This window comes from Vigna unguiculata, chromosome 5, assembly GCF_004118075.2.
Source record: "Vigna unguiculata cultivar IT97K-499-35 chromosome 5, ASM411807v1, whole genome shotgun sequence".
NCBI classification, from domain to species: Eukaryota; Viridiplantae; Streptophyta; class Magnoliopsida; order Fabales; family Fabaceae; genus Vigna; species Vigna unguiculata.
Window position 1 is genome coordinate 19,446,607 of NC_040283.1, and position 72,089 is coordinate 19,518,695.

The window sequence follows — 72,089 nt, forward strand, 5'->3', positions numbered from 1 at the left end:
TAGAAAATGAACGCATTTGGCAGAAAAGGATTATCATTGAAAATGTACTAATAAAAAACTTTTAATTTGATTTAAATTACGCAATTCAAAATGTCAATTTGTCTAAAAAATTCAAATAAAAATTGCAAAAAAAAATTACATCGTCTTCAGTATCTGATTTAAAACAACTAAATAAATTATAAGAACTCCCGAGTCCACCCCTGCCTCTCGTCAATCTACTTCATGCCAAAAGCAACTGCATTGTCATATGCTCACGTATAACACACGTGTTATACGATCATTGCACATACAACAAACACACAAACAAATAAATAAGAGTAAGCTAACCATAAACAATGATATATAAAAGAAATTCATAAATAAACATGACAAAAAAAATACTCAATATCTCATCCAAGTAAAACAGTTAAGCATTACAATCACAATCAAGTTTGGGTTTTAACACAAAACCCCAAAAATCCAAACAACCATGCCAAACCAAACAGACTATCACATTCATCTAGAATTCTTAAACGTAGAAATCATAATCAAGCTTTGGTTTTTTTTTTTTGCCTTTTACCCCACAACAACATCTAGATGGTTCGATGTGTTCTGCTATCGCAACCAGACTGACTCCCATGTAAAATGTTGGCAGCACCTATACATATTAACCTATATTTCTTGCACCTAACAAAGAACCCCCAACTATCACTCACGCACTCAAACTGCTCCCAACGAATGAAACAACTCGCATGCAGATGCTAATGCTCAAATCACAAAGAAGGAATGCACCCACAAACCATTTTACCACTGCACGCATAAAAGAAAGGAACGATTAAGAAAGGAGTGGCTACAACGTAAACGTACCGAGCTAATACCCGAAAATAGAATCACACTAATGCACTATGAAACGTGAAACAACCATATAGATTGTATGTTTTCCAGAAACATCAAGCAACCATGAAGAATGAAATTGATGGCATACACAACATTAACATGAAGGCTCACCTACACTTGGAGTGGAAAATCCAAGAGAAAAAAGAAAACAGTGACAATAACAACATTCATCACCATTTCATGTACCCATGCACACTCCTCAAATTTTCATACATCAATCAAATAAAAATAATGAGAAAAAAGGTTAAGCTTTATTAATCAAGCAACAAGAAAACAAAAGAAAACGGAAACAAGGTGTAGCTTTAAAAATAGAAACAATGTCAACTTCCCCTACCTCTTGTAGCAATCCTTCAAGGGCTTATGCTTCCCACAATCTCTTCCTTCCTTCTCCACAACTTCTCTCTAATCTTTTTTTTTCTCCATGTGCTCCTCTCTCCTTCCTCACCCATGAGAACTTAGAACTAGAGTATTTTACCTCCTCTACCTAAACCTTAGAATCAAAACAACCTATCTTCTTATCTTTTTCGTTTAAGATTTACAAAATATTCAAAACCCATATACTTACCGTTATTTATTTTAGGTTTGGCAACAACAAAAATAAAATATTGCATGTTGATTTCAAAAGAGATATAAAAAGATAAATGTTGCTCGTTGTAGCAATATAGAAAACATAATGCAACATAAGAGAGAGAGAAACAAAAACCAACGTGACTTCCACAAAAGGAGCGGAGAGAGAAAAAAAACTAAAGGAAAATAAAACCCTACATCAATAAACACCAACCAAATTCGAACACTTGTAAACACCAGCCAAATTTGAACACTTGTAAACACCAGCCAAATTTGAACACTTGACCTCATATACACTAACGCATAAAATCACCACTGAACCCAAACATTATCTCATGATTTAATGCACACTACTAATATATAAACATATGTATTCTACATAATATGCATAAATAAAATAAGTAAAATAAATAAAACCACAACTTAATTCACTTAAATAATTATCCTCATATTTCATAATTTAGTAAATTAAAGAAATTAACAATCTTAATCAAGTCATTAATTTCTCCCATTAATTTTTATTTATTCTAAATTTTTCCAGGTCATACATTTTTTATAGTATTGATTATTTGGCTTAGCTAAATACATTATTGTATTGATGATATCACATATCATTGATATGTGACTTATTCACAAACTTGTTCAATTATTATACATTCCTAAAGGAAATGAAGCCCTTGTTATTTTTTATGTGTTTACTTAGAAGTTGATAATTGCGAATCCATTGTGTCTGATTTCCACATTTGTGAATCCACATATGTGGCGACTTAATACTACATATATGCCAACCCATGGTTTATGATTTCCACATTAGTTAGCAATTTTAATTTTGATTCAGGAGGTACCATATTGATTGTTTGGCTTATTAATTAACTTTAAATGAAAATATATGCCTATTGTTAACTTCATAAGTGCTAACCCAATTCATAGGTTTTTCACAATAGAGATGAATGTTACTTATACTTGAGCAAGGGTGATCTTGAGTGGTTAGTCGCCACAATGTACTTTAAACCCACTTACTTTCTTACTTTAGAGTTATTAACTAGGAACCCACAATGTATTATTTTCTTACTTTAAATCCATACTAGTTATAGTAGTGCAATGATGACTTCTGTGAATCCACATATGTCCTTACTATGGACTACATATTTGTGAACCCATGACATATGATAGATAAGGAGTGTTCATATTGAGTCATTAAGTCAGTTAGTAAACCTTAAATTAAAATTGGTGCCTAGTCCTGACTTGCTAACTACCAACCCATGTGATATAATTTGCACATTACATATGAATGTTACTTATACATCAGGAAGGGTGATTATGATTGCTTGTCAACTGTAGTAAAATTGAAACCCAACTTATTTGCTTACTTATCAATTATTAATTAAAAACCCTTGTTGTATGATTTTCATATTCATATCCATGTTAGTTACACTTGTGGCAAGGATTATTTCATTTATTGGCTTATGCTATTTTATGTCAATCCATATATGTGCTTACAAAGGGCTACATATTTGCGAATCCATGACATATGATTTGCACATTACTTACCCATTCTAGTTTTAGGTGAGGAGGGTTGCCATTGAGTGATTGGGTCACTTAGTAAACCTTAAATTAAAATAGTTGACTACCCCTGACTTGCTAACTACCAACCCATGTGGTATAATGTCCATCATTGACCATGTTATTCACAAACACAAACACAAACACAAGAACCACACATCTTGTTTGTTTATGCCATGGTGTATAAAATGCTATCCAAAATGAAGGATTTCGTTAACCTCACTGTGTTTAACATGGAAATAACACTTTCATCAAATTTATGGTGTAGATTTCTTGTGACTTTAATTTAAGTTAACTAAAATTGAATAATGTACCTCAAAATATCTTTAGTTGTAGACATTTATGTATATGCATTGTTGTGAAACCAAGAGAGTAGCAACATAAAGCTCGTCCAATGAACTGTTGAAAAGGGGTTCTCTGTGTGATCTATTATAGGATGCAGTACAACACTAGCAAGTACAATACTGATGTCCACATTATTTTCATGAAATTGAGTGTGGCAGATGCAAAGGTTCAATTTTATACACATCCCACTTAAATAACAAAATAATAACATCAACTATAAACAATTCAGTCAAGCTTACAATGGCATCCTTCCTTACTTTATTTGTAGTCGCACCTGATTTATGCTTTTTGCAAATCTTCTCTACGGTTGATTGCAGGCTTGTCGATCGCGGTCTCTCCTTTCTTTTAACGTGTAATGGGGTACATACATTATCGAAGATGACAGGCGTAGTTCTTTGAGAACATTTCATTAGTACTTTAAGAACTGAGAAAATTAAATAATTAGATAAATGATTATTTAATATAAATGAGGATAATGAAATCTTTATGGAATTTAATGTGGGGAGTTATGACAAGGAACAATACTAGCTCAAGTGGTTGAGAGTGACTTAGGTTCAAGTCTTGTGGATGCCATTAGTTTGTTAATTTAATTGTTGTTATTATTTTAATAATATGTTTGACCATGGGGCATGATAATATAATCCTAGAGGTGTAGGAATTGTCATGAAACATGAATTGATTGAATGGTTATGCATTGGCTTGGTAATTTGAGGAGAGTGGGTTTTGAGAATACAATTCCTGTAGGCTGTCGGGGCGAGTTCTTGAGAGCACCAAAACGTTAGAAAGAAGGGTGTGGAGAGACTTTTCCACAAGGCTTAGGAGATGTCTTAAAGTGGAGACAATTTCTTTGGTGCAAGAAAGAATCCTCAAAGCACATTGGAGTAAGGAATCCAGGTTAGGGGAGTTGAGACTTGTGTTGATTGTATTTAAATTGATTTCGTGATGCATGAACTGTTTGTATGCCATTCTTTCTGCATTTTCTGGATTTTTTGCATGATTCTGAATTTTTTCCTAGAAATCGCTTGGTGGCATTAAAGACTCGCCAAGCGACTCATGCATTTTGTGCCAATTTTCTAGGTTTTACCCAAACACTGTCTAGCAGCAAGGATTGGCCGTCAAGTGATGCAAGTTCATTGTTCATTTTGGTTTTTTTGGTGGTCTGGGTCACTATCGATCCACTAGATGATATGATTCTTATGATTTTTGTGTGATTCTGTGAAGACCTGTTGCAAATAATTGTTGAGTTAGGATTTTAGTGGTTATGAGGTTGCACAATTATGTGAGATCATTGGGAAATTGGGAAATTTAATTGAGCGCATGATAGAAGGTGAAAGGTGTTGCAAATACGTATGGATGGGTGGTAATTTGGATATAGTTGATACTGGAAACACGACATTAATGGGAATTGTATCAATTGAGGGACTAGGTCGATTTGTGTGAGTGTTTGAATTTCTCCTATGTGCATAAATCAAAGTTTTGTACAAGTGTGGTTGAGCGTTGGGTATCGATGGTATGTTTTTTGGTGACCTATACAGGTGGTAGGGATATAAATTGGATAAATTGTATTGGAGTAGTTCGAATGGTTTTGTGTTAACGGGTTTATTTTATTGACAGGGTAGGCATTCTTTGATGAACTTCTTAGTGTCACGGTGCATTCCCGGCAAAAAAAATGACGTTGCAAGATGAGCCATTGTGGCTTTGAGGCTAGAGTGACTAGTAATGGGAGCCCCATGGAATTCTCTTAAGGTCGTCTTACGAACAGTGGAGATATTGGGTAAGAACAAATGTTGGTGATGGTATAACAAGTTGTGATGGAATGTGTATGGAGATTGAGATAAAGAAGTTAATTTGGATATTAAAGTTTTTCCTTCTGAACTAGTGTAGTATTAATGAAGAGTTTGGATGATTTGAAGTGTAAGGGAGGAGATGGTCATTAGAAAGGAAGCAGGGGTGGTCAGGACAATGTGTCAGTTGCTTGGTTGTGTTAGCCTGATCTGTATTGGATATCAAAATTGAAACCCAACAACTTGGTGGCCCTTTTTCAAGGTATGGCATCCATTAGTAAGTATCCCTTTTAGGCTTTGTTGGTTTGTTAAAATCTGAAAATGTGTACCAATGAGATATTGACAACATTTCTTTGTGGCTTAGGTTATAACAAATTCTCTAACATAAACAAAAGCAGCTTGAATTTTGGGGCAAAGCTTCTTACTAAAGAAAGCCAACGAATGTCCCTTTTGGGATAACACTGCACAAATGACTCCTCTAGAGGCATTAGTTTCTACAATAAACAGAAGGGAGAAATTTGGAAATTGAAGAATATGGGCTTGGATGAGAACTTCTTTTGATTTTGTAAATGATATTTATGCCTTTGTAGACCATGTAAAAATTGATAATTTAAAGATATTCGTAAGTTAGAGGCAAGAGTGGCATAACCGCGTATAAATTTGTGATAAAATCCCGTAATACCTAAAAACCCTCGTAGAGTGGTGAATGAATTAGGTGTGGGCCAATCTAGATAATCTAACTTTTATCTAGGACGATGCACACTATGCCTTGATAAATAATATGGCCCAAATAGGAAATAGAAGATTGACCAAATGAACACTTATATTCCTTAAAAAATTGATTTTCTTTGAGCAACTAAAGAATAACTAATGAAGATGATCCATCATTGATGTACTGTAAATGAGGATGTCATAAAAAAATAGGCACAAATTGACAAATGTGAGGTCTGAACAAGTCATTCATGGCTGCTTAGAAATTCATAATGACAATCAAAGGTGCGGAAGGCTGTTTTATGACTATCTTCAGGAGCCACCCTGATTTGGTGATAGCTAGAACATTTTGTGAAAACACGAGTTGTAGTTAGCTAATAACTCTTCAATAGTAAGAATTGGGAAGTTGTCTTTAATGGTAATGGAATTTAATGCCCTATAATTGACACGAAATCTCCAAGTGTCGTCCTTTTTTTTTCTTATCAAAATCACTAGGGAAGAAAAGGAGCTAGTGTTGGATTGAATGATGCTTTCATCCAACATAGTGGGGAAGAGGGAGGTCATTGCTTGTTTATGAGCATGAGGGTAACAATATGGTTTGATGTTAATTGGTATGGCTTGGGAAAGAGAGGAATATGATGGTTCTCGGGGTGGTTAGGGGTAATCCGTGAAGGATTAAAAAGTAGTGTCAAAATTTTGGATAAGGTGGTGAACTTCTTTGGGGATGGGTTGACCAATAAAAGGCGAGGGGGTGGAAGGTGTATCTTGAATCATGAGTATATGGAAGGATGTAATGACATTTGTATGTATAAGGTAAGAAAGTTAATGAAAAGAGGTTGGATGAGGTTCAGTATCAGTGGTACCTTTAAGGGTAATGTCGGAGCCACCATGGGTAAAAGATAGTTGAGGAGTGGAGAAATATGCTTGGATGGGACCTAATGAGCGTAAACAATCCATTCCTAACATTATGTCAGCGCATTCAATAGATAGTAGGTAAAATGAAATTTTGGAAAGTTGGGATTGAATGGTAACAAGAACTTGAGGGAAAAAAGTGGAGCAATGAAGGCAGTCACCATTTCCAACCATAACAGAGAATGGTGTGGTAGGTACGGTGCATAATTGAAGGTGGACAACTAATCGAGGTTGTAAGTGTTAGTTTTGAAATGGTTGAAAAGCTAAGAAGGGGGGGTTGAATTGGCTAGTTAAAAACTTTAGGATATTTTTGCAAGCTAAAAACCTCCTTTAATTGAATCAAATAGATCACCAAGTTAGGATGCAAACAGTACTGGACTATACACTTTCAGTCGATCAAAAACAGAGTTAACAGATTGATTTTACTAAACAGATTCTGTTCTGGTATAATCAATCGATTGAAACTGAAAAACAGTCGACTGAAATACTGGAAAAAATGCAGAAATGTGAATTTGAATTTTAAACCCGAAACAATGCTCAAGAATGATCAAGATCAGTTCTAAATGATTATACAAACATGCTCAATGCTTCAGATGCTATAAAAACATGCAAGAACATGAAAAAGATGATTAAAGCACAAGTTCTTGAAACTTTAAAATGAAAATGCAAGAGAGAAAGGTTAGAGAAGAGAGGACACCACGAATTTTTATACTGGTTCACTCAAACTTGAGCTACATCCAGTTTGTCAAGGCAACCTGAGCTTGACTTTGCACTATTTCAAAAGTTTTACAAAGAATCCACCCTTACACTTCCAAAATATGCAAAAACACCACAAAAGACTCTTGAATCACACAAGAATCACACCAGCACAGCAAGAACCCTCTTGCAGACCTGGAAAACCACCAGGCACACACACAAAGCTTGAGAAAGATCAAACCTTAGTGGTAGCACAGCCTTGCCTACCACAAACCATTTTCTCCAAGCTTCAAACCAAACCAAAAGCTTCAAGAATTGATCCAAGATCAATCTTCAACAGCTGCAACACCTATGATCACGAAGGAGAGAGTTTCCACACGTTTCCAGAACCAAATCGTGCTCTAAAATGATCAACAAACCTCTCTTTCGAAAATCACAGCTTTTATAGTCAAACTGTTACGAAATTCAACAGGTTGATTTTCAAATCAATCGGTTGATTTCACTTAACTTAAGTGAAATCAGTCGATTAAAAACTAAATCAACTGATTGAATTTGTTGCAGTTTAAGACTACTGCAGCCAACCTTTTAACCTATTAAAAAGTCATTCAACAGATTAAAAGAGACATTTTAACCTGTTGAAAAACCATTCAACAGATTAAAAACACACCAAAGACCAAACAACATCTAATTAATGCTTTAAGGTCTACAACATGAATTACAAACTACAAGTACACTTTCTTAATGATGTAATTACATGGAGAGCACATGTTTCAGCCTTGATCACCATGGATATCATCAAATCTCCTTTCCTTCATCAATGTAGGCTTCATTCCAATGTTTATGGCTTCAAGATAGTTCAAAAGAGCTTCATTCAATCTTCATCAAATCTTCAAGAAGCAAACCACCTTGGCTTCTCAGGTCAACAATCTCCCCCTGATTTGATGAAGTCAACCTCTATTCCATCTATCCTCTTCTATCTTCCATTGCAAAATGCTTCTTCCATTTTTTGGAAACCAACAACAGCTCCAGCAGTTGTCCATCCATTTCCCACCTTGATAAAGCCCATTTTGTGTAGATTTTGGTTGGAGGTATAGTTCAATAGTCCAGTTGACTCCTCTAGCTCATCTTCTACATCAATACCAAAGTATTCAATGAATTTAGACACCAAAACCACATATGGAAGTCTAAAATCTGTGAGCCTCTTGGCCTTGAGCCTCTTGGCCTTGAGCATGTGATCACGAAACACATAGATCCAATCCACTTGAATGTTGTGTTGAATGCAGTACATGAGTATCAAATCTCCCTCATTCAATGTTGAATGGTTGCTACCACGTGGAACAAGGATTTTTGTGACAATCATACCAAGTAACCTTTGATCCACCTTGAGACCACCAACATGGAAGTGTTTGATTTCAGCAATAGGATTCCTCAAGCATTGGCCATAGTATTACATCTTGTTGAATTCTGGAACAGCCCCAGTTTCACCTTTTCTCACTTGCACACCCTTTGGTTTGAGTCCAACCACATCTTTCCAAGCTCTCTTGTTAATCTCCATTTGAACACCCTTGATGCTGGACAGTAGGACATCATTTTTGAACTCTAAGTTAGTGAAAAACACCTTCACCAAGTCTGGATATATTTTCCCTGAAAGTTCAAGGAAGGACTTCAACTTTTGATGCTTTAGTTGTTGGAATAGGCTCTCAAAGCCTTCAGTCCTTAGCCATGAGAACCTCAGCACCTTAGGAATACTGATCTGCTTCTTGTTCATCTCAATGAGTAACACTTGAATGTTGTCCTCATGATCCTCAAACCATGCTTCAATTCTCCCATGACTTTCATGATTTGGAGACCTTGGAGTAGGAGGAGTGGAGTGCTCATCATCAGATTGGGTAGCTCTTTGGGAACGACGAGGCATGATGAGTATTGGTATGGCTGTTTCTAAGAGATGTATGATGCAAATGCAGCAATACAAGTCCAGTATTTATAATTCAACAAACTGATTTTCAGAAATAGTTGATTAAATGGTGCAGATTTTTCTAATTAATTCGTTTTATGTTACCCAAATCAATTTAATGCAGTCCAAAATAGTATCTCGTGCATTCATGATGTTTTCAATGTGTTTTTATGAGAGAATCAATCAGTTCAAATCATGTGAGCTGCATGCACATTGGAATTTGTACACTAGAATGCTTTTTGGTCAAACAATCAGTAAAAGTAACACATGGCTGATGAAATGGGCAGTTAAGAGCATATAGTACCTGACAAAAAGATGCTTGTTTTGACTGAGTCAGCTTAACAATTCAATTCGTGAGTAAAAGCACAGTTTAAGTGAAATCAACACGTTGAAAATAAAATCAGTCGACTAAAACAGCATCAGAGTATCAGAGATTAAAAATATAATTTGGTTAAGTGAAATCAGCTGACTAATTTTGAAAATCAATCGATTAAAAATCGTGAAATTGAACTTCATTTTTCCAGATTCAGTTTTAATGAAATCAACATACTGAATTATGAAAACAGCAGATCAAAAATCATACCAGATCAATTTTTCACAATCTAGTGGCAGTTTAAGTGAAATAAACATGTTGAAATACAGAAACAGCAGATTGACAGATCATGAATTTTGCAAACAGAGGCAGATTTAAGTGAAATCAACACGTTGAAATGCAAAATCAACAGGTTGACTATGACAGTTTTTAATTTTTGCATACTGCAGCAGATTTTTATGAAACCAACGCATGAGTACATAAGATTAACATGCTACAAACACATCAGACCACATTCTTGATGTCTAAAATACCTAGTTCAGTTCTTAGCTTGTTAAACCTATCTCTAGCCAATGGTTTTGTAAACAAATCCGCCAATTGATTTTCAGTTTTAACAAATTTGATTTCACAATCTCCCTTTTGAACATGATCACGAATGAAATGATGCCTAATCTTTATATGCTTGGTTTTAGAATGTTGTATTGTATTCTTTGTTAAGTTGATTGCACTAGTATTATCACAATACAAAGGTACCTTACTTAGGCTTACACCATAGTCCAAAAGTTGATGTTTCAACCATATGATTTGTGCACAACCATGTCCAGCAGCAATATATTCAGCTTCAGCTGTGGAAAGTGCCACACAAGCTTGCTTTTTACTATTCCATGAGATTAGACTTGATCCAAGCAAATGACAAGTACCACTTGTGCTTTTCCTATCCAATTTGCACCCTACATAGTCTGAATCTGAAAAACCATTAAGAGATATGTTAGAATCACATGGATACCATAAACCAACATTGGTTGTTCCTTTGAGGTACTTTAGAATCCTTTTTGCAGCCTTAAAGTGTGATTCCTTAGGATTTTCTTGAAATCTAGCACATAAGTATACTCCAAACTAAATGTCTGGCCTACTTTCTGTAAGATAGAGCAAAGACCCAATCAACCCTCTATATTTGGTTGAATCTACTGGTTGGCCAGCCTCATCTGCATCCATAAGGCAATTTGTTGCAATTGGAGTGGCAGCTTCTTTGCAATCCTCCATTTTGAACTTTTTCAACAAGTCAAAAACAGTATTTTGATTGATTTAAAAATGTTCCATGCTTGAGTTGCTTGACTTGCAACCCTAGAAAGTAGGCAAGCTCACCCATCATGGACATCACAAACTCTCCCTGCATTGCTGCAACAAACTCTTCACACAATGTGTTATTATTTGAACCAAAGATGATATCATCAACATACACTTGAACAAGTATAACATCATTATCATGTTTTCTAATGAAGAGTGTTTTATCCACTGCACCTCTAGCATAACCTTTTGATAAGAGAAAATTGCTTAGCCTTTCATACCATTGCCTTGGTGCTTGTTTTAAACCATATAAGGCCTTTTTCAATTTGGAAACATGGTTAGGATAGAGATGATCCTCAAATCCAAGAGGTTGTGATATATACACTTCTTCATTTAGAAAACCATTCAAGAATGCACTTTTCACATCCATTTGATGCAATTTAAAGTTACACATGCAAGCATATGCTAAGAGTAATCTCACAGCTTCTAGCCTAGCTACAGGTGCATAAGTTTCATCAAAATCAATGCCTTCTTCTTGATTATAACCTTTAGCAACTAGTCTAGCTTTGTTTCTTACTATATTACCATCTTCATCCATTTTGTTTCTAAAAACCCATTTGGTTCCAATTATATTCATATCATTAGTTTTAGGCACTAGAAACCTCACATCATTTCTTGTGAATTGATTGAGTTCATCTTGCATAGCCACAATCCAATTACTATCATTCAAAGCATCATTCACATTCTTAGGTTCAATTTGAGATACAAATGCAACATGTTCACAAAATACAATCCTACGTCTAGTAGATACTCCCTGTTTGATATCACCTATGATGTTGTCCTTTGATAAACCTCTAGGCTGGATCCAATCCTTGGGCAATTTGCTGTCTGCAGCTTTTTCAGTCGACTGTTTTTCCTTTTCAGCCAACTGATTTCCTGCAGCACACTTTTCTGCAGCAAAAATCTGCTCCTGCAGTATATCTTCCTCATCTGCATTCTTTGACACTTGATCTTGAAATTTTGGGTTAGTTTCATCAAATACAACATGCATAGACTCTTCAACAGTCATCAATCTCTTATTATAGACTCTATATGCATGACTTTGTGTAGCATAGCCTAGAAAAACACCTTCATCTGCTTTTGCATCAAATTTGCCAAGACTTTCTTTGCCATTATTTAAGATGAAACACTTACATCCAAATACTTTTAGGTGACTTAAAACAGGCCTTCTCCCTTTGAAAAGCTCATAAAGGGGTTTTCTTCAAAATTGGCCTAATCAATACTCTATTTAAGACATAGCAAGCAGTGTTGACTGCATCAGCCCAAAAGTACTTAGGTAGTGAGTTTTCATTCAACATAGTTCTAGCTAGCTCCTCAAGTGATCTATTTTTCCTCTCAACAACACCATTTTGTTGTGGTGTTCTTGGTGCAGAAAAATTATGGTTGATACCATGCTTTTCACAAAAGTGTTCAAACTTTTCATTTTGAAATTCCCCACCATGATCACTTCGAATAGACACTATCTTGGAGCTCTTTTCATTTTCAAGCATCTTGGCAAGTCTTTTGAAAGCATGAAAAGTGTCATTTTTGGCAGCTAAGAACAAAGACCATGTGTACCTGTAGAAATCATCAACAATGACTTATGCATAAAGATTGCCACCAAGACTCATGGTTCGAGATGGACCAAATAGATCCATGTGAAGCATCTCTAAAGGTCTTTCAGTTGAAACAACATTTTTGGGTTTAAAAGAGACCTTAGTTTGTTTTCCTTTTTGACATGCTTCACATACTCTATCCTTATCAAACTTGAGTTTTGGTAGTCCTTCAACCAACTGTTTTCTATTCAGCCGATTGAAATGCTGCATGTGTATGTGACAAAGTCTTCTATGCCATAACCAAGTATCATCCTCTTTTGTAAGCAAACAATGGATGTTAAATGATGCATGATGCAAGTCAAGTAGATATATATTATTGACTATTTTGCCTATCAAAACAATACTACCATGTGCATCATATATCAAACAACTATTTGGTTCAAACATGACTTTAAAACCTTTATCACATAGTTGACTTATACTTATCAAATTGTGTTTGAGTCCTTCAACTAGCAGCATATTCTTGATGTTGAAAGAGAATCCATTGCCTATGACTCCATTTCCAAGGATTCTTCCTTTGTTGTTGTCTCCATAGGTTACAAACCCTTCCTCCTTCAACTCCAACTTTGCAAATTTGGTTTTATCTCTTGTCATATGTTTTGAACAGCCACTATCAAGGTACCACAAATCTTTCTTATCACTTTTCATGACCTGCAAAACAGATTTGGATTATTTGGTACCCTTTGATAGGTTGGGTCCATCATGGTTATGCCTTTCTAGATCCTTTTGGGATCCATTTCATAATCCCTTTAGGAACATCATATTTTCTAGCATGACAATTTTTAATAGCATGACCTTTTTGCATACAATAGTTGCATGAAATGAATGACATGTCACTTGGCATGCTTTTAGAAAAGAAACTAGAGAACTTCTTGGTTTTCTTTTGAAAAGAAGGATTGAAACCAAGTCCAGCTTTGCCAAACACACAATTCTATGAACCAAGAACAGCCTCTAAGTTTGCTTCTCCTCTTGTGAACCTTGCACAGGTTTTTATAAGGTATTTCACTTGATTTTTCAAAACTATGCAGTTTTCACAGTATCTTTCAGCTGACTGATTTCTAAAACAGTCGGTTGAATTACTGTAAATAATTTCCAAATGTTCAAAATCAGTTTTTAAATCAGTTGTTTCTTTTTCCAGTTGACTGACTTTATTTTCCAGCCAATTGTTTAAGCCTTTCAACCGATTGTTTAATGCAGAAATCTTGTTTGCTTCATTATGCAACTCTTCAAAATCATGCAACAATTGATTATAGTCATTTAAGTCTATAGAACTTACTTGGCTTGAGGAAGATGACTCATAACCGGCCATGAGACACAAGTTGGCTTCTTCACTCTCATCATGTGAGGAGCCACTTGTTGTTGAATCATCATTGTCCTCCCATGCAATGTATGCACGTTTCTCCTTTGGCTTCTTCTCCTTTTTCCTATCAACACTCTTCTCCTTTTCTTTGTTAGCATTTGGACATTCAATCTTGATATGTCCTTGTTTTCCACAGTTATAACATGTAAAATTAGAAGGGTTTGATTCATTGTGTTTGGAAGTATACCTCTTGGGATTACCTTTGATACCTTTCCTTTTGGGATACTTACCAAACCTCTTGACAAGAAGATTCAAGTTCTCACTTTCACTTGAATCAGCCACCTCATCCTCAATTTCCTCATTTTTCTTGGTGCTAGTCTTCAAGGCTATGTTCTTGACCTTTTTCTCACTTGACTCAAGCTCATTAAGCCTTTGCATCTCAATCTCATGCTCCCTAAGCTTACCAAACAATGCGGCTGTAGTCAAAGTGGATAGATCTCTTGTTTCTGAGATAGTCGTGACCTTTGGTTGCCAAGATCTATCAAGACATTTTAGCACCTTGATGTTTAACTCTTCCTTGTCAAATTCCTTACCCAAGCCTATGAGATGGTTGACTATGTGAGTGAATCTCTTTTGCACATCCGCTATGGATTCTCCTTGTTTCATCTTGAATAGCTCATATTCTTGAATCAAGGCATGCTTTCTAGCTCTCTTAACATCATTGGTTCCTTCATGAGTCACTTCAAGAACCTCCCACATTTCCTTGGCACTCTTGCATTGTGAAACACGAAAAAACTCATCCATGTTGAGAGATGAAGTGAGGATATTCTTTGCATTGCAATCATATTAGGCTCTCCTCCTTTCTTCCTCATCCCATTGAGTCCATGGCTTATTAACCTGCACATCATCAACAATATGTTTAGGAGTATATGGTCCATTTATGATTGCATCCCATATCCCTTGATCTATTGACTCAATAAAGATTTTCATCCTAATTTTCCAAAATTGGTAGTTAATGCCACTAAACATAGGGGGTCTATGAATTGAGGCACCTTCACCAAAGGGTAACTTGTTTTCAGCCATTTCAAGTAGTTCAAAACAGATTTAGGACCTTACTTGATCAAATTTCAAGTACCTTGCTCTAGATACCAATTGTTAGTTTTGAAATGGTTGAAAAGCCAAGAAGGGGGGGTTGAATTGGCTAGTTAAAAACTTTAGGCTATTTTTGCAAGCTAAAAACCTCCTTTAATTGAATCAAATAGATCACCAAGTTAGGATGCAAACAGTACTGGACTATACACTTTCAGTCGATCAAAAACAGAGTTAACAGATTGATTTTACTAAACAAATTCTGTTCTGGTATAATCAATCGATTGAAACTAAAAAACAGTCAACTGAAATACTAGGAAAAATGCAGAAATGTGAATTTGAATTTTAAACCAGAAACAATGCTCAAGTTCTTGAAAACATGCAAGAACATGAAAAAGATGATTAAAGCACAAGTTCTTGAAACTTTAAAATGAAAATGCAAGAGAGAAAGGTTAGAGAAGAGAGGACACCACGAATTTTTATACTGGTTCACTCAAACCTGAGCTACATCCAGTTTGTCAAGGCAACCTGAGGTTGACTTTGCACTATTTCAAAATTTTTACAAAGAATCCACCCTTACACTTCCAAAATATGCAAAAACACCACAAAAGACTCTTGAATCACACCAGCACAGCAAGAACCCTCTTGCAGACTTGGAAAACCACCAAGCACACACACAAAGCTTGAGAAAGATCAAACCTTAGTGGTAGCACAGCCTTGCCTACCACAAACTACTTTCTCCAAGCTTCAAACCAAGCCAAAAGCTTCAAGAATTGATCCAAGATCAATCTTCAACAGCTGCAACACCTATGATCACGAAGGAGAGATTTTCCACACGTTTCCAGAACCAAATCGTGCTCTAAAATGATCAACAGACCTCTCTTTCGAAAATCACAGCTTTTATAGTCAAACTGTTACGAAATTCAACAGGTTGATTTTCAAATCAATTGGTTGATTTCACTTAACTTAAGTGAAATCAGTCGATTAAAAACTAAATCAATTGATTGAATTTGTTGCAGTTTAAGACTACTGCAGCCAACCTTTTAACCTATTAAAAAGTCATTCAACAGATTAAAAGAGACATTTTAACCTGTTGAAAAACCATTCAACAGATTAAAAACACACCAAAGACCAAACAACATCTAATTAATGCTTTAAGGTCTACAACATGAATTACAAACTACAAGTACACTTTCTTAATGATGTAATTACATGGAGAGCACATGTTTCAGCCTTGATCACCATGGATATCATCAAATCTCCTTTCCTTCATCAATGTAGGCTTCATTCCAATGTTTATGGCTTCAAGATAGTTCAAAAGAGCTTCATTCAATCTTCATCAAATCTTCAAGAAGCAAACCACCTTGGCTTCTCATGTCAACAATCTCCCCCTGATTTGATGAAGCCAACCTCTATTCCATCTATCCTCTTCTATCTTCCATTGCAAAATGCTTCTTCCACACAACGCGCTCTCGAGGGCGTGACCTTTAATTAAATATGCAAAGTTGATGTGATTTTCAAAATGTTCATCTTCCCCAAAAATAATAAGACAAATAATACTAAAAAGAAAATAAAATATTTTTTTGTTTTTTCTGGGTCCGACAAGGATTGACCTTGGTCCTACGTATTCTCATTCAAAATGAGAAATCATGGATACGTAGTTCTTTAGAGATATTTAGAAAAATATTTGATTTTTGGAAGTGAACCTAATAAGGACTGATCTTGCTCCTACGTATCTCACAGTGGAGAATCAAGGATCACGTAGTTCTTAAAAAAGACTCTTTGTTTGAAAATGTTATTGTTTTTATATTTTGAAAATTTTATATTTTTTTGGTATTTTTAAATGATTTGAGAATCAGTGTCATACGATGCGAGCGGTCGAACAAACACTAAAAGAGAAAGGAAACAAAACAATTTTTTCATTTTTAAAATTTTATAATTTTATAATTTACTATTTTTTATATTATGAAAACATAAATTTAGTGTGAGAGAAAGTGAATTATTATTAAAAAGACAAGTGAGGTGAAAGTATGAAAAGTGTTTTTAAATAGAAATAAAAATAAAAATAGAAAACCCAAAGCGAAAATAGGATCAAAAGGAAAAATAAAATAAAAAATGTGTGTAAGATAGTAAAAATGTAGTGCGGTAGGCAATTAATGGGAAGTGTATGTAGAGTGAAACAAGGGTTGCAAAACAGTAATAACAAACAAGTTCAAAAACAAACGCATGGAATGTGGGATTAAGAATTATGGGGGTGTATGAAGTAATTATCCCAGGAAAAGGGACACAATCTATTCTACCAAACAATGGCGTGTAGTTGTTAAGATGGGGGTGCACGAAGAAAACAGATCCAAAACCCACATAAGGGGTGGGGTGCAATGGCTCAATACGCGAGTGTAAAAAGAGATTATGGCCTGAAGTAATTATGAAAATGTGAAAGTGTGAAATAGTAAAGTTGGGGGTGCAGGGAAAGAATAACATTGGACCCATTAATTATGTTTTTCTTTAGAAGTGGCAGACCCTTAGGGTTCTCATTTTCACTTCTCTCAATAGTAAGCCATCCCAACTAGAGATGGCAAATAAATTCGTCTTCGTAGGTATTATTCGAACTCGTTCTCGTTTTGACGGGAAATCTTCACATTTACTGAGTATGAGTGTGGAAAATCCCCAACTTTTTCAATTGTGTATGGGGATGGGTATAGGGATGTATATATCCCCGCCATAATACTCATCTCCGTCATATCTCAGTCTGTGTTTAAATTATTAAAATATTAATAATTAATTAAGTAACCATATATATATATATATATATATATATATATATATATACATATACTTCCTATTTTTTTATTTCTTCTAATTATTTGTTTTGTCATGAAACTCATTCGCATCTCCAATATATTTTTCATTTTATCATAACCTTTATGTAATTATGTTAAAATAATGTATTTGAATTAAAAAAAATTATGTCTCACATTTGAATATTTTTATTATTTTTTAATATTTTTATTTATTGTATATTTTCCTTTCACATGAGAATGTTTAATACTCTCAAATTAAGTGTTTAATAGCATAAACCTTTCATTCACTAGGTAATATAAAAAAAAAATCTTTACTTATAATTATTAATTTTTGTTTCATTTGAAGAACTTTTGTTTCGCTAAAACAGTTTTCGTTATTTCTCAACCATTGAGCATATATGTTGATATTTGAAAAGTTTTCTTAGATCTCTAAGGTATTTTTTATCTTATCATACTCTTAATTAGAGATGGCAAATAAACCCGTCCCCGTGGGTATTGTCCGAATCCGTCCCCGGTTTGACGGGGAATCCCCGCATTGACTAGGTATGGGTATGGGGAATCCCCGACTTTTTCAATTGGGTATGGGGATGGGTATGGGGATGTACATATCCCCGCCATAATACCCGTCCCCGCCATATCTCCATTCCCGTTTAAATTATTAAAATTTTCATAATTAATTAAGTAACTATATATATATACTTTATATTTTTTATTTCTTCTAATTATTTGGTTTGTATGAAACTCATTCGTATCCAATATATTTTTCATCTTATCATAAATCTTTATGTAATTATATTAAAATGATGTATGTAATTAAAATTCTTTATGTCTCACATTTCAATATTTATATTATTTTTTAATATTTTTATTTATTGTATATTTTCCTTACACATGAGAATGTTTAATACTCTCAATTTAAGTGTTCAATAGCATAAACCTTTCATTTACAAGGTAATATAAAAAAATCTTTACTTATTATTAATAATTTTTGTTTCATTTAAATAATTTTTTTTGTTTCGCTAAAACAATTTTTGTTATTTATTGACCAATTGAGTATATATGTTGATATTTGAAAAAAAAAATAGTTATCTAAGGTATTTTTCATCTTATCATATCCTTAATTATACATTTATTTTCCTTTGTGCGATTTTTTTCAGTAGACTCTCAAATTGTTTATAAGACGGACATTTGTTATTTTTTTAATACTTGTATTGTTGTTTATTTTAATCATGTAGAATACTCTTTTGATATATTTATCTAATTATTTTTTATTTTTTAACTCATTATCAATCATACTATAATATTTTCACTATAATTGTATAAATAACTTTTATTTACTACAATATAAAAATTTAATGTAATTGCCATGAATATTTTTTATCACCATCAACATATATTGGAGTTCAAAAGATCTTTTGCGGCATTTTGATCAAGTGATGTATTATAACTTTTAGGTTAAATTATTCCTTTGGTCCCTATTTTCGTAGTAAAATATCAATTTGGTCCCTCAATTTTTTTATCTCAATTTGGTCCCTATTTTGGGAAATTTGATGCAATCAACTTTTTTCCGTTAGTGGTGTAGTAACGGTGTTAAATGGGGTGTTATGTGTCAGTTTCTGAATTTTTTGAATTTTTTATTAATTTTTTTTGAATTTCTTTTTTATTTTTTAAATTTTTTTAATAAAATTAAAAATTTGCCACGTGTCAAACTGACATCGTGCCACATGGTAGTGATAGTGTCATGTGTCACAATTATGCCAGGTGTCATTTCCCTATTCTCAATTTGGTCCTAGTATTTTAATTTTTATCTCAATTTATTCCCATTTTGTGTAAAAATGATGTAATTTTGTTCCTCTCCAAATTTAAACCAAATTAAATTTGTATATAAATGTGCACAAATATTCCTATCAAAATTGATATTTCAAGTTGATACTTTTAACAAGATTAATTTTATTTTAATTTATATTTTTACATTAAACTTTATTTAAAATTATTTTAAAGTTGTTAATAGAAAATAATGCTAATAACAAAAAAAAATCATAAATTATATTGATATTTTATTACATCGTACTTTAATATTGTTTTTTATTTGAATTTATATTTTAAATAATTGCATATTTTAAAATGTGTAAAATTCAATAATTTTTGTACAAATATTTTAGTTGCTGTAGAAAGAATAATTATATAAATTTAAGAAAAATTAACTAGTTTATGTAACAATAAAAAACAAATAAATTTAAAATTTGAAAACAATTTTAAGTAAAATTGAATATGAAACAAATTTAAATAAACTTAGTTTTGTTGAAAATATGTAATAAAAATATCAATTTGAATAAAAAAATCAAATTTAATAAAAATATTTGTATAACATTTATATAAAAGTTATTTTTGTTTCAATTTGGAGAGAGATAAAATTGCACAATTTTTACAAAAATTGAGACTAAATTGAGACAAAAATTAAAATATAGGGACCAAATTGAGAATGAGAAAATGACATCTGGCATAATTGTGACACGTGGCACTGTCACGGCCACGTGGCATGATGTCAGCTTGACACGTGGCAAATTTTTAATATTTTTAAAAAAAATTTAAATATAATAAAAATATTAAAAAAAATTAAAAAAAATCTAGCAACTGACACATGGCACCCCATTTAACACTATTACTACACCACTAACGGAAAGGATTTGATTGCATCAAATTTTCCAAAATAAGGACCAAATTATGATAAAAAAAAATTGAAGAACCAAATTGATATTTTGCTACGAAAATGAGGACCAAAGGAATAATTTAACCTAACTTTTATTAGTGTATAAAAAAAATATTGATTAGAATTTAAGAAATTGAAATAAACAGACGTTTAAAATATATTTTAATTTGAATATTTGTTTTTCTTTTATATTTTTAAAAAATATTTTTAAATTTTATCAACTAGGTTTCATTAATGTTTGCAAATTTAATAAATATTTTTGTTCTAATGAAATTTTATTTGGTATTCTAATCTAAAATGTAAACAATTATAATTTATTTCAAAGTAATTGATATTGAAGAAACAACCATCGTCCTAAATATTTGATAATATTATGTTTCTTTTAACGTAATTTTGTATTATTTTATAAAAACTTAATTAAAATTAACATTTAAGTAGTAAGACAACAGGTATGGGTATGGGTAATACCCGTTACCCGGTGGGGATGAGGATGAGACAAAAGTTTGATACCCGTTAGATTTGGGTACGGGGAGGATGGGGATGATTTTTTTTTTATGGGGATGGGTATGAGATAGCGAAACTCATCCCCGCCCCGCCCCGTTGCCATCCCTACTCTTAATTCTACATTTGTTTTTCTTTGTGCGATTTCTTTCAATAGTCTCTCAAATTGTTTCTAAGACAGACATTTGTTAATTTGTTAATATTTTTATTTGTTGTTTATTTCCACCATGTACAATATTATTTCGATATATTTTATCTAATTATTTTTTATTTTCTAACTCATTATGAATCATACTGTAATTTTTAACTATAATTATATAAATAAATTTTATTTACTACAATATAAAAATTTAATGTAATTGTCATGAATATTTTTTTATCACCATCCAACATACATTGAAGTTCAAAAGATACAATATCTATGTCAAAAATTTATTATAACTTTTATTAGTGTATAAAAAAGAGATTCATTAAAATTTTAAAAATTGAAGTAAACAAACATTTAAAATATATTTTAATTTGAATATTTGTTGTCCTTTTATATTTTTTAATTTTATCAACTAGGTTTCATTAATGTTTGCAGTTTGAAAATTTAATAAATGTTTTGGCTTTCATGAAATTTTATTTGGTATTCTAATATAAAATGTAATAATATTATGTTTTCTTTACAGTAATTTTTTATTATTATAAAAATTAATTAAAATTAATATTAGAGTAGTAAGAAAATAGGTACGAGATTATACTCGTTAGTCGGTGGAAATGAGGATGAAACAAAAGTTTAATACCCATTAGATTTGGAGATGGGGATGAAAATAAATATTTTCTACGATGATGTGTATGGGATAGGGAAACCCGTCCCTATCTCGCCCGTTAATCCCGACAGAGGCATGCTCGTTGCCGCTTTGTCCCGCTCGACCAAGGTCGTTGCCGGCGACTCTAGCCACCTCCGGTGCCCACGCCGGCGATGACTCATCTTTCATCTTCTTCTTCCGCGAGACCTTCTCTCTCGTCATTTTCCACCAGAACACCACCTTCGTCTCTGCTTCACCATTCCATCCAACAACTGGCTTGCCAACAACGCTAATCAATGCCGGAGGCGTCAACGAGAACCAAGGGATGCTCGACCTTCGCGCTCCTTCATCTCAGGTGCAACTCGTACTGCCTCTGCGCGACACCTGAGGTCGCTGCCACTAGTTCGCGTTCGTCGTCCAAAGCTTCGACCCGTCGGTGATTGTTTCTTGTTTCTTCTCTGTTTTACTGTTCTGTGTGTGGATGCGCAATTGTGGCTGTGGATTTTGGTTTTTATGCAGGTGAAAATGTGATGTGTATGCGTGGTGACGGAGGAACTGGCGAGAAGGTGAATCTGTTGAGTGAATCAACGGCTAACGGATGATGGGTTGTTGGTTTCTTGGTATTTGATTATGGTGATCTTGTGTAGGTGAAGGATGACATTGGGATTAGAGGATGGGTTGAGATGGGGAGTTTTAACGGGCAAACGAAGTGTTGTAGTGGTAATGGAGGAAAGGTTTTGTGAATAAGAAAAAGAAAGTGTTTTCGTGTTGATGGGTGTTGTTGATGATCAAATGGAGTTCTGTGGTATTGTGTAGGGGCGTGAAGGGTCTCAGGTGGTGCCAAATTGGGGATGAAGATTTGTGGGACAAACTTGGTCTTTGTGTTTTTTTATATTTTATGCATGCTTGGTGGCGAATGGGGGAATGGAGGATGATGGCATTGGAGGTGTGAGGAAGCGAGAAGACGCGAAAGGGAAAGGCGGGGAAGACGCGAAAGGGAAAGGCAGGGGAGACAACATTCAGTGTCTGTTGGATGACATAGAATGGAGTATGATTTGGGAGTCCAGAAGATAGTGGTATGAGGGCAGCAGTTAAATACATGATCAACAATAGAACACGGGACACATTTGCAACATAAGTCAAATAATCAAGCAGATACATGCAGCAAACGTTGTTCATGGCACTCACAAACAGAAAGTGGAACACAAACACAAATCATGTTCACTCAATCAAGCATAGAAGGTCTGATACTTACCTCTCGGAGCTCCCCTCGTGGGTGGTATTGGGCTCCTCTTACTTTTGCTATCAGACTTTTCCTTCATTCTCCCTTCCTCTTGTCTGTTCTGGGTTGAGTAATTGTGTTGGCTGGAAAAAGCGATGAAGATGATGGTGCAATGAAGTATGGTGAGAGTTAAATCTTGGGTTGGTTGTGGTGAGGTGGTGGATGAAATTGGTTTTTTGCTGTTATGATGTGTTGACGAAGGATGTTGGTTCCAGTTGAATGTCTCTGTGTGCGTGTAAAATTGGGGAGAGGATATAGAGGGAGCTCTGTTTTTTTTTTTGTATAAATACACATTTGGTATCCAAACTTTTTCGGAAAGTTCAATGTGGTATCCGAACTTTAGGAATGTTCAATTTGGTACCCCAATTTTCTAAAGAGGTTCAATTTGGTCCTCTCCGTTAAGTTGGAGTTAACATCGTGTCCGTACAGGACAAGCCAAGCCATGAAATTTCTTTTTTTTTTTTAATTTTTTTTTTCAAAAAAATTAATTTTTTTTCAAAAAAATTAAAAAACTGCCACGTGTCAGTTTATCATCGTGCCACGTGGCAGCTTACAAGCATGACACGTGACAGTGTAATAGTTGTTTTCAATTTAGTACTCCAATTTAAATTTTTGGTTCAATTTAGTACCCAAATTTTTTAAAATGATCCAATTTCGTCATTTCCTATTTGAGACCAAATTAGTAAATAAGCTTAATTATAATTTATATAAACATGTTAAAATAATTGTTTTGAATTTATACATCAAATCATTACACCTAAATATTCAAATTATTTTATTTTTTACAAGTGTAAAAAATTTCATGTATAAAAAATTACAAAGGTTAAAATGAAAAATATCAAATAATTTAAGTATTTAGGTGAAATGATTTGATGTATATATATTATAAAAAGTTATTGTAACATGTATATATAGGTTGTAATTAAGCTTATTTACTAATTTGGTCTCAAATGGAAGATGACGAAATTGAATGATTTTAAAAAATTGGGGTACTAAATTGAACCAAAAATTTAAATTGAGGTACTAAATTGAAAACAACTATTACACTGCCACGTGTCATGCTTGTAAGCTGCCACGCGACACGATGATAAACTGACACGTGGCAGTTTTTTTTAATTTTTTGAAAAAAAATTAAAAAAAAATAAAAATTTCATGGCTTGACACGTGTCCTGTACGGACACGGTGTTAACTCCAACCTAACGGAGAGGACCAAACCTTTTTAGAAAATTGGGGTACCAAATTGAACATTTCTAAAGTTCGGGTACCACATTGACTTTCCGAAAAAGTTTGGGTACCAAATATGTATTTATACCTTTTTTTTTCTCCACTTGATGTATGTCTTTGTTATCTCCCCCTAAGTTCTTCGTTCTCTTTTTTTTTTCTGTCCTTTCAATCTCGAGACGTGGGCTAGATGTTGCTTTCTGCTCTTTGAACCATCATGACTTCACCACATGTAATTCCCAATTGATATACAAATTGAATGGTAACATACTTGGTGCAGCTCTGAACATCTCTCAATTAACCAAAAGTGGAAGGATATAGGTCTGCTGAACTATCAAGACCTTAAGTTGACTTCTTGCCTTTCTATTTTTCCTTTTCCTTTTCTTTGTCAAAAGATGGGAGATTAATGTTCTTTTTTTTATTATTTTGTTTTTTCTTTTCTTTTCTTTTTGTTTTCTTTTTTTTTACCAAACTAAAATGAGATACGTAAAATAAAATGGGGTCATAATAAAAGAAATAAGAATAATATAATAATAATAATAAATAATAATAATGAGAGAGAAAGAAAAATAATAATAATAATAATAATAAACATTGTTATTTATTCTTTCTCAACCTAAAACATATTTTTTATTTTTTATTTTTATTTTTTTAACCTTTTATTTTTTTTTTCAATTGAACTTTAATTAATTTTTATTTTATTTTTTATTATTATTTTTTAGCACCATTATCCAGACAAAATTAGGTGTTGACAGTGTGAACTATTAGTGTCAACCAAAATAGTAATTGGGAGGTGTTTTATGTAACCATGGAACTTATAAAAATATGTGGTAAGGGGTTACCGAAAAAAGCTTGGGGAAACAAATGAAAATGGACAGATACTTCAATAATAAAGGAATTTTCAATAAGTGTGTTGGCGTTGGGGTTAAGCGGAGGATCATCTCCTAATAAAAGTAAGAAACGTTTGATGGTGCACTTATGGCTAGGATAAAACTTTTCATCACATTTATAACATAAACTTGCGGCTCGTGGTTCTTGCAATTGGGCAGATGTCAAACGTTTAATAGGGAGTGGATTATGGTTGGTGAGTGAGGTGAGAGGGTTAATGGCTAGTTTAGGGTTGGGTAAAAAGGAGGGTGGTAGGAGGTTCGGGCCCTTTGTATATTTGGGTTTGGAGTTATGAAACTTTGACTCAAGTAGTTTAGCTAATCATATAGCTCGAGAAATAAAGGATGGTTAAAGGACAACAAGCTCACGTCGAATTTTTGGAATTAGTCCATAAATGAACAGTTTAAAATCATGTGTAGAGTGAGTCCAATAACTCTATTGCAGAGCTTCTCAAAGGTGGTTTGGCAGTTTATTACTAATTTTCGTCAAGTTTTAACTTTGTTTTTTTCTCAAATAGATCATAATTTTTGTCAATTTTGTTCAATTAGATCTTTTGCTAACCCCGTTTAAATCATTAACGACCATGAACAGTGATTGTCACGTATCACTTCATGGTCTTTCTAATTTTTATTTTATTTTTTAAATATTTTTTAAATGTCCATGTGTCAATCCAGCCGTGTGTCACGTGTAAGAGTCAATATTTTATATTCAATTTGATCTTTATATTCGTGAATTTTATTCAATTTAGTCCAAATTTTTATTAACATAAACTAATTTTGTCTCTCTCCAAATTGAAATCAAATTTAATTTTTATATTAAAATTCACATTTTTAAATAAATATTTTTATATAATATATTAAAATTAGCATCATTATAATTTTTATATAAAAATTAAATTTGGTCTCATCTTCGACAAAGACAAAATTGGTCAATTTTAACCAAATTGAGACTAAATTGAACAAAAATAACAAATATAAGGACCAAATTGAATATAAAACATTGACTTTGATACGTGGCACGCTGATGGATTGACACGTGGACATTTAAAAAAATTTAAAAAAATTAAAAAATTAAAAAAATTAAAAAAATTAAAAAACCACGAAGTGACACGTGACAGTCACTGTTCATGGTCGTTAATGATATAAACGGTGTTAGCAAAAAAGGACCTAATTGAAAAAAAATTAACGAAAATTATGACCTATTTGAGCACAAAAATAAAATTAGGATTGATTTGACAAAACTTAACGAAAATTGGGACCAAAAAGGTGTTTTAACCTTTAATAAATACGGGTAATGGAATCTTTAAGGCATTTAATTTTTATTTTATTTTTTAATTTTTTTTAAATGTCCACGTATCAATCCAGCAGTGTGTCACGTGTAAGGGTCAATAATTTATATTCAATTTGATCTTTATATTCGTGATTTTTATTCAATTTAGTCCAAATTTTTTTTAACATAAACTAATTTTGTCCCTCTCCAAATTGAAACTAAATTTAATTTTTATATTGAAATTCACATTTTTAAATAAATATTTTTATATAATATATTAAAATTAACATCATTATAATTTTTATATAAAAATTAAATTTGGTCTCATCTTCGACAAAGACAAAATTTGTCAATTTTAACCAAAATTGAGAGTAAATTGAACAAAAATAACAAATATAGGGACCAAATTGAATATAAAACATTGACTCTGATACGTGGCACACTGATGGATTGACACGTGGACATTTAAATTTTTTTAAGAAAATTACAAAATTTAAAAAATTTAAAAAAATTAAAAAATCAGAAAAACCTCGAAGTGACACGTGGCAATCACCGTGTATGGTCGTTAATGATTTAAACGGTGTTAGCAAAAAAGGACCTGATTAAACAAAATTGACGAAAATTAGGACCTATTTGAGCACAAAAATAAAATTAGGACTGATTTTGACAAAACTTAACGAAAATTGGGATCAAAAAGGTGTTTTAACCTTTAATAAATACGGGTAATGAGAATCTTTAAGGCATTTAATGTTGGAATTTATAACGTTGAATAGTACTAGCTCGAATGGTTAAAAGGTCTTGATTGTGTTGAGAGGACTTGAATTTAAGTCTTGTGTATGTCGTTTGTGTGTTATTTTAATTGCTTATTATTTAATAATTTGTTTGACCATGATTAGTGATAATATAATCTAAGATGTATAAGAATTATCACAAAATATGAATTGATTGATTGGTTGCGCATTGGCTTGATAATTGTATTGTTGTGTGCTCAAACCTTATCTACAGGAAAATTTGGTGACGAATTTGAGTAGTGAAGAATTGGAGGTGAGTTCTACGAATCTAGTCACAGACAAATGAATTATGAGACTTTAAGGACAAAATTAAGGAGAGGATCCAAATTTATTTTTGTTTTTTATTCTTTTTTTTTAGATTATTTTTTGTGTGTCATTATATAAAATAAAAGGAAGTGTCATTATTTAGAATAAAAGGAGTTACACTGTTGGCTCCAAGTTCCTATCGCATTTAAACAGAAGAAACTCATGTACTTAGAGAACCTTCACAATAGCTCCAAGTTCCAAGACAAAAAGAATTCAATTGTTCAAGTTTAAACTCAAAAAAGGAGGGATCTCGCTGAAATATTTTGTCCACGTATGGAAATAAAGATAACTTATTCATTGAGCTACCTCTCCATAAGAAAGAAAAAGTAATAACAAAGAATGAGATTATAATGAAGCATGGTAAAAATTTTAAAAACAGTTTCAGAACACAAAAACATCACAACAAACCATATCTAGAAAAAAAAAACTTCTAATGCATTGAACTTTGAAGAAATTGTTTGGTAACACAAAAACATCACAACAAACCATATTTGAAAAAAAAAACTTCTACTGTATTCAACTTTGAAGAAAGTAAAACATCTTTTGAAGAACTAAGACATGGTTGGATAGAGCAAGTGATTATATTGGCCCATATTCCATGTGAATGTTGCCTAGATTCCATGTCAAACGTAAAATGAAAAACTAAAAATACTTAAACAAAAAACTAACTTCAAATAAAACAGTTTAAGAATCCAAATAACTTCAAAAAATTTAAATGCGTACAAAATTTTAAATAAATAAACTAAATTGCGTACAATAAATTATCGCTTTCCTTTTTATATCTCTGCATATTTCACTTAATTGAGATGCTTTGATTACTCCCTCTAACACATAATTAGGTCAAATTTAAAAACAATACTAAACTGAGAAAATGGTCCAAGCCATAAATAATTCGGAGAAATATAGTATACATTTTTTAAAGTGTTTCTCAAATGTTGGATATAATTGATCAAATAAAAAATAAAAGAAAATGATATGTTCTTCTAATTAAACCTGTCAGTTAGCTTCAACTACATAAAATGATTGATATATACAAATGGATAGATAGATAAAATCTTTCATGCTTAGAATGAATCATAATCAAATGCTGCAAGTTTTAACAAAAAATGCTTGATTGTAGAGGAGTAAACTCATGTCCTACTTTCATCAAGTTGTTTGTTTAGTTCCTCCAAACTCTTAAACAATTTTGGATCTTTGTACAAGGATAAAAAAAAAGAAACATGTAGGCTCCTCATAAGGTGAGAAATTAGACATAATGTGTTAGTTTTATAAGTATATTGAATTAGTATAGTGTATGTATGCTATAAATTCTTTGCAAAATGATATGGTATATATGCACATAGATTATTAGTACATGATATGGATGATGTATTTCATGAATGTATAAGAGGAGATAATTAAGCATAAAAACCATCAAACATAGGTAGAATGCAAGCTTAAAAAAATCAAAAAGATAAAAGATAAATTTTGTTCATATAAGTAACCATGAAAACTATATCAAGACCTTAACAATAGCTTTCGTTCAAACCTAGGGAAAATTTCCATCATTCATTAAGTGGGAACTGTGTTTAATTTGCTGTCGTTTAAGTACCTTTTCACTCTTCTACCATGGAACTTAAAACCTGAAAAGAACCATTTAAAACCAAACTAATAGTGTATAAACACAACAAAAATTCCTAAACCCCAAAAAATGAAACAGAACCACTGAAATAGAAGGAATAAGTTTAATGACAAAAAAAAACGAACTTGAAGAAAAAAACAACAATAATGTGCAAACAACTTGAAGCAAAAATCAATCTTGAAGACGAATAAGGAGAAGTTTAAAGTAGTGTTGGATTAAACAATAACTGACCTTCAACTTGATATTACCAAAGACGGAGATGAACACCCTTTCATCAACACGAAAAATGAGAACACAAAAATAAAGGCTCATAGATCAATTTATAGAAAAAAGTAAGAAAAAAAGAGAGAAGCGGAAGGAGGTATGTAATAGAAGAAGAAAATAACAAAGAAAGAAACAAAAAAAATCAAAACTTGTTTCACCAAAAACATCACACAACACACCCAATGAACATACCAACATAGGTAAAAAAAACTAACCTTTAACCTCTCTGTGCTCGAAAATAATTACAAAAAAGAAAATATCCTTCAAGCTTCAAGGAGGAGGTCTGTAACAAAAGAAGAACATAACAAAAAAAATTACAACATGAATTGAACGAACATAAAAAATAGCCGAAAAAAAAAACTAACCTTTAATTTTTATATGCACGAAAATAAGTAAAAGAAAAATATCCTTCAAGCTTTCAACCTTGAATAAATAACTCATAGATCAAGTCATAGAAAAAGTAAGAAAAGAATAGGAGAAGCCAGAGAAGGTCTGTAACAGAAGAAAAAAAATAACAAAAAAAAAATCAAAACTTGTTTCACCAAAAAAATCACAACATGAACACAAACGAACATACCAACATAGGTAAAAAAAAAAACTAACCTTTAAGGCCTGAAAATAAGTACAAAAAAAATATCCTTCAAGCCTCCACCTTGAACAAAGAACTCATGGATCAATTTATAGAAGAAGTAAGAAAGAAGAGGATAAACCGAAAGAGATATGTAACATAAGAACAAAAAAAAAAACAAAAAAAAAAAATCAAAACTTCGTTTCACAAAAAAAATCACAACACGAACCCAACGAACATACCAATATAGATAAAAAAACTAACCTTTAATCTTTCTATGCCCGAAAATAAGTTCAAAAAGAAAAATATCTTTCAAGATTCAACCTTGAACAAACAACACAAATATCATATATCCATACTAATAAGCGAAATAGGAGGATATGAAAATAAAAACGTCCACAATAAAGACAACCAAAAATGACCTGTCATCAAATGCAATGGGGAGTGGGAAGGAAGTTGAAGAAATTTTGAACCAATTTTAACTAAAGCTCCATGATTATAAAACGGAAGCTTACAAAACAATTCATTATATCTCTGCACCACGCCCATCAATGATTGCACCACGTCCATCAATGACTCTGTCAGTGCCTCAAAAATTAACAAAGTAGCGGAAAAATGAAAAAAAAATCCACAAATACCACTCCACAAAATGAACAAAGGACATATACATCGAGGCTAAACATATAAATTCATATAGTCTACTATATATCTAAGAAATTCTTAGTGTAGGTAAATTACTGAAATAGACATTTTAATTTATTGACACGTGGTTAAAATTGAGGGTATTTTTGTCTTTTTGATGTTGTTGTGTTTTCGCGGTTCGAACGTCTTTTTCAAATATTGATTGACGTTGTCAGACAGCAGCATCATTCTTCTCCAAAGCAATCAGCTTACTCGAGGTTAGCTTTTTTTCTTCTTCTTCAATCCTTCTTCTTTCTTCTTCTTCATATCAAGTTAGGTTTTCGTTTTTCTTTAATTTCCAGTTTGTTCTTGTTGAATGTTGACGGTAGGGTTTTCTTCTCCCAAGCAATCAACTTCGTCGAGGTAATTTTTTTTTTCTTCTTTCATTTTCCTTCTTCTTCTTCTTCTTCTGTTTTTCTTCTTCTTCTTCTTCTTCTTCAATCCTTCTTCTTCCTTCTTCCTCATACCAACTTAAGTTTTTTTTTTCTATTTATTTTTGTTGAAGGTTGACAGAAGTTTTGATTGGTGTGGATAATTTTTTCTTCTATTTCTTAATTTATTCTTTTTTCTTCAAGGATCTTTTTTCTTTCTTCTTCTTACTCTGTTATTTTTTTTTTACTTTGTGAAAGATTTAATTTTTGCAAGGCAATCGGTAGGATCTTCTTCTCCAAGGCAATAAACTTCGTCGAGGTAATTTCTTTTTTTCTTCTTTCGTATTCCTTCTTCTTCAATCCTTCTTCTTTCTTCTTCCTCATACCAACTTAAGTTTTTTTTTGTTCTGTTTGTTGTTGTTGTGTTTGTTGTTGTTGTTGTTCTGTTTTTTTTTTTACTTCGTGAAAGATTTAATTTTTGCAATGTGTTTCGTTTTGAAGAAAACACTTATGTTTTTATTTTTAGAAGGTATTTTTTAACAAAATCTTGAACATGTTTTGTTGTTGTTGATGGTGTTGTTGTATTTATTTTTTTATACTTGATACATCTATTATTGTGGGTTGAAGAAAAGGTTCAAGTTTTCGTTTTTAGAAAGTATTTTTGAACAAATAGAATGACTGAGGATGATGATGTTATTGTTGGTGGTCTTCTTTTCTTTTCTTTTTTTCGTCTATTTGTGGTTTGTTGTTGAGATTTGTTTGTTGTTCTTCATTGTGTTATTTTTTTACTTCTTTTGTGGTCCTTCTTCTTTATAAAAGGTTATGTTTCTGTAATTTTTTTTCTGTTAAATATGTTGTAGCAGTGGGTTAGTATTTATTGAAAGCTATGTTCAGATTTCTCTGTTATTTTTTATGGTGTTATTTATTTTTCTTTTAATTCTTATGTGTTCCTTCTTCTTTTTTTCATGAAAGGTTTATTTTTTTTTGAGGTTTTTTGTGATGAAGATGGTGTCCTCTGGATTAGTACGTTTTAATAGTTGGTTAAAGTCAGTAGCTTGAGTTTTCTTTCTCCTCCTTCATGGTCTTCTTCTACTTTTGTTTTCTACTTCTTTTTCATTGTTTTGAAGAAAAGCTTAAACCTTTTGTTTTTTCATTGTTTTGAAGAAAAACCTAAACCTTTTGTTTTCATGAAGTATATTTACTATTTTTTGTTTTTAATATCATTATTGTGTGTTTAGTTGCTTTTTCGATGTCTATGGTTGTAGATTGAATAAAAAGTAAGATTTTTTGTAATGTGTATGGTTGTGGATTGAAGAAAAAGTATGACTGAAATGAAGATGTCTATGTTTCTGTCTTGATTTTTGTACATGTTTTTCTTGAAGGTGTTGTTCTCTATGCTTCATGTCTCCCAATTTTGTCCTTACCATTTTACAATTTTACAGCTATATCATATCTTGGTTTGGGTTTTATGTATTTTGCTTTCAAATGTTTGATCTTTGCAGAAAACCTTTTTTTTATGTCTCTTCAAGAAAAGGCGTTTCATTTATCTGTGTGCTTATTTTTTCTTTTTCTACAGCCGTTTGAAATGCTGGGGAGATGGTGTTTGTTGTTAAAATAGCACATAGAAGGTACATGTTACGATTTATTGTTTCATTTAATGAATGTACTTTTCTTTCTATTTATTTAATTTATTAACTTTTTAGTTGCTTCTTGGTTGTTCTTCTTTTCTTCTTTCTGTTTGATGGATCTGATATTTCAAGTACTCATTATAGGACGGGGTCATCTAATGCAACAAATGGGGTAGCTATACCATCTGAGAAAAGGTATTGTATTTGGTGAAGAGTGAAATAGTCATTATATTTGCACAAGCATTTTTTAGAAAGATGAGGGATATTGCATATGATTTATATTATTAATTCTGTCTTTGTAATGTATGACTTAAAATATCCATTATGTATCTTTATAATGTACTGCTTATTTTATTATCATTAGTACATTGAGGGATATTGCAAATGAGTTTGAGCCCTGCTCAAAGCTCGAGGACCTAAATTTGGATGTTAGAAAGAAGTCCAAGGAGACAGAGGAAATAATTCTCGCTGACAATTTTTTTCAGAGGTACAACACTAGTCCTTACTTTTTTAGTTTTTGAAATGTAGTATGGAAACTTTTGGTAAAATTGGTAGACAAGGCTTCAATTTTTTTTTCGTGCTTGGAGAGAGCAGGAAAACTTTCTTCTACTTGCTGCCAAAATTTGTGCTAAACATTTATTTTTATTAATATTTACTTCAATAAAATATATTGGAATCAAAAAATACCACTTGAAGTAGAAAGGCCTCTTGGATATTGTTGTCTGCATTTGTGGCAAAAAGCTTACTTTTTAGATTATGTGGCTAGAACATTTCCTCATTTCAATGCATGTGTAACTCTTAAGAGAAGAGAGGTATAAATAAAGATCAATGGGCAATTATGCAGTATACTTGAAACCATATGTTTTAAATGAATATCCTACACCAATAATAAGAAATAAATAAAATGTGAAGCAGGTTAACGATGTCTATTTAAATCTTAGATAATTGCTATAGGGAGAGAGAATTTAGCATGGTAAACCATAGTGGATTTCATCCAGAAATGGGATTAAAATAAAAGGGTTGGCCATAAAATGCAACTAACTATTTTCTTTGAATAAATAAGCTGGAAATATGTGGTAGTTGAATGTGAGGCTTTTCAATTGATTTGGTCATATTTTCTCATGTTTTATGTGTATTGGATTAAAATAGTTTGAAACCACATGATTTAATGAAACTTATAAACTAAGCTCTTATTCAGTATCTAGATTTATGCTGCTTCATATGTGCAATTATACACGGTCAGAGTTTTATTTGTACTTTCTTAATTAATTATATTAACAATTATATTTCTAGAGATATATTGAAATCTAATACACTTTTTAAATTTGTGAGGTTATAAGCATGTTGTGGTTAAACGAACTGCAGATAGTGTTGATGATGTATTGGAAGATAATCCCATGGTGAGATTGAAGGTTTTTGTATATGAACTTCCAAGTAAGTATAATAAGAAAATTCTGCAAAAAGATCCAAGATGCCTCAACCATATGTTTGCAACTAAAATCTTTAATCACCGGTTTCTCTTATCTAGCCCTGTTGAAACTTTAATCTAGAAGAGGTTTTATACCCCTATATACAATGACCACAAATGATAAGAAGTGCCATAAAGCTTATTTCTTCCAACTGACCTTATTGAAGGCTCACATAGGGGGCACGTCACTTCTTTGTGGTTCCTCAAAATTTTGGGGAATGTTTTCATTACGAGGTACAAATTTTGTGATTATTTTCAACATTCATTATTTATACCACTTTTATTATATATTTATATTAATTTGTATATGGAAGAGAAGGCAATTGAAAGAGGGGATTCTTTAACTGCTAAAGCGTGCTACATTGGTTCAAACCTTTGGACAGAGGAATCACATATGCCCGAAAGAGGGCTCAAATACCATTTCTCCATACTTTTCACCAAGAAAATCCACACCCACCTAATTCCTAATAAGACTCCTAGGTCATTTTTGTGTATTTTCGATGACTTTTATGATGTTGGCAATGACTCTGAAGGTGGTTATTATGCAAGGTAGGCCTTATTACAAGTTTAAACAAGAATGTCCGAGTGTGTAGCCTTTTATTTCTTCTATATCATAGCTGCATAAGAAATCTGATTTACATTTTCTTATAAAAGATACAATGACTAGGGACTTTGATTCATATAACTATTGTAATTTGGACTAACTATAAACGGGACATGTTGTGTAATCTTGCAGAGGTGCAAGAGTAGCAGTGTGGGAGAACTTTTAAGGACAATCCTCTATTTGATGTCTCCACTAAGCATCCAACCACGTACTTTAAGGACATGCAGTAGCTGTGTTTTGCGTATACCCACTTGGATGGACCCGTTGGAGCCTAAGATTGGTAGAGGCTATGATATTTAGTTGCATACTTGTTATTATGTAGATGACATTGTTTTGCAATTTGCTGATGCAGTCCCATGAGAAAAGATAGGACTATTTGTTGCTGAGGAGGAGGTTCCAAAGTTGAATACCATACTCACATCTATCTTACTAGAAGCCATCTTTTAGATAGGAGTATTTGTTGCTGTTACCGTTTTCTTTTTTATTTTAGATAATAGTTTATTTTTATTTCAATATTAATAATATATATATATATATATATATATAATAATAATTTATTATTTTATATTTATTTTGATGTCACTATTTAATATTTAAATGACCACAATTAAAATTAGTTATTGAGATTTTATCCGCATAAGAATATTTAATTCAACTACATGTTATCCTTATTATGTGAAGTTGAATTTTCAATTAAGTGTTAGGAAAAGTCTTCTACAGTTACAGATAAACATTGGTAGAAAAAACTTATTTTGAAGATAGAGATGTCCATAGATAAAGACATGGTGCAACTTATTGCATGATCAAGTATTTGATGCAGTGTAAGAATCTTCAACAAAGTCTTTTTTTTCAAATATTTCGTATTAAAGTTTAGTAAAACAGTTTTATGATTTAAATGTACTACGTTTTATATTTATATTTTTATCGTCCAACTTTGAGATATTTTAAATTTTATAAATTAATTATTAAAATATGTACTTTTGGCTCCTAATAAATGGAATCATACAATAGAATCTGGTACTCGATATATAGTATGTAAGATATTATAAATTATGCATTTAATAGATAAAGCGTGATAATATAATATTTTGTTAAATTTTATTATAATATTTTATTACCTATGCATATTAGTGTTTTTCATAAAAATAAAACAGCCATAAATATATTACTTATTAAAATAACATAACGTAATTCTCTTTTAACAAGCGTAAACACAAAACGTTAACACAAGTGTAAATAAATATAAAATTATATTAGTAGGTGATAATATTATAATATTATTAAGTTAATAAATAACTTAAAATTATATTTATTAAAAATAAAATGAAATATATCAGAATAGATGAAAGAATAACCATTAATAAATAAAAGAGTGGAGAAGAAGCAGAAATAGCTGATTTTATAAAAAAATTGTAAAAATAACGGTCAATTTTTAAAAATTTAATAAATTATTATATTTAAAGGGTAAAATTAGTATTTTTAAAGGTGGACACAAAAAGGGAATCCCTTTTATATATTGTTATAGATTATTAGTATTAGCACTATTTGTATTAGTATATTATTTCAATTAATCATAGTAATAGTATTATTATTAATATTTGTAGTTTTAGTAAAGTTAGTGTTAGTATTATTAATATTTTTATTATTATTGTTATTAATATTATTATTATTATTATAATTATTATTAGTATTGTTGTAACGTCCCATTTAATTTATAAACGCAATTAAAGGAAACGCCACACATAAGATAGTATAACAACGCAGTCCTTGGGTTCTCAACAACACCCCTACAAAACTAGGCACACCACGATGTCAACAAAAAGCAGGATAACTGTTTAACCAAAAGTTTACAATCTAATAACCACGAATACAAGGGCCATAGCCCTAAAGAAACCATGAAGGAAAGAAGTATAAGATCCAGCTCAGATGGCTAAGTAGCGGAATCGCCATTCCCTTGTTGGCCGCGAGAACCTCGCCCATCTGCTCCCATCAACCAGGTTGATGATCATCGCAAGGAAGAACAGCCACATACAACACAACCATGCAACGAAACGGGTAAGCTAGAGCCAACAACATATTCATCATACAGTCAAATATATTTTCGTCATCTCATACCCATATAACAACCAAACATGTTACGACTCTTCATTCAATACACTACGACTCGACTCGACTCATCCGGATACGTATAACTTGGTCAGATTCAGCGGATGCTTGCACTTTTGGTGGATACCTCTACTCGACCCTGAGCTGCTCGATCTTGAGCTATGTAGTACAAGTGTTATGATGAATCAAATTTCCCTCACCACAAGGTTAGCCCTTACTGGATTTCAGGCCTCCTGCTACCCTCACCACAAGAGTCAGTCCGCTCTAGGTGAGACTAACTGGCTCCTCAGAGTGTCAGGATGCAACCTTACCTTGAATCTTTACCTAATTATACAGATGGGGCACCACCATGGAGACCCACTAACAGGGGCCATGGAATTACGTCCCGACCACTGAAGCGCGACCCTGAAAGTCTCACCTAGAGACCCCCAAGGAATTATGCACTGACACAGACAAAAATACAGTCATATGGTCCAATAAGATTTACCATGCAAGGGTGCTTTCATTATGACAACCGTTAAAGTCGTTACATGTCACATCTCCAGGTCCAACGCATTCCAACTCATCATAATCCATTCATGCTCATAAGACACAACTCATCTCATTTTCATGTCACCTTAGTAATATCAATCTCATTTAGTTCTCATGCCAAAACTCATACCAAACCCATCATTTAAATTTCATGAATCATGCCGAACATACCTCATGCTCCATTATATACATGTTACTCATCATACAATCATACTCAACCAAAATAGATCATTCAGGAACAAACAGGCATCCAATCACAGCACTGTTCTCGCCCAGTACCTCGCTCAGGCTGAGGGGTCTCGCTCAGGCGAGGCGAGCTCGCTCAAGCGAACCCCTTTCGCCTAGGCGAGGGCTCGAAAGAGCATCCAGGAATCAACGCGGGATCTCGCTTAGGCGAGACCCCTCTCGCCTGGGCGAGATGTTTGCTCGCTCAAAAATCTGAGCGGGTTGCCTGGGCGACCCTTCGCACAAACTGGTTTGAGCGAATCCCTGTTTGTCTCACCTAGGCGAGACTGGCTCGCTTGGGCGAGATTAACAGGTCTCGCCACTGTTTTACCTGCAACAGCCATGTATTTCGAACCAACCAAGCATGCAAGGCATTCCACACGCCACATACAACAGTTTTATCCATACAAATATTCAACAAGCACAAAAGCAAAACAAAGATGACCCACACTCAAACCTTAACTTCCCGTACCTGGAAATGGGTTCGTACAGAAGGTTTGACGCGTAACCAAAGAGTACGACAGCTCTAGAACACACTAAAGAGCTGAAAACAGAAGGTACCCGGAACAAGGGCAGATTAGTATCAAACCCTAACTGCGAAAACACAAGGGAAAGCAAAAAGGGAACTCTGATGATCTAGAGGGCACTTACGTGGAGTAGAAACTGATTCGGAGCTAGCTCGAGAGACTTGGGGAGAAACCCTAGCAGAGCTCTAGTGCGGAAGGAGAAGATGACGGCTGCTGAGTTCTGCAATAGTGAGAGTGAGTGTGCAATTAGGGCAGACCTAAGGACTTTATACGTTGGGCCGGCCTTAGGCCCACTTACAAGGCAGCCCACCAACTTTAGGGCAGAAAATAAAAATGGGGGTCTTACAATTGTTATTATTATTATTATTATTATTATTAAACAAATACTTCTTCAATGTTCTTCTTTGGTTTAAATTGTTTATAGGTTTATATCTATAAATATGCTTCTTTTGAAAAATTTAAACATCAATTTTATGTTGTATTGTATAATATGCCTACATTTTAATTTAACAACAATCCATATAATACCTTTCATTTTAATATAATTTATAATTTAGAAATTTAATTATAAATTTTAATTTTATTTAATATATTATATAAAAAGTACTCATAATTAATTACTTATCTTTTTCTCATATCATTAAAATTTATATATAAAAATTACTCATAATTATTTATTTGAATATAAGAATATTACATTAATTTTAATATAAATTAAGATAAAAAATAAAAAAATTTAAATACAATAAAAGTGTTCCAACTATGTCAATTCAAGAGGTGTGGATTGAAATAAAGTATCTATATCTGACAAAATTTGTCAGGATTATCCCACTATGTGTTCTTTTGTTTCCAAAATATATAGTTGGGTGAATAATTAATCATTAAATAAGAATAATATTTAAATAATTAAACCAATAATAATAATAATTATTCAAATCACTAATTTATATATATTAACAATAAAATCTGTTTTAAATATTAAAAATGTAAAAAAAAAACATGACTCAGTTATTTCAAATATATTTTAAATAACTTTGAAATCTAACAAGAAAATCCAAAAAAAAAAAATTAACACCTATTTTTTACTCTTTAATCTTAACTAAAACTCTAAACTTATTATCATAAACAATGTTTTGTAATTAAACTTCTAAAAAACATCATACTGACATTTCTTAATCTAAACAAAATAACAATTTATGTCATTACAAATTAATTATTCCAAATTACTCAAAAATACATAACATATCACACATAATACATAACAATAATTAATTATACGTAAATATATAATTATATCATTATTAGATAAATTTATCGTTTGAATATATTTAAATTAACAATTATAATATTTATAATTTTAAATTAAATTATTGATTTATTGATAATAATATTAAAATCTGTTTTCTAAAAAAATTTAAAAACCAAAATCACGACAGGGTCTCATGCTAGTTTTCTGATACAAAACTTTTAATGACCAAATAACCAAAGTTTTGAACACGTGTTACTTAAATAAATAGGGTTAATTATATCTTGAACCACATAAAAAGAGGAAAAATTGTTTACTCAACCTATAACATATCTTGTGTTGGTCCTGTTTCTGTACTAGCTAGGACGACTTCATAGATATCAATTTCCAACATTGTTTGTTCAACCAAACTGAAGACAAGCCTCGGAGAGCCTCTCAAGAAATGAAGTTTACGACCTTTTTCTCTCTGTTTCTACTTTGTGGCTTCACCTCACACCTTGGTTCAGCCAGCGCAGATGTGGTGGACACCGACGGTAATCCTCTTGAAAATGGTGGCACATACTTTATAAGGCCAGTTATAATAACTGGAAACGGCGGTGGAGTGGAATTTGCAGCAACCGGAAACGAAACTTGCCCTTTGTCTGTTCGCCAAAATCCAAGTCCTTTGTCTAACGGCCTACCGGTAGAAATTTCATCGCCAATCAAATTCCCTTTTATAAAAGAAAGTTTTATTTTGGACATTAGGTTCCCTTTTGTAGCCCCGTGTGCTCCCTCTCCATCGAAGTGGACTGCTGTGAAGTTTGGGGGAAAGGGGTTGGTTGTTAAACTTACTGGCTACGACAACACAGTAGCCGGTGGGTTTAAAATCAAGAGCGTTCCCAATGATATTGGAGGCTACATCCTCTTGTTCTGTCCAGAGAATAGTTCTTGTGGCTATGTTGCAATTGAGATTTATCCTACAACAAACAAGCGTTTGGGGGTCACTCCGTATGAGGAGACTGCATTCTGGATTCGCTTTCAGAGAGTTTACACGTCATCTGCGTGAATTACCGATGGATAATGATTCAATGACTACCGAAATTTGACTCCTATGTTACTCCCTGACGTAGAAAGTAATTTTTAATTTTTTTTTACTTGCAAAAGAGAGTATGTCACGTGAGGGAAAGAGAAGTTAATTAATGTTAACTTTTTCAAACTGTGAAAGTGAATGGAAATGGCCAAAAGCGGTTTTGAAAAAAAATCATTTGCAGACCATTGAGAATGGTGTTGGAATCCTTCCAAACTTCACTGTGCCTACGAAATCTATATTTTCCTCCATGCGAAATCCACGGTGCTGGTCTTCTTCCTTGGAAAATCTCCACACTCCCTACAAAAGCCACAATCTTTGTTCCATTCCGTGAGAGAAGAGAAATGCAAAAAGGAAAACGAGTGGGAGAAGGCAAATACGGAAGACGAAGAATAGTCACAAGCATCGAAAAGAAGGGTCTGTCGCATAGGGTTAGGGAGAAGTGGTGAAGATGAAAGTGTGAGGAAGAAGACCCCATTTTTTCGAAATCCCCTTTGGAAGTTTTTTCGTTACCATTAAACCCTAAAGGAATGGTACAAGTTTAGCACCCTAACACCAGACCCCATTTGATATTGATGTGCAAAAAGTAATGGGTAGGTCACTATGTAATACATCAGGGGTCACTCACTAATGCAGTCACTATTATCATGTGTGTGAGGGGGGCACTTGTGGGCCAATTATTCCATAGGAATTTTTCTTATGAGTAAATATACCTTCCATACATGTTTTTTAGGTATTCCTAGATAGTATAAATGTTTTAGTTGTGGACTTCCTTACAATAGAGCAATGTGAAAAATGTTCAAGGTAGGTCACCACTTAATAAGTCAATGGTCACCAATAATTCCATGCAGAATTTATAATATATATATATATATATATATATATATATATATATATATATATATATATATATATATAAAGTTGGATTTCGTGGACCAATTATCTCACAACAATTTTTATTAGGTTCAATATACGTTGCAGACATGCTTTGAAGGTCATGTGAGTCACTGTGAATGATGTACAAGTTTAGCACCCTAACCACATACCCCATTTGATATTGATGTGCAAAAATTAATGGACAAGTCAACATGTAATACATCAAGGGTTAATGCAACCATTGTTATCATGTGTGTTAGGTGAGAGTTGTGGGTCAATTATTCCATACCAATTTCTATTAGGAGTAAATATGCCTTCCAGACATGTTATTGAGGTCTTCATAGACAACAAACATGTTTTAGTTGTCGACTTCCTTACAACAGAGCAGTGGTGAAACGAATGTGCAAAAGGTTCAAGGCAAGTCACCACTTAATAAGTCAGTGGTCACCAATTATTCCATGCAGAATTGATACATATATATAAGATGGATTTCATGGACCAATTATCTCACAATTTTTATTAGGTTTAATATACGTTGCAGACATGCTTTGAAGGTCATATGAGTCATTGTGAATGTTGTACAAGTTTAGCACCCTAACCACAGACCCCATTTGATATTGATGTGCAAAAAGTAATGGGTAGGTCACTACGTAATACATCAGGGATGACCAGTTAATACAACCAGTTATCACATGTGTTAGGTGGGAGTTGTGGGTCAATTATTCCACACGAATTTCTCTGAGGAGTAAATATACCTTCCATACATTTTATTGAGGTCTTCCTAGACAGTAAACATGTTTTAGTTGTGAACTTCCTTACAACAGAGCAATGGTGAAACAGGTGTGCAAAAAGTTCAAGGCAGGTCACCACTTAATAAGTTAGTGGTCATCAGTTATTCCATGCAGAATTGATACATATATATAAGCTGGATTTCGTGGACTAATTATCTCGCAACAATTTTTATTAGGTTCAATATACATTGCAGACATGCTTTGAAGGTCATGTGAGTCATTGTGAATGGTGTAGGAGTTTAGCACCCTAACTGCATACCCCATTTGATATTGATGTGCAAAAATTGATGGTCAAGTCACTAAGTAATACATCATGGGTGACTAGTTAATGCAACCACAATTATCACGTGTGTTAGGTGAGAGTTGTGGGTCAATTATTCCACACCAATTTCTCTTAGGAGTAAATATACCTTCCATAGTGAGAGACCAGAATAATGGAAGTCCTTTCTTGTAATAAATTATTGCCTTGTCCTTTCTCTATATTTCCACTTACTATGTTTATACGCTTTGTTTTAACGGATAAAATAATGGCATATGCTCAATTTTTTTAACTTTAAAAATAAATATAATTATTTTTTTAAAATTTATTATAAGTATTTTTTATTTTGTAAATAATCTTCTTTTAGTAAAGATACTAAATTAAGTGATGATATTAAACAATTGAATGTAAGAAACTAATTACATAATATAAAAAGAAATATACTAAATTATAGTATAAAATAATTAAATACGTAAATAATTTTTTTAAATAGTTTTATGAAGTATACGAATTATATTAATACTAATAACAATTTTGAATTAATAAAAGAAAAATATACATTATAATGAAATGATGAAAAGGTAAATGTGTTTTAAAAATGACTAAATAAATAATAAAATTAATTTCAATTAGTATAAATTAAACAATTGGCGTGTAATTAATAAAATACTATATACTAATTAATATATATATATATATATATATATATATATATATATATATATATATATATATAATTATTGAGTTGCAAAAATTAATTGTAATTCTAAAGATTTTTATTAAATAAAACATATTTTACATATAAGTAATATATTGGAATTGTAACGTCCCATTTAATTATTACGCGAAATTAAAGGAAACGTCACACAAAATATTACTGTAGCGTAGTATTGGGGTCCTTAACACAACCCCTACAACTTGGGCACACCACGATGCCAACGGAAACCAAATACAAGTCTAGCAAAAGAGAAAAAAGTAGCAAGGCGTAAAACCATACATGGGCATAGCCCTAACGAAAACCATGAAGAAAATAAAAAGATCCAGCCCCGATGACTAAGCAGCAGAATCGCCATTTCCTTGTTGACCACGAGAACCTCGCCCATCTGCTCCCATCAATCAAATTGATGATCATTGCAAGAAAGAAGAACCACATGAAGACAACCACACAACAACAGGGTAAGCTAGAGCCAACAACATTTTTATCATACAGTCAAATATATATTTTCACCATTCAATATCCATGCAACATCCAAGCATGTTATGACTTTCCAATCAATACACTATGACTCGACTCGACTCATCCAGATACGTATAACTTGGTCGGATTCAGCTGGTACTATCAACACACCAGTAAAAACGTGATACACAAGCGGGTTCTAGCTTCCTTACCTGGAAGGGTCTAACACAGGATTTGGCAAGCAGCGTAGAGCACAACAGCTTTGAGCAGAGACTTAGGAGCTAGAAAAATAATGACATAGAAGTGTAGTAGGTTACTATGTGAGCTTTGCTGAACCCATGAAAAACAGCTCGGAAAGGAAAACAAGGTTCAAGACCAACTTACGTGAAATGAAGAGGACTCTTGAGCTGGTACGAATGAGCGGGAGCTAAACCCTAGTAGAGATAAAATTTTGGCGCACGGGGAAGATGATGGCTACGTTTTTGAAAGTGAATGGGAGTGTGAAATTAGGGCAACACGAAGGGCTTTTATCCTATGGGCCAGCCTTTAGGCCCACTGCTATAGGGCAGCCCTTAAAAGGGAAGCAGAATAAAAAGAGGCCTTACATTCCCCCCAACAACAAAAATTTTCGACCTCGAAAATGAAACTTACCAGGTAAAAAGATGTGGATGTGATTTTCTCATGTCCTCTTCTAACTCCCAAGTTGAGTCACCTGTCCTCCGGTCCCAGATGACTTTAACCAGGCTAACAGCTTTTCCTCGGCGCTCCTTAACCTTGTTGTCCTCTAAAGCGATGAGTGGTACTTCCACTGTGAGATCTTCCCTGATCTGTATATCCTCGGCTTCCAACACATGAGCCGGGTCAAACACATACTTCCTCAACTGCGAGACATGAAACACTGGTGAAGGCTTGCCAACTGCGGAGGTAAAGTTATCTCATAGGCCACTGGCCCAATCCTCCTCATGATTTGATGTGGGCCAAGGAACTTGGGCGAAAGCTTCCTTGAGCGGAGAGCCCTTCCCACGCCCGTGATTTGGTCACCCTCAGGAATACATGATCACCAGCTGCGAACTCCAGGGGTCTCCTCCTATGGTCTACATAGGCCTTCTGCCTACTCTGGGAAGCCTGCATCCTGTTCCTCATCATTCTCACTTTCTCGGTGGTCTACTCTAACAATTCCGGTCCGACAAGTACTGCTTCTCCATCCTGATACACCTCCTGCCATAAAGAGCCTCGTATGGTGCAATGCCGATGCTCGCATGAAAGTTGTTGTTGTAGGTAAACTCAATCAAGGGCAACACCTCATCCCAAGCCCCCAGATGATCCAATATGCACGTCCGCAGTAAGTCCTTAAGTGACTGAATGGTCCTGTTTGATTGGCCATCAGTTTGGGGATGGTAGGCTGAGCTCATAGTCAACTTGGTCCCTAAAGCCTCCTGTAAGATTTGCTAGAACCGGGATGTAAACCGTGGGCCTCTGTCGGAAACTATGCTCAAAGGTACTCCATGCAATCTCACGATCTCCTTAACGTACAGTTGGGCCAACTTGGCCATGGACATCCTCAAGTTCATCGCCAAGAAGTGTGCACTCTTGGTTAATTGATCCACTATCACCTAGATGGTGTCATGTCCTCTAAAAGTCTGTGGCAAATGGGTTACAAAATCCATGGAGATGTTGTCCCATTTCCACACTGGTATTTCCAAGGGCTATAGATTCCCACCAGGCCTTTGGTGCTCCACCTTCGCCTTCTGGCAAGTTAAACATGCTGATACGAACTGAGCAACATCCCTCTTCATTTCCTGCCACCAGAAGGTTTCCTTAAGATCCTGGTACATCTTAGTCATGCCAGGGTGCAGACTAAGACGACTCTTGTGTCCTTCCTCCAGAATTAACCTCTTCACCTCGACATCATTAGGTACACATACCCTACCCTGAAACCGCATAATACCATCATCACCCAAAGCAAAATCTCTAGCCTCATCTGACCCAAGTTGTTCTTTGACTCTGTTCAGACTGACATCCAATAACTGCCTCTCTCTCACTAAGCCCAAGAAGTCACTAGATATAGTTAGGGTACTACATCTAATGAACTCATACCCTACCTCCACTTGTAGCTTCATATCCCGAAATTTCTCTAGTAACTCCACCTCTTTGACCATAAGGTGTGCAGCATGTACGACCTTCCTACTCAAGGCATCTGTCACTACATTCGCCTTCCCGGGGTGGTATAGGAGCTCAAAATCATAATCCTTCAGGAATTCCATCCATCTTCTCTGTCTCATGTTTAGCTCCTTCTGGTCAAACAAATACTTGAGGCTCTTATGATCGCTGAACACGCGGAACTAAGAACCATAAAGATAATGCCTCCAAATCTTCAAAGCAAACACTATCGCCGCCAACTCCAAATCATGAGTGTGGTAGTTACCCTCATGCACCTTAAGCTGTCTCGAAGCATACGCCACCGCCTTCTTTTCTTGCATCAAAACACAACCAAGTCCAAGATGAGATGCGTCACAATAGACCTCAAAAGGCTTCCCCACGTCTGGGATCACTAGTATCAGCGCATTGATCAGTCTCCTCTTCAGTTCCTGGAAACTCTCCTCACACTTATCCGTCCAGGTGAAGGGTTGGTCTTTCCGAGTAAGCAATGTCAGAGGCGCTACTATCTTGGAGAATTCCTCTATGAATCTCCTATAGTAGCCGGCTAACCCCATAAAACTCCTGATCTCTGTGGCAGACTTAGGACTTTCCCACTTAACCACCGCCTCAACCTTCGCCGGATCTACTACAATGCCTTGTGCAGATATCACATGCCCTAAGAACTGTACTTCATCCATCCAAAATTCGCACTTGGACATCTTGGCATACAACTATTTTTCTCTCATAACACCAAACACCAACCTCAGGTGTTCTTCATGCTCCTCCCGAGTCTTAGAATAGATAAGGATGTTGTCTATGAAGACTACGACAAACTTATCTAAGAAGGGTCTAAAAATCTGGTTCATGTAGTTCAGGAACACTGCTGGAGCATTGGTCACACCAAAAGGCATAACCACGTACTCATAGTGTCCATACCGGGATCGGAAGGCCGTCTTTTGTACATCATCAGCCTTTACCAATATCTGATGGTAACCCGATCGTAGATCTATCTTCGAGAACACTGATGACCCATGCAGCTGATCCATTAAGTCATCAATCCGCGGGAGCGAATATTTATTCTTGATAGTCATCTTGTTCAATTGTCTGTAGTCCACACACAGACGCAAACTCCCATCCTTTTTCTTCACCAACAATACTGGCGCTCCCCAAGGTGAAGTACTGGGTCGGATGAACTATTTCTCCATCAGCTCTTCTATATGTTTCTTGAGTTCCACTAATTCTGCCAGAGCCATACGATATGGAGCCATCAACACCGGGCCCGTTCCTGGTACCAGGTCAATAGAGAACTCCACTTCTCTACTGGGAGGCAACCCTGCCAAAAACACGTCTTCAAACTCATGTACCACAGGTATAACTGATGTTTCTTCTCTTTCCTCCACTTCCATACGGGCGAAGATTACGAAGCATTGCGCGCCATTCTGAATCTCCCTCACCACTCCCTGAGGGGACACCAACTCGAGCTCCTCTAAATCGGGAAATAACAACCTCTTCTCCTGACAGTCTATAAGGACGCGATTGGCAGAGAGCCAATCCATCCCTAAGATCACTTCCAAGTCTTGTAGTGGCAGGCAGATTAGGTTCACCTTGTATCTACGTCTCTCCACCTTCACTGGACACCTAGCACACAAGGACGACATCGTGACCAATCTCGACGCCAGAGTAGACACCGCGAGCTCGCACTGTAGCTCGCACACCGGTAGACCCAGACATTTCACACAATCATCTGACACAAAGGAGTGTGTCGCTCTAGAATCATACAATACACAGCAAGACACACCAGCTATCGTGCAACAACCCATAACCAAGTTACCTGAATCAGTCGCTTCTGCTCCTGTCATAGCATACACCCTGCCTGTCACTTGAGGCCTGTTGCCTTTATCCCTCCGCTAATGCTGGTGAGGAGTCTGAACTGGAGGGCGTGCTGCTGCCCTAGCAAGGGTGGGACAATCCTTCCTAAAGTGGCCCTCCTTGCCACAGTTGTTGCATCTGCAGTAGCCCTCCATGCGTGGGCAAGCGCTCCTCAGGTGAGGACCTCCACATATATAGCACTGGACTCGACCCTGCTGGGGAGGAAGACCCCTAGACCCTTGAGGATGATGGGGAGGTTTGTCATATGATCTCCTCCGCTCGTCATGTCTGGGCTTGGACCCAGATGGTCCACCAATCCTCTGAGGTTGTTGAGATTGCTGGCCCTCCACCTCATTCTTCATCTTTTCCATCACTCTGGCCTTCTCCACCAATGCAGCAAAGTCCTTGATCGATAGAGGGGCTACCATCAAGCGGATATCTCCCCTGAGGCCGTTCTCAAATTTCTGGCATCGCCACTCCTCGTCAAGCGGCAATGTATAGAAGCGGCTGAGGTGTTTGAACCTCTTAGCATATTCCGTCACAAACTTCCCTCCCTGAGTGAGTTGGAGGAACTCCACCTCCTTGGCATATCTGACACTATCTGGAAAGTACTCGGAGACGAATCCCCCTTGAAGGCCTCCCAAGTCATAGGCTTTCCTCGCTCCTCCATGATGGACTTCATGCTAATCCACCAATGTTCATCCTCTCCGGTCAGCATATAAACTGCAAACACCAACCGGTTATCTACCGGGCACATCTTCGCATCAAAAATTCTCTCCTGGTCCTTCAGCCACTGATCGACTGCATCTGGACTAGTCTTCCCGTCGAACTTCACGGGATGGTGTTTCAGGAAGTCTTCCAGACTCCACTCTCTGACTAGTGGTCTTGGCTCTGGGCCAAACACAGGGGCAGTCGCCCTGTTCTTCTCCAGCTGACGGAGTGCCTCCATGTGCTGCCGATGGGCATCCTCAGCAGCTGCCCTAGCAGCCTCCATCTGCTGCATCACAAGTTGTTATTGCTCAAGCGACGCTGCCTGTCGTTGGATGGATGGGCCATAGCCCTAACGAAAACCATGAAGAAAATAAAAAGATCCAGTCCCGATGGCTAAGCAGCGGAATCGCCATTTCCTTGTTGACCACGAGAACCTCGCCCATCTGCTCCCATCAATCAAATTGATGATCATCGCAAGAAAGAAGAACCACATACAAGACAACCACACAACAACAGGGTAAGCTAGAGCCAACAACATTTTTATCATATAGTCAAATATATATTTTCACCATTCAATATCCATACAACATCCAAGCATGTTATGACTTTCCAATCAATACACTATGACTCGACATGACTCATCCGGATACGTATAACTTGGTCGGATTCAGCGGATGCCTGCACTTGTGGTGGATACCTCTGCTCACCCTCAAGCTATGTGTTATAAGTGTTACAATGAATTAATTTTCCCTCACCACAAGGTTAGCCCTTAATGAATTTCAGGCCTCCTACTACTCTCACCACAAGAGTCAGTCCGCTCTAGGTGAGACTAACTGACTCCTCAGAGTGTCAGGATGCAACCTTACCTTGAATCCTTACCTAGTTATACAAATGGGACACCACCATGGACACCCACTAAAAAGGGCCATGGAATTACGTCCCGACCACTGAAGCACGACCCTGAAATCCCACCTAGGGATTTCCAAGGAATTACGCACTGACACGGACCAAGCATACCAGACCAAATAATAAAGGTTTATTACGTATACACATATACATCACATACCATCTCTTGATAATTCATCTTTTTCATTTCTTTCTCAATGGTTCCATACCCATCCATTTCTCTCAAACCATAGATATGGCCTTTTAGTTCATGTCAATACCATGCCACTTTATCACCAACCATCTCATTTAGTTTGCATGCCAAAATTCATACCATACCCATCATTCACCATCCATGAATCATATCACTCATACATAACAGTTCATTATATATTTTTCATCATAGCAATCATACCCAAGCAATTACAATTTCTCCAAGAGCAGCCAAGCACTCAAACCACGCGGGATCTCGCTTAGGCGAGACCCCTCTCGCCTGGGCGAGATGCTCGCTCGCTCAAAAAGCCGAGCTGGTCGCCTGGGCGACCTTTCGCGCAAAATTTTTGGGTGAGTCCCTGCTTATCTCGCCTAGGCGAGACTGGCTCGCTTGGGCGAGATTAACAGGTCTCGCCACTGTTCTCCTGTAACAATAGCACCCACCAATCCAAACAACACACCCAAAACATCGCAAGCACTCAGAACATCAAATCAGTTCAAGACTATCAGCACACCAGTAAAAACAACAGTAAAAACGTGATACACGAGTAGGTTCTAGCTTCCCTTACCTGGAAGGGTCTAACACAGGATTTGGCAAGCAGCGTAGAGCAGAACAGCTCTGAGCAGAGACTTAGGAGCTAGAAAAACAATGACATAGAATTGTAACAGGTTACTATGTGAGCTTTTCTGAACCCATGAAAAACAACTCGGAAAGGAAAACAAGGTTCAAGACCAACTTATGTGAAATGAAGAGGACTCTTGAGCTGGTACGAGTGAGCGTGAGCTAAACCCTAGCAGAGCTAAATTTTGGCGCACGGGGAAGATGACGGCTACGTTTCTGAAAGTGAATGGGAGTGTGAAATTAGGGCAACACGAAGGGCTTTTATCCTATGGGTCAGCCTTTAGGCCCACTGCTATAGGGCAACCCTTGAAAAGGAAGCAGAATAAAAAGGGGCCTTAAAGGAATAGTTAATAAAAATTTATGTGTTATAAAATTAATATATATTAATATAAATTTTAAATTCGAAAAAAATTTTAAACAACATATTGAGTAGTTAAAAGAATTATGAATGGTATTATTAAAGAATCATATTAAATAAAATAAATTAAAGATGCAAATACTATAATATCATACTAATTTATATTTTTGAGAAATTAGTTTTCACAATGTTTTTTATATTACATTAATTAATTATATGTTGTTAGAGCAGAGGTCCTAAATCCTTAAAAACAACAAAGCATAAACTTTGGAATATGAAAAAGTTACATTTAATAAACGCCGATAAGATGATGTATTTGCTTAGTCTAACAAATGATGAAACATAGTGTCAACACTACAAAAAAATTGATAATTAGTGGAGGTTTTTTTTGCAATCTGTGGGGGTTTTTACCCTCTGCAAATTAATTTGCAGAGGTTTTTTAAACCTCTGCGGTTAGAGTCCCCACAAACTATTTGCTGGGGTTTTGGACAACCTCTGGTATCTATATTATATTGCAGAAGTTTTTTTGTGGAGGGTTATAACCTCTTCTATTGGTGACTATTTTTGTAGAGGGTTTTAACCTCTTCTATTGGTGGCTATTATTTTGTGGAGGTTTGAAACCTCCTTTATTTCAAGCTATTTTATTGCAGAAATTTAAAACCTCCTTTATTTATTATCCATCTACATTTATAGTTTCACAATTCAATAAAATCTACTTTTAATAATTAAAATCTAATTTTAATAATGACAATTTGAAATATATAAAAGAAATTATGACACCACAAAAAATATAACAAATATTTTATTCCATGATCAACATAATAAAATAATTACATCAAAGTATCTAAATGTTCAAGTATAAAAGAAAATAACATTAAAAGTTCATAAGCCAATTCTGCAACTAAAATCTTTATCCTAATCCTAAAATATTTTGCTTTCATCACTTCACGTTCTTGCCCTTTAAGAAGATTAACCACTTCATGTTGGGTTGTTTTTTGGGCTCACTCTTCACGCAATTAACTTTGTTTGCTCTCCTTTATGCTATTTCCAAATTTAACTTTTCCAATCTGTGTATAAGAAATCAAAAGTTAACCGCATTTGAGATTGTTCTTTTCATCATCCAAAATAATATTGTAATAAGTAATATAATTTCATAATTAGGATTTAAATTTGAAACTAATGGATAAAATAAAATATAACTATATGAATTGATTTACATGCATGTGATTTAAGCATGTGGTTATTCGTTAATAAAAAAATCCTAACCATATGATTTCACCAATCACTAACCACACAAAATTATCCAATTAACCATTCGATGCAGTAGCTCACACAATGCATGCACCAATGTATTAGAAGGACAATTTGTAAAAGGACAATTTTATTTTTAAATATAATAGTAAGCATCACATTTCAAAAGACTAATTAATATAATAAAACGTTACTTTCAAAAGGTTATTCACCCTGCAACCATCTCATAACCCTTCTGCAAACCCAAAAGCATCTTCCATTTCTTTTAAAAGGGCATTACCACTCTCTTCATTCCCACCTGGATTCGCACCATAATCATTCAATGCAGACAACAACCCTATCGGCAAGAACCATTCCCCAACCTCTAGCCGTCTTTCCCTTGAGAAAGAAGTAAGAATGTTTTCCATACATATAATAATAGAACTATGCATAGAGGCCATGGCAATGATTTTTTTTTATCATAAAAAGGGAAGGGAGATCAAGCAAAAAACACGAGCCCATGACAATTGTAGATTGGTGCATTAACCTCTTTGTTGAGAAGAAAACATTGTTGGCTATGAGCACATTCATATTAACCTGCATAAATCATTAATATGCACGTTCAATAATCATGATAAAGAGTTGAGAGGGAAAAAGATTAGTGAATGTGACAAAATCATTAACTCACTTAATCACACACCTTTCGGGGCTTCCTTGCTAAAACCAATCTTGAACATTGCAGCAACCTTTTTCGTTAGCATGCAAAGCCAATAATACATCAAGTCAACACATAAATTAAAACCAGAAATATTATCCATGCTTTATAAATGATAATAATAAATTACATAAAATAATAGAGGGGAAATAGAATATAAAAAAGCTAGCTAAAAGTTCAAATATATTGACATAAATTACTGACTCCAACAACCTCGTGATGCTAAAATTCTTGATAGCCAAGGATACAACAACAGGTACTGGGCAAGCAAAATGTATTGCATTCAACTTAGGAATTTCATCAAACACGTACTGGGCAGCAACAACCACTCACTCCCCGTTATGAGTCGACCGGAATCTCCTGCACCATTAAAAATCAGTGTGAGAATCTTCGGTTAGGATTTTATGGTGTCGCGAATTTGAGAACAATGGTGAAAGGTAGAGCCTCTAAATCGTGAAACCTAGAAGAGGTTTTTGAATCGAAAACCGAAAACCTAGAATCGAAAATCGAAAACCCATTCGAAAATCCATGACCATTCACTACCGACAAGCTACAATCAGTGATTTTTGTGAGCTAACACACAGGCGCGAGAGATGGAGAAGAGATAAAGAAGTGAAACAGTGCATAGAGAACTCACCAATAGTGAAGAGATAGGAAAGAGATATAGTGAGAAAAGATAGAAAAACAGCAATATCGAATGAAGAACCGCCAAAACAGATGAGGAGCAACTGAAAAAAATAGGGAACAAAACTTTAGATAAGAACAAGAGGGAAAGGAAAAAAAATGTATTATAATTGTGGAGGTTATAAATCTCTGCAAGAAAGAACTAAAACCTCCATTATTTTCTGCGCTCCAGACAATTTACGAATTATGATAATTTGTAGAGGATTTTTCTGACCTCCATAAAATAACCTCTACTGAATATTAATTTTTTTGTAGTGCAAGTTCCACTTCGTTTAAAAAGTAAATGTTGATTAATTAGAGGATATGTACAATCTACAACTTCAATAAACTTAAAGAATATTCTAAAGCTAAAGTTTTTCTTAACTTAAGTTTTTCTTACAGTGAATGTCTTCGTTATCTATAATTATGAGACTCATGTTCAATTTAAATCTCATTCAAATATCTTTTGAGATTTTAGTTAAAGCTTAAATGTATGTCAACTTTATTTAACACAAATATATATATATATCAACTTTAGCTGAACTATCCCCCAATATAGTGTATGCTTATGTCACTTGAAAAAGTGAAAAGTTATGCAAACTAAGGAGATAAGTATTGTCTCTTATTAGAGATGTTGCGTAAAGAAAAAAGAGCAATTAATGTCAAAGTTCAACAAATGGTAACAGTTGAAAGAAGAAGATTATCAAGTTAGTTCAAATCCACTTAATGTGAAGAAGTACTTGGGTTAACTCAAGAGTGACATGTGAAAGAATATTTAGTTTTGACCAAAACTGAATTAGGAAAGAATACTTGTTTGAGCTTAAAGTGGCTTTGGAAAGAAGACTTTCTATACTTTGTAGCGTGAGTTTGTAGCATGAGTCTTATTAGTGAAACTTGATTAATTGGTCAAGAACTAGAAGTATTTTGTGTGAACTAACGAACAAGTACAAAAGAATTGAATGTAGTCTCTGTGAATTTTGGCCATCAGTAAAATTTCATCGGTAAATATCGTGATTTGACCTTCCTCATCCTCCTACTCCTTTTTTTTCCTTCCTTTTTTTCTCTTTCATTTTCTTTTTTCTTCTTCTTTTTCCTTATCATGCTACTCATCCTCCTTTGTCGTTGTCATTATCGCCTTCACCAGCACCATCGTCACCTCTAATGTCATTACCTTCAATGCCCCTACCTCTTCTTCTTCTTCTTCTTCTTCTTCTTCCCCATTCTCCGCTGGTAATATGAATGGCAAATTTCATGCCAAGTCTTATGAGAATTTTTTATCTATTAAGAGGAAATGAGTTAGAAGAAGAAAAGAAGAAGAAAATAAGGAGGAAGAGAAGGAAAAGAAGGAGGAGAAAAAGCAAGAGAAAGAGAAGGATGAGGATGCATAATGGTGGCCATGTGGCGTGGTGATGGTAGTGTGGTGTAGTGGTGGCGGTGGCACAACAATGGTTGCGTAATGGCGCGATGTCAACTCTTCAACAAACCAAAGGTTGAGAAGGAGGAAGAGGAAGAAAAAAAAAGAAGAGGACGAGAAGGAAGGGTAGGAGGTGATGAGAGACAAGGCAGCAGCGACAATGGTGGATTTAAATCGTTGATAATCCATCGGTAAACTAAAAAAGGCTCAAACATGCTCCTTCTATTATAGGTTTTCCTTTATTGGTGACAAACTTTTTCATGTCAGATATGATAGTGTCTAATCTAAAATACGCATTTACATTGGACCTATAGTAGTGTTCGACGTAAATTTAAATCACACACTACTATAGATATGACGTAAATTTACGTCAAGCACTACTAACAGTCTTAAAAGTCTGACGTAAATTTATGTCAAGTGTTTTTAACACTATAAAATTTATGTTCCCTACAATGATGTCAAACCTAAGACTAACGTAAAAAGTAAAAAAAATTGACGTAAAAGACCTTGGTTGTGGTACGTAGTACCTACAACCTCCACTTTGCTTTATGTTCCCTACAATAACGTCAAACCTAAGACTAAGGTAAAAAGTAAAAAAAATTGACGTAAAAGACCTTGGTTGTGTTAGTACCTACAACCTCCACTTCTTTTTATACCATCACCTCCAAGAATCCATGCATGCAATTGCATATTTAAAATAGAAATTAAATCAAGTTTCGTCATCACATGTAATGAAAGAAAAGGGGGCCATACCTAAATCAAACCAACCATGCATATATGAGAGACTCACAAATGTTACGACTCTATTAAGATACATGCAAAACAAAGCCTCATTTCTAGATTGAAAGTTTTTCCTACATTAGCAGCCTCCCTTTGCCCTTGACGACTTTTATATGGGTTTGCTCATCTAGGTTTAAGAAAACTTACTCATGTAAATAGAGGTTTCTACTCATGTATTTTCTAGCTTGAATTTGAGAACTTAAATACAGCCAAATTTGGTGCACATCTCTTGTTTGAGCTCATCTTAGAGTGAAATTCTCTCTAGAATCACTATAGCTTCCTTCCTTAGAGTTGGTCTCACCTCTCTTAAGAAAACCTTCACCAAACAACACACCACCACCTAAAACCGAGACACTTTTCCTCTACATCCCCATGGCTTCTGCGAGAGTCACACACCCAATGGAGTCTTTAGCTTGCGTTTTCATGGTTTCACTTGGAGGAAGGCCATCATTTGGTAGCATGAGCCTTGGTTGAAGATCCTTCAAGAGATAAGGCCTTGTCCTCCTTTTGTTGTTGTCATTTCCGTGTTGATTCATGAAGTGCTTTACATGTCTTGATGTTTTCCATGTTCATCTTTCCATATTTGTCTTCTTCTTTTGTTCAATTTCATATAAGCCATCTATGTGTCCTTTAGGAGTTCTAATGTGTTTCTATGGTTTTTCTTTTTAATTTTCTTGAGTATTTCTTCATTTTATTTGGTTCTTTTATTATATACTTGAGTCACTTACATTTTATGATCCATATGTTTTGTCTAGAGTCATGTGTAGTTCATATATGTCATCAATTCCATGTCTAGCATTTTTATTTTTTCTTCTCTTTATGCGTTTTTAATTTTGCACTTTATGTGTTTGAAATGAACCTTCTTTTCTCTCTTAAAGCCTTGGAAATTCACCTTCATATCTAGATAACCTTGGTTATCTTAATGTCCAGTGGAAATTTTTCTTGTGCTTGCTTAACATCGCCTAAATTTAAATTTGGTTTGTGCTTTTGTATGGTTTTCTATTTCTGAATTTAACTTTTGTTTGCTAATTAGATCTCAGCAACATCTTAGAGTTAAGTTTCCAAGATGTTTTATTGAGTTTCATTCTATATATGATTCCTTAAAGTTTCCTTCTATTCTACTTTGCTTCTTGTTTTTCAACTACATGTTATATGATGAAGCTTTGGTAGTGATGATTCTAATTAATGCCTAAAATCATTGTTGTATAAAAGAGATCAAATAAGAAAAGAGCACCAAAAGAACAAAGAAAAAGTATCAAAAAGAAGTGTGCAAAAAGAGCAAAAGAAAGTGGCCAAAATTGTGCACTAGAATCATTACTAGCGATTGCAATACTGTTCTAGTAATGTGTTTTAAATTGCGCATATATTTTGTTTGATTTATCACAATAAATTGAGAATTGCAAATTCAGATCTGTTTGAAATAGAATTTGTGTAAGAACTTCACGAAAAATACAAAAAAAAAAGGAATCAAAGAAAAATGTTGAGAAATGAAAAAATGATGAAGTTGAAGTGAAGGAATCTGCTTCCGTTTCCTATTTGACAGCATTATGATAAATCATACCAAAGTGTATTTTTGAGGTTGTTTTAGTCTATCTTCAATTGGCCTTAACAAAGGTGGATGAATTCACTTGTTTTGGGTCCAACATTGGATTAGAACAAGCCTTTTTGCAGTTTATAAAATTTTGCTTTCTTTTTATTTTTTTTTAATTTGTCAATCCGCTTTGGAACCTTTCTTTGGTGTTCATTTTGATATACTTACTTTCTTTCTATACCTTAATTTTTTGCTTGTCAATTCCTTGCTTATCTTTAAATATGCCATGGCTTTCATCCATTTGAGTTTTGCATCCTTAATTTTGAGCTTCTCTTGCTTTATTTATTGGTCTCTTTTAGTTTGGATATCATATTTGGTGTAATTTTCCTTTTGGAGGTGAACTAACTTTTCTAAGGTAGCATCCTATGAAGGATGGTATCTAGCCATGAAGGAGACTTCTCTTTGGTGAAAATCAACACGAGGAAGTGCCAGAGTGAAAAACTTAGGGAGGACCAAAACCGCAAGCCCAAAAGGAGAAAGTGACATGAAGCAATATAATTTTAGTGCACTTTGATTGTATTTATTTTGGGTTGTAAAATTGTAATGTTTTCCTTCTTGTTCTCACGACCTAATTAGGTATCTTAGGCGAGTCTTTGGTACTAAATGTCATCTCCTAAATAGAACCTCTTTTACACAATAGTAAAGCGCTTTTAGTTGGTGGAGTTTTGAATGTTGCAAGTGCCTTCTAATTCTACCATTAGGCCGAATATAGTTCTTTAAGCTTTTTGGGTTTCTTGTTTAGTAGTATAGTGTGTGTCTTCTTAGTCTTTGATCTAATTTCACTTTAGAAGTCTTGTCTAAGATCCAAGAGTTGCCTTGGCTAGGAAAGACTTGGTACTTAAGAAATCTAAGTGATTCTCCTCTCTTTCTTTTAAAGACCAAAGTTTTTGCTTCTCTTAGTCCTAAGAAAATAAAAATCTAAGATGTCTAAGGCACATTCCTATCAAATTGGTAGTGATTCTAGTGATGAGGCCCTTCCAAGTTGAAACCAATTGGAGTTATATATGATGAGGGAAGGGATTAGGGAGCATGAAGATACCACTATGTCTAGGTTCCTTAGTGGTTTAAGTCTTGAAATAAAAGATAGAGTGGAGTTGTTACCCTACCAAGATCTAAATGATTTGGTACAGTTGTGCATAAAGGTGGAGCAAGTCAAAGAAAGACCCTCCAAGAGTTTTAAAGAAAAAGAAAAGCCAAGGGAAGGGACATCTACACACACTCACACTAGTGATATGAAGTGTTTTAAATGTCTTGGTAGAGGACACAACTTCTCAATGACCCACCAAAAAGACCATGATTCATAGAGGTGTTGACCACTATAGTAGCCAAGATGAAAAAGAAAGTGAGAGTGATAGTAAGGATTCTAGTGATTCAACCAAAGGTTCCTACCTTGTGAAGGGGACCTACTTATGATAAGACGAGTCCCTAATAATCAACCTAGTCCACAAGCACTAACACAAAGAGAGAATATTTTTCACATAAGTTGTAAAACTTTGGAAAGTACTTGTTCTCTCATTGTGGATAGTAGATCGTGTTGTAACAGTTGCAACACTAGGTTGGTTAATAAATTGGCTTTGATTGTCTTACCCCATCCAAAATCTTACAAACTCCATTGGCTTAATAAAGATGGGGATTTGACAATTAATCACCAAGTAAAGGTCAATTTTTCCATAGGGAAGTATGAAGATAGTGTGTTATGTGATGTAGTACCTATGGAAGCCTATCATGTCTTATTGGGGAGGCCTTAGCAATTTGACAAGAAAATCAAGCACAATGGTCTCACCAACGAGATTACCTTCACTCACAAGGAAAATATATTTGTTCTTCATCCTCTTTCTCCATCTCAAGTGGCAAAGGATTAAGTTCAAATGAAAAATTAAAAGGATGAGGAGAGGAAAGAGGACACTAAAAATAAAATAAAAAAGAGAAGGTCTTCAAACTCTCCCAAAGATAAATAAAGATGAATATGAGGTGGGAGATATTGGCATTCCTTCTCCCAAGGTCATTCAACATAGGAACATGTTAACAAGAAAATCTTTTGAAAAAGTTCTCCATGATGAACAACCTTTATACCTCCTGTTGTATAAAGGAACACTCACATGCATTGCCACTTCTCTAGAGTCAAAGAAGCTATCTCCTGAGTTAGAAAAGCTTTTGAAAGAATTTGAAGATGTATTTCCCAAGAAAGGCCCAAAAGGACTTCCACCTCTAAGGGGGATATAGCATTAAATAGACCTTGTGCCTGGGGCAAATCTTCTAGATAGACCAGCCTATAAGACTAACCCACAAGAGACTAAGGAGATAAAGTCTCAAGTTCAAAGGGTTTTGGAGAAAGGTTGGGTTCAAAATAGTCTTATCCCTTGTGTTTTTTCTTGTCTTATTAGTACCTGAGAGAGATGGAGAGTGGAGAATGTGCTGGAATTGTAGAGTCATCAATAATATTACTCTTAAGTATAGGCATCCAATTCCTAGACTTGATGATATACTGGATGAGATACATGGGTTCATCATATTTTCTAAAATTGATCTAAAATGTGGTTATCACTAAAATATAATAAAAAAGGGTGATGAGTAAAACACCGCTTTTAAGACCAAATTTGAATTATATGAGTGGTTGGTGATGCCTTTTGGCCTTACTAATGCACCTAACACATTTATGAGGCTAATGAATCATGTTCTAAGAGATTGCATAGGTAGGTTTGTGGTAGTTTATTTTGATGATTTTGATGTATAGTCAAAGTTTGCCTGAAGACATGGGACACTTAAGAGTTGTTCTCTCCACTTTGAGGGACAACCAACTTTTTTCAAATGTTGACAAATGAACATTTTATGTAGATAGTGTAGTCTTTTTGGGTTTTATAGTCAATAAAAATGGGGTTCCCGAGAAAATCGAGGTTATCCAAGAATGTCCTACCCCTAAAAATGTTGGAAATGTTAGGAGTTTTCATGGTATGGCGAGCTTCTATAGGAGATTTGTTCCTAACTTCTTAAGTTTGGCTTCACTCCTCAATGAATTGGTCAAGAAAGATGTATCATTTATTTGGGGTAAAAAACAAGAGTATGCTTTTCAGCAACTCAAGGCAAAACTCACCAATGCACCCATTATAGCATTACTTGATTTTTAAGGAACTCTTGAGCTAGAGTGTGATGCATTTGATGTAAGCATAGGTGCGGTGTTGTTACAAGGAGGTCACCCAATTGCTTAGTTAAGTGAGAAACTTCACAGTGCCTCTCTTAACTATTCCACCTATAACAAAGAGTTGTATGTGTTAACGAGAGCCCTTCAAACATGGGAACACTACTTAGTGTCTAAGGAGTTTGTCATTCATAGTGACCATGAGTCACTCAAAGATTTGAAGGGACAACATAAATTGAACAAAAGAGTTCTTAGAACAATTTCCATATGTGATAAAATACAAGAAAGGCAAAAGTAATGTTGTAGTCGATGCTTTATCTAGAAGGCACAACTTGTTTTCAAAATTGGGAGCCCAAATTGTTAGATTTGATCATGTTTCTAAGTTATATGAACAAATGTTGAGTTCTCTTCCATCTTTGCTAGTTGTCAAAAGAAAGCACAAGGAGGGTTCTATGTTTCCCAAGGCTATTTGTACAAAGAAGGAAAATTTTGTGTGCCCCAAGGGTCTCATAGAAAACTCTTAGTGAAAGAAACACAAGAGGGGAGTTTATGGGCCATTTTGGAGTTGACAAGACTTTAAACATGTTAGAGGAAAAAATTTATTGGCCCTATATGAGAAAAGGTGTCCAAAGACATTGTCATAGATGTAGTGCATGTCTTCAAGCTAAGTCTAGGACTATGCCCCATGGTGTGTACACCTCTCTACTAATTGTTTCATACCCTTGGGAAGATATTAGCATGGATTTCATCCTTGGTCTACCTAAGACCCAAAAGGGATTTGATTTTATTTTTGTGGTTGTGGATTGATTTAGAAAAATGGCTCATTTTATACCATACGACAAGGTAGATAATGCAAGCAACAGAGCAAGACTCTTCTTTAGAGGTGTAGTTAAACTTCATGGTTTACCTAAAACAATAGTGTCTAATAGAGATATCAAGTTCCTAAGCCACTTTTGGAAAACTCTTTAGTCTAGGCTAGGAACTAAGCTTAATTTCTTTACTTCTTCTCACCCTCAAACTAATGGGCAAACAAAGGTAGTCAATAGGTCTAAATCTAAATTCAACCCTCATGGAGATAGTCCCTAATATTTGGTTACTTGATAAACTATTTGTATTTTAATAATTTAAATAAAGACAAGATAAAGACAAAATATGTATTGAGTATCCATTTGAAAAAAATAGTACTACCAATACTTGTATCGTACCCACTCAATGCAGAAATCCTTCGTCAAAATAGAAACAGACTTGTATTATAGTACTACCAATACTTTTTATAAATCTAATAAATTCCTTGCAAACATACAATATTACACAAACATAAACATCAAAGTTAGATCTTCTATGTTGTTTCCTTTCAATAATATTTTTTTTTCTTTTAGCATTTTTCTCCTCCATGTTAACAATGTAACATTCATACCATTAGAATAACTCTTCTTTCACCTCATCCATCCATATGTTAAACATATTATTATTCCTTTATCACATTTTTTTGGCATAAACCAAATGTGAAACATATTATTCCTTTATCATTTTTTTTTTGGCATAAATCAATTTAAGTGTTTTAAATATTTCTCTCGTATATGACTAAAAGAATGGATAGTATAATAATAATTAAAAAATTAATTTCAGTTCTGTTCGATTTGATTTGGATGAGTTGCAAAATGTCAAACTGTAAACTGATTCAAATTGGTTGGTTGAGAGAAAAGAATAATCAATTTCGATCCAAAAATTCTGTTTTCACCAGTTTTTGGAAATCGGTTGTCTTTTTTTGGGATCTGTCTAGTTCTGCACAATCCCTAAATTTGGACATCTAAAACTTAAATCTAAAAAATTACATCAAACTTATGCACATGATGCAACATTAACACTAGACAATCACTTATTATTATTGACACTTTTAGGTAATAGCAGACCTAATTTAATCAGGAGAAAGGGAAAGTAGCTTACGTATTACGTGGAATTCAAACAGGAGTCGAATCACCATATCGTTATTATTAGAGCATATAAAATTCTCATGGGTAACATAAATAATCCAAACACATCCTCAGTAACTTCCAAAAAAGGATCTTATCTACTTTATAATACATTAATGTATCATTGTAATCAATGTCGTATACAGGGGCAGCGACAATGAAAACAAATTGCAGAATAAAGAATATTGAGTATCATAAGGAAAAAGGTTTTCTGTAAACATCAAATGCTTCGCAAGCCGTTAACTGAGGTTCCTGTCGAAACAAAACGCAACAAGGAAAAACAACAGCGGAAGTAAGTTTAACATAAGGAAACTCAATGAGTACAGACACAAAGATAAAAAAAGGAACTCTTATAGGTGGTATACAAGTAGTGAGTTCAGAACTTCATATCATCCAGCAACTGATAGAAAGGGAACAGTTAAAACATGGTTTGTCATACGATCAAACAACTATGAAGTAAACTATATTTACCTGTCTCAGTCCACCAGCACTTAAACTACCTCCGGTCACAAGCATGGTGAGAAGAGATGTCACCACATCTCCACCACCACCGCCACTGCCAACATCTCTGATGGCAGTGCGCATTGCAGTGAGAATGCTGCCATAGGTAGCCCCATGACCTCGCTCTATTGCTTGGATGAAGCAAAATGTCATTGCCCCAGTCGATGTAATCTTTGATAGAGCCTGTTTATAAATATAGTGATTATATGTTTGGATAACAGATCTAATTGGTCTAGATTGAAACACGGTCAGAGATAAATCAATTTGAATTTGCTGAAACTTACAGATGTATCAGCGGAAGTTTGATCATCATCGCATCCACTGAAGCAAATAACTTCTCCACCATTAGATCCTTTCCATACACCAGACCTAGGACGATGGTCCTCCCATGCATATTGTCCATTTCTGTTACAAAGGTGAATAAGTGGAACGTAAGGAAATATGATGGGTCAACAACGCAAGCTGTTAGTAAGTTAGTACATTAGACAATTAGCTGTACTCACTAGTTTGTTAGTAGCTTAGAAGATATTTTTATAAATGGGGAAATCAGATTCGAGGGAGACACTGTAAATTTGATGGATTTTGTAAGTGAAGGAAGAGATCCTTCATGAAGTAGAAACCCCTGAGAATTCTATTCTCTATTTTCTGCTATATTCCTTTGGTTCTTTCTCGCCAGCTTCCATCTCTTTTCTCTATATATGTACAATCTAGGCCAAAATAAAGTAAAAACTAAATTTATAAAAATATAGGAAAAAAAGGAAGAAAAAGCAAAACACATCTTAGTTTTCTTCTTGTAAATTCTTTTCCCCTTGAACTCTATTTTTGAAAGAATAAATGCATAAGCAAAGTAAATTTAAATAATGCAATAAATAAGTTTTATCCTACACATGCAGTACGCCACATACAGGCTTCAGTCTTTACTCAATAAGTGACGCTCCAACTTTCTATGGCATACAATATTTCCTACACGTATAGTCATCCACCTCCATATTCTCCTATATGCCTATTAATCCTCATAATACTTGGTATTAAATTAAAAGTGCATACATTTATATCCCTTTTCCTTTTGATGAAGCGTCAATGCAAAGTTAAAAAAACTTCATTAAACATCACAACGCTAAAGTCAACAAAGCCAAATATAATAAAGTTAAACCATGCAGAAACAACAGATTATTTTAGAAGGTAACCTCTTCATTCTGCAAAGAAAAGGCAAATCTAGAACAGTTCCACTGTGGCAGGCATCAATTAGTGCATGTAGCTTAGCTCCGTGAGGAATGGGTCTAACAAGGGCTGCATTGATCTCATCATCTACAATCATACCCTGCGTTTCAAAATCCAGGGGACATAGAGTTTCATCATATCCATCAGCTTCATCACCACTATAGTTCCTTTGCTGTGAACCATGGCCAGAATAATGGAAAACCAGGGAGTCTCCAGGTTGAGATCCTTGCGCAAGCCAATACATTGCCATCCTAATGTTGTGCTTGGATGGAAATTTGGGGCCATGGGGATCTTCTTCTTCTGCATTTTAAAATTCAAATGCTTTATGAATTTCTTTTTTTTTTTAATAAAAATGTAAGATAATAAACTCTTCCAAATTTTTGGACTAAATCATAACCACACATTACATGTCAAATTTTAAAATCATTTAGCCCAGACAAAGTGAAAAGGTATGTTGAGAGGATTTGACCTCCCGTTACAAAGGTTTTAGAGAAGAAATAAAGGAATTGGGAATGGAACTATTTGGCGCAGTTACAAGTGGTCATGAGTTAGTTACCATGTCAATATGATTAGTTAAAAAATAAGAGAGCTTTGTATAAATATCACGATGAGTAATTAGTAGGGAACCAAACTGAAAGTGCTCAGGAAAAACCCTGGATTGGAGTTTGTTTCAGAGGAGTTCAATGAGTTCTGCAGGGTTGAGGAGTAGCGATGTACAAGACGATTGCATGTGCATCACAACAAAAGTGGCCGGTTGAGAGGATGAACAAAACAATTTAGGAAATGGTGAGATCGTAGGAGCTGGATCGCCTATGTTCTTCTGCGAATTAGCTTCAAACATTGTCATCTATCTGATAAACAAGAGTTCATCATCTGCTCCAAATTGCAAAACTTCAATGGAAGTATGGAGCGGAAGGCTTGGGATTATGAGAATCTAAGGGTGTTTGGCACTTTAGCAGTTGTACATGTCAAAAATGACAAACTAAAAGCACAGCTGAGAGGTGAATAACCATTCGTGTGAAGGGGTATAAGTTATGGAGGTTGGAGCCTGGAAAGGATAGATGCTTTGTTAGCAAGGGCGTCACATTCGATGAAACTCAAATAGGTATGATATTCAGAGATCCAGAGAAAGTCCACGTCGAGGTGTGGATTAGACCATCTAGAGGTGTTAGACAATGAGGTATTAGAGGATGTAAACCAACCTTCTACCTCTTACTAAAGAAGGCCCAAACATGCCGAAGTAGACTCCAAATATGACATTATGCCTGATAAGGAGTGAAGGATGACCAAACCAACACAGAGGTTTGGATATGCTGACCTTATCAACTATGCTTTGATAGCAGCTGAAGAGATATATTGTTTAAAACCTAAAAGCTTCCACAAGGCCTCACAATGGAGGAAATTGAATCTATGTGGAAGAACCACACATAGATGCTCGTTGATCTACCAAAAAAACAAAAAGGGGGGAATACCAGGTGTGGAGGGACAGAGATTCAAGATTAGACTTGTTGCGAAAGGTTTTACACAAGTGGAGGGGGTAGACTATAATGAAATCTTCTCACCTCTGGTAAATCATTGTTCAATAAGGATTTTGATGTCTATTGTTAACCAATATAATCTGGTATTGGAACAATTAGACATGAAGACAAATTTTCCACATGGAATTACCAAATTGTCTCCATGTAGCAACCTGAGGGGTTTATTGAAGAGGAGGGGAAGGTATGTCTTTTGAAGAAATCATTATATGGCTTGAAACAATTATGATAGTTGTGTCTACATTCTCAAAAAACGAATAGTTTGTGTTGTTCTTACTCTTATATGTAGACAATGCCCTTATAGCTAGCCAGTATAAAACTGAGCTTAATGAAAAATTAAGCCGAGTGTTTAACATGAAGGCTCTTGGTCCTGCAAGACAAATACTAGGGATGGACATACAAAGAGATCAAATGGTTGGGATACTGTGTTTGTATTGTGATAATAGATCAACCTTTACAAATTGCTTCCAATCAGTGTTTCACGATCGTACAAAGCACATTGAAATAAATTGTCACATCATACATGAGAAAGTTAATATTGGATTGATTAAATTGCTTCCTATTTCATCTTCTCTTTAATTAGCAAATATATTCACGAGAGTTCTTTATCCTTCAGTTTTTCATGGTCTTTGGTCCAAGCTGGGAATGACAAATATCTATTCCCAACTTTGAGGGACTCTTAACCATAACTTGTTCATTCTTGACTATAAACATTTTATCATACTCAGTTTCTATAACGGATTTCCATTTTGTCCTTCATTGTATATAAACTATTGATCATTATCAATAATATACAAAAAAAAAGCTGTTGATCATTTCTTGATGTTTAAATTTTCTTGTGAAGTTTTCTCTGTCTTTCTAGATCTATAATATTGTTATTTATCATGATTGGTCTTTGTCAGAAAGTTATTAAATAGTAAATTAGCAACTAATTTCAACAGTGTAAGCATGTTTGAAGTGACATCTCAATATCAAATTATCATTTTAGAAGTGGTCATTTAGTAAATTATCTTTCCACAAACTATCCAGCATTATTCAGGATGCCTCATTTAGTTATCTACTTGTTCCAGCCCATGTTCCCCATATTGCCTTATTAAATTATTCTTTTTAAGTTGCATATTTGTAAGATAAGAACTTATTAAGGTTCAACTTTAAGACAATGTTCAAATATTGTTGTTAAAGAGGAAAGACATGCATGATGGACTGAAAACCTTGTATTTGAACACAAGCATATGTGACTTCATATCTACTTATAACATTAATTATACATAATTAGAGGATATTCTAATTCCTCAAAGTCAAAGATTAGATGTCTATAAACAACTATTATTACAATAAATATAGAATTGTATTCACATTTTCAACAATTGTCATTTATGTTTGCAATACTAAAATTTCAACCATGTTCATGATAATTGCTGATTTATTTTGCCCATGATTAGGGAGCAAGTTAGCCACGTTATCACACTATAAATTAGAGATCAACATGCATCCAAGAACACAAAACTTCTCTAGCACATGTTTCAACTAGTTAAATGTCAAAAGGGTTTCACGTATGTTTCTTCTTCTCTGTACCAATAGGATTTAAGAATGAAAATCCAGCATGCATCGAAAAATAGTTATGCCAATCTCCAACATGTATTTGGGATTCACATTTACTTAGTCGATAGAAATACCACAGTTAAAATGTATTCAAGATTAGGTGACAGATATAAGTACATGGAAACAGTGTTATAAATTGCATGTAATAGTGCAACAATTGCAGCATTATTTTGCATCGTGGCCTTGGTCTACTATATAAAAGCCATCATGCTGTGATTTTGTGAAATATCTTTCACACCAATTAGCAGCTATTTTCCTCGTTTTTCATTGGATAGAGCTTTGAACTCCTCTCCTATGTAACTTCTATTAAACACAAACTGTCTAACACACAGCTCTGTTTTGTGTTTCTGGCCAACCTTGGGTCAGTAATCCGGCATCCTTTTAGGAAAACCAACTAACCTCTTTTGCTATGGTATTTTTCCTGCTGTCTTGGCATGTCTACATTTTGTTTTCCTCAGTTCTTTGATCCTTCCTATTTTCTATTCAGATAGGCAATTCAAAGTTGCAGAAAATTGGTAGGTGTCAGTTGTTATTGACTATGTGCAGCTTATGACTATAATTTTTTTACTTTTAATTTTGAATATCTTTACTTTTTGGAGAACTTATGTTTTAAGCATTTATATGTATACAGTTTACATTATTTAGTTTGTATTTATAAACTTAGTATAGAACCTATTATACCATCCCTTATGCCGCTATAGGTTTCAAGGTTGGACTCCATGCACCAATATTTTGGATTGATTAACAAAATGAAAGTGACTTCAGTCTACTGCTTGGAGTTGTCTTTGTGAAACAGCAAACTGAAAAGAATTGACTTAATGACTAAATTCTTAGAACTTGAAGAGTAAATGACAAAAATCTGCCTGACAAATGACGATTGCGTATTGGTGACTTTTCAAAGCTCAATTCCTAAAGTTAAACAATCTATCTAAAGGCCGGTAAAATTGTAACAAGTAATAAGATTTTTCCCAAATTTTAAAGGGCACAACACAATGCAAGGGCTGGTTAATGAGCCAGTGTGATTGTTGCCTAAATATAAACTGGCATAAACCAAGACTGAAGAGAGAAGATGTATGGATTTTCCATCAGATACTATGTGAAGAAAGTATACATACCTGATTCCTAATATATGACAAACTCACCACCTACCTTCTAGGCCAAAATGTAACAGAACTTCCCATTATTATAAAATTTAGCACACGATTCATCTCCTCCCAAAAGCTTTTGATGGAAAGACAAAAATGGTGTTGATGAAATGTTCTATTAAAGTTACCCTCTTCACCAAAAATTGAGAAAATGATATTTATTGAATTTAACTCTCTTCAACTTTTGGATAATGAGGAGAAAAATAAAAGAGAAACCATGCATCTAAACTTTATATGTTCTATTTATATAAATAACCAAGAAATCAGAACTTTATAACACACCAAAACATAAAATCAATCAAATCAGATATATAGTTGATGAATCTGTGCTTGAGTTACCAGATGACTTGTATTGTGACTTCCATAAAAGGATGAGAGAAGCATCTAATTTTTTCATTCTTAAGAATAAAGAATGAACTATGTAATTCACTCAATTTTATAACTTTTATTCATAACAAACATATAAGAATTTTTGATAAATTTTTTTATTCAAAAGCTACTATAACTTTGGGTTGGGAACATATAAGGTAAATTGTTAAATAAACAAAGTGAGAAATAGATAATGATAGATCGGAATATAGTATCCACACAAAGTATTGAAACACTAACACAAGGACCAAATTATCTACAAGCAAGTAACTAAAATACAGGATTCAGATATCAAGTAGCATACAATTAATTCAATTAAAACCTTCAGATAGAGAAACAATTCATAAAACTAAGTGCAAACTGAAAATTCCTATATTCCTCAATGAGTTCGCTTACTAACCTGTGTTTCTTCTATCCATTTTTTAATAGAAAATGTGTTTGTCAAGAAAAGCATTTCTTTTTGTATTAGGCCGTGAAGGCAATAGATATGGGGACAAACTGGCAAGTTACGGTAAGGGAACATTTCAATAGGGATAGGCATGGGTTCCCTAGTTTTAGATATGCTCCTGTTTTTTCTTTTGTTTTTATATTCGCAGGGCACGCTGCAGATGATTGTTAGAGTCTTGGGTGCAGACATAGTTCAGATCATTGAATATATAGTTATGTTTTTGTATGCTCCTTTTTGAAAGAAAAAAAAAGAAAGAAAGAAAGAAAAGTCATTGATTGTACATGTTTCAAAAGCAAAGCCTGGGGGACAAAGTGTCACTTTTTAAACACAGGTATAGTGACTGATTTTTTATTCAAATCATTCGGGTAAACTGTGCTTGACCTAAGTGACAATGTTCCAAATTATTCGATAAGGAAACCGAGGACGATTCCCTATTTCTCAACCATATTATTCAAAAAAACCTAGTGGATACTCAACTCCAGCAATTCTCCTTCCATCTCTACTGAAGAAAAGTGAAAAAAGTTACCGAGCTGCAAGCAGAGCAATAAACAGAACTGCTAGATATGGAAATTTTCAGATTGAAAAATATGAAGCACAATATTTCTTCAAACAAAAGAATAAGTCTATCACAATAAACTAATATATATAATCAAAATAAAATAGATAAATAACAAGTCTACTCCTAGAATGTTTCAACAAGCAGTTGAGCCTGCATTATCTGAGAGAATTGCATCAGTTGGAAAAATCAAAACCACTCCCGCGTCTCAATCTCAGTTAGCTCGAAATAATTAATTGAAACGAAATCAACCAATGCAATAAACACTAAAACATCAATTATCGAAAATAAAAAGCAAAATCCATTCACACGATAAGAAAAATCCTAAATTATGACATTCCATGAAAAATTATCTCAGGAAACGGAGAGAAAAGCGGCGATCGAAAGATGAGAGGTGTACCGGTGAGCATAATGATGGAAGATTCTGGAAAACTGAACTTGTTGATGAGAAGGTATTTCATGCACTTAGCGTCGTTGATGCATCCCTTGAGCTCGTGCCTTGAGAACCGGTACGAGATGCCTATGATGACGGCCTTCTTGCGGCCGTGGGGGTTGGGCGGGGGACCGGGCGGCGCGTGGTTGTAGGGAGATGGTGGCGGATGCGGGTGGTAGGAAGCCGGGGGCTGAGAAGGGACGGCGCGTGGGTCGGCGATGAGAGTGACAGCGTGGCAGAGGGCGCAGCGGATGGATCCGGCGCCAGGTGGCAGCTGTAGAGGGGTGCGGCAGTTGGAGCAGTTGACCAGCATGTTGCTGTACATGATTACCTGCCAACACAGAAAGGCTTGTAAATTAGTGAAGATGGTGGGGGTATAATTGAAATTTGGCGTATGGTTTCGATTTCTTGGGTGCGAAGAAGACGCCGAAGGCTTTCAAGCTAATTAACAGAGTTTTCGTTTGTGAGAATGAATAGAGGCAAAAGCGTGTCTCTTTTATTTATTATTTAATTTAGTGAGCTTCTATTTGGATTTGGTGAAGTTAATTTCCTGGAATTTTAATAGAAGATTCATTCGGACCTTCGTCGTATCTTCAAGCCCGCAATTGTTACATCAGTAACTTTTCGGGAATTTAAATAGTATGAAAATTTAAATATATTTTTTAATTGAAATTGGAATGTTATTTCTTTTTTAGTTAAATGTTTTGAGTCTTTTAATTTTAAAAATATTATTTTAGTTTTAAGGTTCTACCACGTTATTGATGTTAAATGTAACGTTTCAGGGTCCTTAATCCAACCCCTACAAAATCATGCATACCATGATGCCAAAGGAAAACAATAGCAAAGTCTAGAGATTAGAAGTAGAGTAATAAAGCATATCGAAATATATGGGACAAAGCCCTAAAGAAAGCCCAAAGAAACTAAGATCCAGCCCATGCAAATTATGCAGCGGAACCATCACCTCCCTGTTGTCTATGGGTGTTCCTCGCATCTGCTCACATCAACAAATGATCATCGCAAGAGAGTACCACACAGTAGAACACACAAATAATAAAAATAATAGGGTAAGCTAGAGTACAAAAGACTTCATCCATACAATCAGATACATTTTCACGATTTCATATACCCATATCAATCAAGCATGTTATGACTCCTCAGACAATACACTAAGACACAACTCGACTCATCCGGATACATATAACTTGGTCGGATTCAGCGGATGCTCGCACTTATGGTAGATACCTCTACTCACCCCTGAGCTGCTCACCCCCGAGCTATGTGTTACAAGTGTTACAATGAATCAATTTCCCTCACCACAAGGTTAGCCCTTAATGAATTTCAGGCCTACTGCTACTCTCACCACAGGAGTCAGTCTGCTCTAGGTGACACTAACTGACTCCTTAGAGTGTCAAGATGCAACCTTACCTTGAATCCTTACCTAGTTATACAGATGGGGCACCACCATGGACACCCACTAACAGAGGTCATGGAATTACGTCCCGACCACTGAAGAGCAACCCCGGAGGTCCACCTAGAGACTTCAAGGAATTACACACTAACACGGACCAAAAATCATAAATCAACAATATGAGAACACTAATCATGATTACAATTCCATACTAACCTCTGAAAATAAATCCCCATTCGTATCACATGTTGAATCCACACCTCTGGTCATTACCACCCCATGAGTATAGGGCCTCATCTCATATCAATACCATGTCACTTTAATTCCAACCCACTCATTAATTTCACATGCCAAGTTCCCACAATATCCATCATTCACCATTCATGAATTATGTCACGCATACATAGCAATCCATTATATATATATATATATATATATATATATATATATATATATATATATTCCTCATCATAACAATCATACCCAAACAATTACCAATCATCCAAAAGCAACCAAACAACCAAATAGCGTACTGCCTCGCCCAGCCCCTCACTCAGGCTGAAGGGTCTCACTCAAGCGAGACGTGCTCGCTCAGGCGAGCCCCCTTCGCCTAGGCGAGGGCTCAAAAAAAGAAACAGGGGCTAACGCGGGATCTCGCTTAGGCGATACCCCTCTCGCTTGGGCGAGATGCTCGCTCGCTCAAAAGAACTGAGTTGGTCGCCTGAGCGACCTCTCGCGTACAGAGGGTTTGGACAAGTCCTTGTTCATCTCGCCTAGGCGAGACTGGCTCGCTTGGGCGAGATTAGCAGGTTGTAGGGCAGCCCTTAAAATAAGAGAACAAAATAAATGGCCTTACATTCAAGATTTGGAAAACTATTGTTTATTCAAAAAAATTTAACAAACTAAATTGAGGTATATTTTTTTAAAATTAAATATTTAAATTTCCTTTTA

At 34.5% G+C, this 72,089-nt stretch overlaps 3 protein-coding genes and 1 pseudogene across 3 annotated transcripts; 2 read left to right on the forward strand and 2 right to left on the reverse strand.

Moving 5' to 3' along the window:
* The first annotated feature begins 22,779 nt into the window (after positions 1-22,779).
* On the forward strand, positions 22,780-35,264 carry LOC114184449 (annotated as a pseudogene).
* A 4,540-nt stretch (positions 35,265-39,804) lies between these two features.
* Positions 39,805-40,720, forward strand: LOC114182928 (kunitz-type trypsin inhibitor KTI1-like). The gene has a single exon (XM_028069736.1). It carries the CDS (start codon positions 39,895-39,897, stop codon positions 40,495-40,497), a length of 603 nt encoding a protein of 200 aa, XP_027925537.1. The 5' UTR covers positions 39,805-39,894; the 3' UTR covers positions 40,498-40,720.
* Positions 40,721-46,953: 6,233 nt separating this feature from the next.
* LOC114184450 lies at positions 46,954-48,623 on the reverse strand. The gene is made up of 3 exons (XM_028071758.1): positions 48,378-48,623; positions 47,754-48,312; positions 46,954-47,612 (listed from the first exon to the last, which is right to left on the reverse strand). The coding sequence occupies exons 1-3, from the start codon at positions 48,621-48,623 to the stop codon at positions 46,954-46,956; spliced, it is 1,464 nt and encodes a 487-aa protein (XP_027927559.1).
* Positions 48,624-61,915: 13,292 nt separating this feature from the next.
* Positions 61,916-70,218, reverse strand: LOC114185690 (metacaspase-1). Its single transcript, XM_028073562.1, has 5 exons — positions 69,698-70,218; positions 63,609-63,942; positions 62,706-62,826; positions 62,392-62,604; positions 61,916-62,172 (listed from the first exon to the last, which is right to left on the reverse strand). Exons 1-5 carry the CDS (start codon positions 70,053-70,055, stop codon positions 62,113-62,115), a joined length of 1,086 nt encoding a protein of 361 aa, XP_027929363.1. The 5' UTR covers positions 70,056-70,218; the 3' UTR covers positions 61,916-62,112.
* Between the last annotated feature and the right edge of the window lie 1,871 nt (positions 70,219-72,089).

Excerpts from the sequence above, each read along its gene's own strand:
- LOC114182928 (XM_028069736.1), top strand. The coding sequence starts at position 39,895 with ATGAAGTTTACGACCTTTTTCTCTCTGTTTCTACTTTGTGGCTTCACC.
- LOC114184450 (XM_028071758.1), bottom strand. The coding sequence starts at position 48,623 with ATGGAGGCTGCTAGGGCAGCTGCTGAGGATGCCCATCGGCAGCACATG. Across the intron at positions 48,313-48,377 it reads TTGATGCGAAGATGTGCCCG|CATGAAGTCCATCATGGAGG; the intron begins GTAGATAACCGG and ends TTGGTGGATTAG. Across the intron at positions 47,613-47,753 it reads CTGCAGATGCAACAACTGTG|GAGCAGAAGCGACTGATTCA; the intron begins GCAAGGAGGGCC and ends ATGCTATGACAG.
- LOC114185690 (XM_028073562.1), bottom strand. The coding sequence starts at position 70,055 with ATGTACAGCAACATGCTGGTCAACTGCTCCAACTGCCGCACCCCTCTA. Across the intron at positions 62,827-63,608 it reads TTTCTTTGCAGAATGAAGAG|AAATGGACAATATGCATGGG; the intron begins GTTACCTTCTAA and ends CCTTTGTAACAG. Across the intron at positions 62,605-62,705 it reads AAACTTCCGCTGATACATCT|GCTCTATCAAAGATTACATC; the intron begins GTAAGTTTCAGC and ends ATTTATAAACAG.